General features: G+C 38.9%; 3 protein-coding genes and 1 pseudogene across 5 annotated transcripts; 2 read left to right on the top strand and 2 right to left on the bottom strand.

Annotated features, from left to right (window-relative positions):
* Positions 1-6104: 6104 nt before the first annotated feature.
* On the bottom strand, positions 6105-10522 carry LOC131301873 (uncharacterized). Of its 3 annotated transcripts, none has more exons than XM_058328364.1 (2): positions 8746-10522; positions 6105-6989 (listed from the first exon to the last, which is right to left on the bottom strand). In XM_058328364.1, exons 1-2 carry the CDS (start codon positions 9173-9175, stop codon positions 6985-6987), a joined length of 435 nt encoding a protein of 144 aa, XP_058184347.1. In that variant the 5' UTR covers positions 9176-10522; the 3' UTR covers positions 6105-6984. The 3 variants fall into 3 exon arrangements, with proteins under 3 accessions (XP_058184347.1, XP_058184345.1, XP_058184346.1); XM_058328362.1 differs by having other exon boundaries at positions 6105-6364; XM_058328363.1 differs by lacking the exon at positions 6105-6989 and adding an exon at positions 7518-7575.
* Positions 10523-19765: 9243 nt separating this feature from the next.
* Positions 19766-20455, bottom strand: LOC131301875 (kirola-like; annotated as a pseudogene).
* Positions 20456-25813: 5358 nt separating this feature from the next.
* LOC131301877 (kirola-like) lies at positions 25814-28061 on the top strand. The gene is made up of 2 exons (XM_058328370.1): positions 25814-26096; positions 27375-28061. The coding sequence occupies exons 1-2, from the start codon at positions 26009-26011 to the stop codon at positions 27650-27652; spliced, it is 366 nt and encodes a 121-aa protein (XP_058184353.1). The 5' UTR covers positions 25814-26008; the 3' UTR covers positions 27653-28061.
* A 16448-nt stretch (positions 28062-44509) lies between these two features.
* LOC131301876 (uncharacterized protein At4g22758-like) lies at positions 44510-46503 on the top strand. Its single transcript, XM_058328368.1, has 2 exons — positions 44510-45296; positions 46122-46503. Exons 1-2 carry the CDS (start codon positions 45047-45049, stop codon positions 46298-46300), a joined length of 429 nt encoding a protein of 142 aa, XP_058184351.1. The 5' UTR covers positions 44510-45046; the 3' UTR covers positions 46301-46503.
* The last annotated feature ends 10201 nt before the right edge of the window (positions 46504-56704 follow it).

Here is a 56704-nt window from a genome sequence, read left to right as displayed (position 1 = left end):
GAGCCAGACTCCATTTTGATTTTCAATAAAATTGTGTAATTAACGTACCCAAAATTAGGGGCATTACAATTGGGGCGAGAGAAACGAGGGGACAAATAAAGGATTACAAAAGTATCAATATTTAATTACATAGAGAGTGAAAATAAAGAGCCCAAATATGTGTAATTGTGAAAAAATGAGCAACTAAAGTAGAAAGTGGACTTTTGAGATTAATTTAAGTCAAATTTTAATGAGCCTAATATTGATGCTCCAAAAAAGAAAGGTGAAAATAGAGATTGGATTGAAATGCTCTTTTAATGGAGTAGTTCAATACTACTATGAGTGAAGTCGAAGGGTAGGAGTTCAATGCTCTGATGCGAAAAGAAAGGAGAAAAAATTATTTGCGAATGAGGTCGCCTCCCATTTTGGGCCCCATCGTATGTGTCAAATATCTTGATACTAACCCGACCTGTTTAAAATCGTGTCGTATTTGAGTTGACACTAATAAGACCCTTTTATTTTTTTAAATATTTATATAAAATTATATAATTTTCAATGTTTTGAACAAATTACTTATTTAATGCAATCACAAAAATTGAAGATATTTTCAATACCATTGTAGTCATAGAAACGATAAAACAGACCAAATCATGACATTAAAAAATGTCTGAAGTCACAGCTATACATAGGTCCCAAAATAACATATTTTGTACGATTTTAGCTAATAGTAAAAAAGCACCAATAATTATGGATTAAGTCTATACAAGTTTCAAACTAAAAAACTAGGGAAAATTTCAAAAAAGCCCTTGAACTTTCTGACAACTTGCAAAAAAACACCTGGACTTTTACTATTGGCAAAAAAACACCTGAACTTAGCATTCCGTTACCAATTAGACCCCTGCCGTCCAATTCCGTCAATATGTAACGGATGGAGTTAACTTTTTTTTTTTTTACTTTTTACATTCAAAAATTACTTTCAACTCTTTCTTTTTTTATTGGTAAATAAATATGCAATAAAGTTTTTTTTTCTTATTATTTATCGAAAATTACTTTAACCCTATTTTTTATTTTCAAATTTTACCTTTTCTCCCTCTCTCTCCCTCCTTTTTTTTTTTTATTAGAATCGACTCCACACCACCAATTAACCCCACAACCAACCGCCAAAGCCTTAGCCACAATTTCATAAATTCAAAAGTTCTTTTAACCTCCTCTTTGTAACCTTTTCTTTTTTTTACTACTTTTACTTCCAAATATTACTTTTAACTCGTTCATTTTTTAGTCATAAATAAATATGCAATAAAGTTCTTTTTTCCCTACTCTTTTCCAAAAATTATTCACCCCCATTTTTTAACTATTTATGAAAATTATTTTAACACCCCCCTGCTTCCCCGCACCCTGCCCCTTTTTTTTTTTTTACTTTCAAATTTAACCCCACAACCAACTGATAGAGGAATTTTGGGTTTTTCTAAACTGATTGCTGGAGAGAAGAGGGGGGAGGATTTTCAACAGTGGAGAGAGAGAGAGAGAGAGAGAGAGAGAGAGAGAGAGAGAGAGAGAGAGAGAGAGTATTTGAAAGTAAAAATGAGTCTTAAAGTTATTATTATAAATAGTAAAGATTAGAGTTAAAGTAATTTTTGATAAATAGTAAGGAAAAAAACTTTATTTCATATTTATTTACTACTAAAAATAAAGAGTTAAAAGTAATTTTGGAAGTAAAAAAAATATAAAAAACAAGAATGCTAAAAAAAAGGAGGTTAAAAGTAATTTTGAATTTCTGAAATTAGAGCTAGAGCTTTGACAGCTGATTGGTGGAGTGGGGTTAAAGTTCTAAAAAAAGAACTTTATTGCATATTTATTTATGACTAAAAAAAGAATGAGTTAAAAGTAATTTTTGGAAGTAAAAGTAGTAAAAAAAAGAAAAGGTTACAAAGAGGAGGTTAAAAGAACTTTTGAATTTATAAAATTGTGGCTAAGGCTTTGGCGGTTGGTTGTGGGGTTAATTGGTGGTGTGGAGTCGATTCTAATAAGAAAAAAAGGGAGGGAGAGAGAGGGAGAAAAGGTAAAATTTGAAAATAAAAAATAGGGTTAAAGTAATTTTCGATAAATAATAACAAAAAAAAGAACTTTATTGCATATTTATTTACCAATAAAAAAAGAAAGAGTTAAAAGTAATTTTTGAATGTAAAAAGTAAAAAAAAAAAAAAAAAGTTAACGCCTTCCGTTAACTCCACCCGTTACATATTGACGGAATTGGACGGCAGGGGTCTAATTGGTAACGGAATGCTAAGTTCAGGTGTTTTTTTGCCAATAGTAAAAGTTCAGGTGTTTTTTTGCAAGTTGTCAGAAAGTTCAGGGGCTTTTTTGAAATTTTCCCAAAAAACTAGGCCTAAATAATGAAAAAAACAATTCCAATAAGTCTAAATAAATTTAATTAATTTTGGATTCTTTAGCATGAAAATTGAAGTGAATAAGTGATTAGGAAATTAGATATTCAATTGGTTTTGATTTAAACAAAAAAAAATTCTTTTATGAGTCCTAATAGTATACATGTTTTGTCTTTCCATAGTTATATTGATATGTTTCTATACATGTTAACCAAACATGATTTTAAAAAATCAAATCTCCAACTAATTAGGAAATTCAAAAGAATCAAAAGTAATCGTGTCATGTCGTTTCAGGTTAACGTGTCAACCCAAAAAATTAAATAGAAAATTAGAGGCTGGTCCTCTATTTTAGGTTCGGTTTGATCCCAAGCCTAAATATTATTACCGAACCTAGATAGGCTTGGTTATGTTGACTAATGACTTTTTTGCCCACAAAAATGCAATAAAAAAAACTGAACTCACTTCCCCCTGCTCTCTCTCTCTGTCTATCCCTCTCTCTCCCTCAAGATTGGCCTCCCTGCCGGACGTTTTCTCCGGCGACGACAGCGATCGGTATATCAGAGGACACTTGTTTGTACCATATTTCACCGCCTGTCGATCGACCGAAAGGTGGCGTTTATGGGAATGCAAAATTGGTAAACAACACTCCATCACGGTGGCGCCGGCAAAGAGCACGTCACCCCTGGCGGCGCCTCGGGCTTCGGCAGCATCAAATGAGGACGAATCATCCGTTCAACGTCACCATCGATATTCAAATCACGAGCTGTGTTTTCCCAGTGACCTCCATCTTCGGCGACTCCGACGGCTCGTCATCAACACGATCATCTCTCTCCTTGATCGCAATTTTCATGAATTCTAAATCAGCACTCGTGTGATCGCAATTTTCGTAAATTCTAAATCAGCACTTGTGTGGCTTCCAATATAACTTGTGTTCGAAATCGACATCAACGGAATTGGAGAAATTAACGGGAGCGTATCTCTTGTCGTCGTTGTCAAAGGATTCCGAGTTTCCGTTGGAAAGTTCCTCGATCGTTTATCTCGCCATTAACGGCGGCCATGGACATGCTGTGTACCGAGAAGTTAAATTTGCAAGAGATTTGAACCAGCATACTACTGACTGATCACTGGTCAGTAGCATTTTTCCTTTTTTTCTTGTTGCCATGGCAACAGAAATTACAGATGTTACTTAAGGAGTCAAGATGCCGTTTAAAACAAATTTTAATAAGAGATACTTTGATACTTGAGGTTTATTATAGGGGTAATGTTGTGTGATTATATTATGTGAACTGTAAATTTACATATTCTAATTTTCATAGTCAGTTCACAAAGTTAGTTTTCTATGAGAACAGTCAATTCTTATAGAACTACATAGAATTATGAGAATTGACAGTTCACATAACCAGTTCTCAGCTTAGTTCACATAGCGAGTAAAGTTCTCATAGAGAATTGAGCAGTTCTCATATAATTGACTATAAGACTTGACAGTTAAAAATTCAATTCTAAATCAATTTATTTCCTATGTGAACTATTACTTTTTTATTTTGATTACTTTTTTAAGACGTGTCGGTAAGAACATTTATAACTATATTTAATTTTAATTACCTTTTTGTTTTTTGTTTAATTTTTGTTCGTGTGTTATTTTCTATGAGAACTGTCTATGAGAACTATGTATTTTTTAATGAGAACTGCGTATTTTTTATAAGAACTGTCTATTAGAACCATGTATTTTCTATGAGAACTATATATTTTTTATGAAAACTGTGTATTTTAGTGTGTGTATTTTTCAATTCACATAGTCCAGTTCTCATAACCAGTTCACAAAACTAGTTCTCTATGAAAACAGTCACTTCTCATAGCCAATTCTCATAGAACTGACTATGAGAATTGACAGTTCACATAGTCAGTTCTCATAGCTCAGTTCACATAGCCAGTTTTCTATGAGAACTGGACAGTTCTCATAGAACTGACTATGAGACTTGACAGTTCTCATAGCCAATGGTATTTTTGTCTGAAATAATATGATTCAAGAATTGATTCTAAAAATATAGCTCTCATAGCCTCAATTCTAATAGCCATAGTTCAATGGTATTTTTGTCCAAAATAATATGTTAACTCGGGTTATATGAAATGACGGAGATATTTTTGTCACGACCCTGACCTGCCCCTTGAGGTCTTAATCATGACAAATGCCAGTGATTTCTCACTAAGGCCAAATCACAAATCAAATATCACCTAAACAAGTGATAATCAAAAGTGGCTAAAACATAACAGCGGAAGCAAAAGTCAACTTTTATTAATAATAAACCAAAATCTTACATAGATTTTACAAACCAAAAGGTAAACCTCTTAGAGCTGCGCTTACTTGCAAACTCAAAAGCTAAACAAACCATATACATGTCTAAGTGTACAAGCATAACTTCCTTTTACAAGTTTCCAAAAATATACACATCCCAAAAGTAAACACCACCCTACCCTACGCGTCGATTCCTGAAAGGTGGAAAAGAAAATCCATAAGCCAAAGCTCGTGTGAATAATTAATACTTAACTCACATGCCTTCCATGGATAATGCAAAATAATTTGATAAAATTTCAAACTAAAAAACTCAAATCCATAAGCCAAATATAATGTACATTCCGCTATTCAAAATTCAAATACTACCGGGCGTCCCCGGTGGTGGATAAGCCAGACGTCTACGCATTATCCCAAAACACACACCAACCTCAAACACCCTTGCTAGCCATTAAGCCGTCCCCTAGCAAGACCGGACGTTGGGGAGATGAAATACAACTACTAAAGCATGGAATTCAACATACAAAACATGAATTCAAGTAGGAGATGTAAGAATCACCAAGTTAAATCTTCAATTCAAGGCAAATAAGGTTTTTCCTAATTTTTCCCCTCTTCTTCTCCTTCTTATCTCTGTTAATCGGTCTCTCTCTCTCTCTCTCTCTCTCTCTCTCTCTCTCTCTCTCTCTCTCTCTCTCTACGTTTTTTTATAAGAATAAGGGAAGACCGTAGTTTTGTTTTGCTAGGCTTAGAAAAATTATTAAGTGTGTGTGTGTCATATGCCAACTTATGCTCCAATTTCTTTTAGCTAGCAAATTAAACCCAATAACTCACATATTAAACCTAAAACACATCACATAATTAACTTAAAACATAATTAAAGATTAGGGGTATTACACCCACCCCCACTTAAAAAAAGTTTGTCCTCAAACTTAACCTTATATTGGAAAAAGATATGGATACTTCTTTAGCATTTCCTCCTCCGTTTCCTATGATGCCACTCCCCCACATTGATTGGACAATATAACCTTGCCTCTAAGAACCTTGTCCTTCCAACCAAAAATTCGATCAGGTTTTACCTCGTAGCTCAAATCCTTCCGAAGTTCTATATGAGTCGTTACATTGACATGTGAAACACGTTGTGAACATATGAGAATTCCGGCGGTAAGGCCAACTGGTAAGTTGTCTCCCCAATCTTCTCTAGAACTTCAAATAGCCCAACATTTTTCAGTTATAGTTTCCCGCCTTTCCAAACCATTTCACTCCTTTTATTGGCAATACTTCCAAAAACACAAAGTCTCCGGCTTCAAATTCCAACGGCCTCCTCTTCGTATCCAGGTAACCCTTTTTTTTTTTGGCGTTGCTTCCGACCTTTCTTGGATTATCCAAATCCTCTTAGTAGTTTCATTGATTAGTGCCGGCCCTTCAAATTTTCTCTCCCATTTCATTCCAACATATCATTCCAACATATCGGTGATCGACATTTCCTTCCATATATTGTCTTGTACAATGCCATTCCTATGCTTGCCTGATAGCTAATGTTGCATGCAAATTCCAGCAATGATAAGTTTTCTCCCAATTTTCTTGAAAATTCAAATCACAAATTTGAAGCATATCTTCCAAAACCAGAGTCACTCTTTTAGACTAACCATCAGTTTGTAGACAAAATTTTGTCTTGAATCTCCACTATGTGCCCATAGCCTTTTACAAACTCCTCCAGAAACAAGAAGTAAATTTCAAATCCCGATCCGACACGATAGATACCGCTGTGCCATAAAACCGTATAATCTCTCTAATGTACAATACAACCAATTGATCTACAGTTAAAAAAAAAAAAACATTCACGGCCAAAAGATATGCAGACTTAGTCAAAATCGATCAATAATCACCCATATTGTGTCATTACCTTCCTTTGTGCGTGGCAATCCCATAACAATGTCCATTGTGATATGATCTCATTCCCATTCTGGTATAGACAACGGTTGAAGCGACCCTGCTGGATTTTTATGTTCAGCCTTAACTCATTGGCACGTCAGGCATTACAAAACAAATTCAGCTACCACAACGATAGGCTGACAACTTTCAGAACCTGTGTAGTATACTTCGACTGCTTATTGGATTGCGGGGAAAGAATAGTTCTGAATTCTAGAGAAATTCCCACAATACCCCATAGCTAGAACAGAATTTTAAGAAAATAAATCTCAGAGCTCCATCTCAATAAGTAAAGAATAAATAGATTTAGTAAACCATCATCGATCACTTGAATAAGATCATCCCAAGCAAAGTAAGATTGATATGTCCATAATGATATATTTCCCTTATACTTTGTTTCATTCAGCCTGCCAGTGATACAGCTTCGTACTGCCCGTTGCTTAACATATATTAAATGATGTGAGAGTAGTGTTATTGGATACATATAACTTAACCGAATACAAAATATCAGAGTATCATCTTCTTTTGATAGCAAGGTCTGATCGAATACCTTCTTCTATTTTAATTCTATCAGTCATAAATCGGAATTTTGAACTTACCACAATTTCACCGATAAATAGCATTTCTGGTATAAAAGTAGCACATTCATAACCTCCGATTAAGTCCATTCATCTTTGCTGTCCCAAAGTCTATCCTTTCCGCGTTACAAATATTCAAACTTTGATAACCCGTAAGATCCTCCAAGTCTCACCCCATTGACAATGCTTCCATTACTTCAACACAGCACAATAATTGTCCACTCTAAAATTATGTATTAGATGAGTACATTCGCAAGTTTTTAGTCATCTTCCCACGATACATCAGCTCTCAATCTAACCTCTGACAAGATACATCACTATAGATCATGTACCCTCCATTTTTCAGAAGAAATAGTCAATGCAGACGTCATTATTAATCTATTCCTCGAATCTCATAAATTCTTTTCACAATAATCTATTCAATTGAAATTCGCCCTCTTAGTCAATTTAGTTGACAACGTAGTAATAATTGGAAGAAAACTCTTCAAGTGACAACAATAACATTCAATTATAACAAAAGCGAATCCTGCTCAGAGCAACGATAATACCTAGACATGTTAGAAGAAAACTCCATCCAAGTGATAATATTATCCAGCTAAATTCAGGAAACTTTAAGCTCCAGTAACAATGATTAACCCATTCCTAGTTAACAATAGCCCCAACTCTATTAAGATCTACCAAATACCATTTCCCCAATGACGTAGCCCAAAAATATTTTCCAGCCTAATTAAAATTCAAACATGCCCAATTTCCCCATGACTTTTCCCCTCTCAATATGTGTACAGTCGGTATATAAAACATTCCCTATATTTTCCATTGCCTCGTAAGTGGACCAATGTATCATTGATAGAAATTGTAGCAGAGAGATCAACATACAGCTGATACAAAGACAATCATAGAGATATCATCATCAAATCACATTGTACCATTCTTCTTTTCCAATAAATGACTTTGATGTTCCCCCAAGGAAAACACTAAATTGAAAAATCCTCCGCGAAATGAATCCCGATAGTAATTTAATATTGAACTCCATTTTCCTTGTGATATAGCAAACTGGTAACTCATCTAATAACATATCAGAAAGTCTCAAATCCTCAATAGTCGGTTGACTGTGCACCCCAAATCCTTACTTAAATGACATATGCCAAATAACCCAAACATCCTTTCCTCGATAATTTTCCTTGCCTCAAAAATAAAATATAAGATTGCCCAAAGTGACGTCATGATTACTCCAAACTAAGTGTTGATCTTGACAGCAAATTACTATCTCTTTAAGGAAGCAATCAATTATAGCATAATAGGAGAGTAACCAATCCAACCCCAGTACGGGCACCAAAATAACCCATATTTGAAAAGATTAAATTAGCTAGCAAATGTACATTTCCAAGTTTCAACTAGTATATTATATGTGTTGTAAACAGTAGAGCACATAATACTACTACTTGTAGGCTGTAACATATGCATTTCAGGTTCAAATAGTCAAGTGAGACAGTCAGTTCATCAGTAAGCAGTGCAAAAACAAACCACTACGCAGATCTCGAATCAATAATTATTTAAGCTAAGCTACCACAAATCTAAATGGTACCTGACACCCCCAAGTTCACATTTTGAGGTTCCTCTTGCACCAAAGCAAGAACACTGTCCTGCCTTTTTCCCGGATCCAATTTTGTCCCCGAACTCTGCCTCGAATTGGTAGTAACCGTTGGTTTTGATGTAGATCTTGAACTAATTGTAGTTGTTGACCTTTTCACAAATCCTGCCCTTGACACCTTTGGACAATCCCTCATTAAGTGCCACATTTTACCACATTTGAAGCATGCTCTTGTATCCTTATAACACTGAGCCCTATGCATCGTTCTACATTTTGGACATGGCCGGAACCCGCTAATATTACTACTACTTTCACCCTGAATCCATCTAGATGTTCTCACGTTCTGCCTCTTAAATGGATTATTCTGAGCCTGTTGATTCACTGTGTGAAGTAACCCCTTAAGTACCCGTTCGATCCTTTCCATTCTATCCACCAAAGACTATGAAGGCTGTACTCTCTCTGGCACATCATTATTCTCCATTTGCTAATTCAAAATAAGGGAAATTCACATTGTACAAATAATATAACAATCATGTAGATTATGCATGTCTAATCATGTATCAACACGTCAGAAATCACATAGCAAGACATTTGATATAACTTACTTAGCACATAGATTTCAATTGTCCTATAGCTCTGAGGGTACGTGAGTGAGCCATTGCTAGTCGTGCATCTCATTGTCCCTACGTATTGCTCTGATACCAAAAACTTTGTCACGACCCTGACCCGCCCCTTGAGGTCTTAATCATGACAAATGCCAGTGATTTCTTACTAAGGCCAAATCACAAATCAAATATCACCTAAACAAGTGATAATCAAAAGAGGCTAAAACATAACAGCGGAAGCAAAAGTCAACTTTTATTAATAACAAACCAAAATCTTACATAGGTTTTACAAACCAAAAGGTAAACCTCTCAGAGCTGCGCTTACTTGCAAACTCAAAAGCTAAACAAACCATATACAGATCTAAGTGTCTACAAGCATAACTTCCTTTTACAAGTTTCCAAAAATATACACATCCCAAAAGTAAACACCACACCACCCCACCCTACGCGTCGATTCCTGAAAGGTGGAAAAGAAAATCCATAAGCCAAAGCTCGTGTGAATGATTAATACTTAACTCACATGCCTTCCATGGATAATGCAAAATAATTTGATAAAATTTCAAACTAAGAACTCAAATCCATAAGCCAAATATAATGCACATTCCGCTATTCAAAATTCAAATACTACCGGGCGTCCCCGGTGGTGGATAAGCCAGACGTCTACGCATTATCCCAAAACACACACCAACCTCAAACACCCTTGCTAGCCATTAAGCCGCCCCCTAGCAAGACCGGATGTTGGGATTGCCATTAAATAGATTCGCAAATATTTCACAAATAGGTCCACCTTTCATTGGTATCCATGGAGTGCATAATTTATAAAACATGTTCAAATAAGCTCGATAAGGAAAACAACTTCAAAACCATGTGTTTAGGTATTAAATCACTCACCTCTATCCACGTGACGACTCGAACTCCTAGAACATTCAATCAAATGGAAACATGTTTAGACAATACTCAATGATTCTATTTATGCTCAATTCAATGCCCTAAAAGTGTTTAAGTTCAATTCAATCCAAATAAATCATAACTAATTCAACTAAAACTCAAAAAGAGTAAGATCAAGACACAAAGATAGCTAGCTCACATTTGTATTCCTAGGAAAACATTAGAGATCAACCCTCCAACTAGATTCATCTCAAGAAAGCAAACCAAAATTATTTTTCTGCAAGAAGCTTCACAGGACAGCCCAATTTTGAAACATCACTATAAATTGTGCTTTTAACTTTTTATAGTGATTCTAGTGCCTAAAGTTGCGTAACAGGATGTACTACAAGAGTTGTGAAAGAACCCAAGTCAGATTCGAACCTAAAGAATGGAAAAATGAGTAAATACAGTTGGTTCGCGAATCTGTCAGGAAACAGATTTCCTGTTTTCAACCCAGATTTCGGAAAATCACTATAAATTGAATTCTCAATGGTTTTGGGCCATTCCAGCGGCAAAAGAACAAGCTTTAAGTCTACTTTCTAACTTGTGAAGGAACCAATACCTAATTCAAAGTTTACGAATGAGACATTACGTAAAAACTGAGACCCAGTTTGCTGTCAGAAAACTGCTATGTACACATGCTACATACACGAAATTCTACTACTCAAATCCAACAAAATTCATCAACTAAACATGAAATACAACTACTAAAGCATGGAATTCAACATACAAAACATGAATTCAAGTAGGAGATGTAAGAATTACCAAGTTAAATCTTCAATTCAAGGCAAATAAGGTTTTCCCTAATTTTTCCCCTCTTCTTCTCCTTCTTTTCTCTGTTAATCGGTCTCTCTCTCTCTCTACATTTTTTGATAAGAATAAGGGAAGACCGTAGTTTTGTTTTGCTAGGCTTAGAAAAATTATTAAGTGTGTGTCATATGCCAACTTATGCTCCAATTTCTTTTAGCTAGCAAATTAAACCCAATAACTCACATATTAAACCTAAAACACATCACATAATTAACTTAAAACATAATTAAAGATTAGGGGTATTACAATTTTTGTCCGAAATATTATGTTAACTGGCTATGAGGATTGACAGTTCTCATAGCCTGTTCACACAGTCAAGGGTATTTTTGTCCTAAATAATATGTGTCAGGAGTTGATTATAAAAATATAAATTTTACTAAAAATAGACATATACACAAAAAGTTAAGAAGAATGGGCAAAATAGTAAAAATGCATGAAAAGCCAAGAAAAATGACTGAAATAAAGAAGGAATATTTTTGTCAGGACTAAATTAAGTCCAAACCTACTTTTTGGGGCTGGCCTAAAAATTTCCCAAAATTAAACGGCTATCCGTGTCCTTATCGAGTTGCGCGAGTCAAATCCGTGTTTGACCCATTTAATTATCGTGTTCGTGGGTCGTTTCATATTCGTGTTTGTGTCAAAAAATAATTGACCCAAACCCTCAAATTTCGTGTCGTGTTCGTGTCATGTTAACGAGTCGTATCCGAAATTTTCACCCCTAATATGGTACAAGTCTTTTGTACACTAGAATTTTGGTCCTGACAAAAATAGTTTTGGTATTATCATTTTCCAATAATAATATAGAGTAGAAAAAATAGAGAGTATTTATATAGTATTTGAAAGAAATATAAATAGGTGAAATGTACTACTCCCTTCGTCCCAAATTGCCCTAAACATCTAATATTGTCTAACGGACATATAACATAAGGGATCCATTTGGGTAACGTTTATAGATGGATCAGTGTGGAAGATTTTAAACCTTAGGTGTGTCTATGGAAAACAGATATAGATGAGAGGATGTTCGTGTAATTTTACATTTGTTCCTTTTGTAGTTTTAACTTTGTTTTCTAATCATTATCTTATTTCTCCCTCCAATCATTATCCTATTTCTTTAAGGGAGACTTGAATATTCATCCTCATACCTTATCACACGGAAGAATTCATCCCAGTCATTTTGAACAGTTATGTTTTTATCCTTTCAAATGGTGAATTACCTATTTTACCATTTTAATAATATATTCATATATGTTTTATTAAATTGACATCCTAAATTAGTGGGATTCAACCATTTTTTAATTTAGTAGGATTCAACCATTTCCTAATTTAGTGGGATTCAATCTCAATAATTACGAGAGATAATTATGAAAGATGATTTCCAAACTTAAAAGATTCGTAATAACCAAATTTCACCGATTTACATTCGAAAACCATATTTATTTTTTCATTTATACCACGTATTATCATGAAACTTTTTGGAACATGGTGGATTGACCATATTTTTATTTTTTGCAAAATTATCATTAAAAATATTTCAGACCATAGACAATATTCGTACTACCATGTTTTTTCATGGTTAATTTGTCATGAAAACAATAAACCAAAATCGTAATTTCTCGGCGGAACTTGAAAACCCATAACATTCCGGAAAAATAGCCCTTTTTGAAACATAGTGGATTGACCATATTTTTATTTTTTGCAAAATGATCTGAAGAAATATTTCGGAACATACACAATACTGACCATGTTTTTCATGGTTAATTTATCATGAAAAACAATAAACCAAAATCATGATTTCTCGGCGGAACTTGAAAACCCATAACATTCCAAAAAAAATAGCATGAAAAAATATGATTATAAAATGTTTTTTCAATCTGAAAAATAGGACTCTAATCATGTTTAGCAGGAAAAAAAGAAGAAGAAGAAGAGGAAGAGGCCATATGAAGTATATTTGAATATTTCAAACCAAGACCATATAAAAAGGATCAGGGATTATACTACTACTTAATTAACAAACTGGGCCGGGGCATTAGTTCAATATCATATATGTAAGATTTGAAAGGAGCCCCGTCTAAAAACCCACAAATAGCTTCCTTTTACTTTTCCGGCAAACAAAGTGGAAAAAAAATGGTGATGAATTCGTCAACACTAGTCACTCCGGGTGGCGGCGATGGAGGAAGAGCGGCAAGTATCTATCGAACGGCGAGCGCTGTCGGTTCCGTCGCCTTTGCGGTTGCGGTCATCCTATTGGTTGGCGACGATTTGCTTGATCGGTGACGACGGTTGGCCGGATGAGTTTTGCAGCAGTAGTGGTCTCGATTGGTGGGGGTTTGACCATCCCATTTTGATTGAAATGGTTGAGGATGAAATGGTTTTGTACAGTTTTGGGGAGGTGGTGGTCCAGATTTTGGGAGAGATTTACGGGATTGGATTGAATTATGCGCCGGGATTGCCGGAGTTATCTTTTCATCCCATTTTTCTGTGATATATATATATATATATATATATATATATATATATATATATATATATATATATATATCGGGACGGTTCAAGGGACACCCAAAAAAATACCTAAAAAAACACACCAAATCTCAATCTCATAGTTCCTGATCAAAATTTTATGATCCGAACCATTCAATGTGTGCAGAATGTGATTTTAAGGGCGCCCGCGAAAAAATAGCAAAAAAAATGACCGGAAAAGGCTTGATTTGAGCAGTTTTTATTTGAACCGTTCAATAAAAAACTGTTCGAAACTGTTCGGATCAGCTCTTCCCGGTCATTTTTTTTGCTGATTTTTTGCGGGTACCCTTAAAATCACGTTCTGATCACATTGAGCGGCTCGGATCATCAAAATTTGATCGAAACTATGATGTGTTTTTTTAGGTGTCTCCGGAACCGCCCCGTGTGTGTGTGTGTATATATAATATCCGAGGACACTATTGGTATTATGAAAAAATGAGGATGAAATCATAACTGTTCAAAAAGCACAGGATGGATGCTTACGTGGGATGAATTTTGAGGATGGATAATTAAATACTCCTTTCTTTAATTATTACTTTAATTTTTCTCTGTCTCTGTCTACTTATTACTCATTACTCATTACTCATTACTCATTTCTCTAATCATTACCTTATTTTTCTATTCACCCACTCCCAAAACTAAAATACCCATAACTAGCAAACAAACAAGGCCATATCTCTTCTCCAAACTAGTCCTGAAAACAAGTTTTCAAGACCGTTAGCCGAACAAATTATTTGGTTGTATAAAAAATTAGGAAAATATTTTACATGTAAAACATTTTCCATCAATTGGATGAAAATGACTTACTCTTAAATCTTCCGTAAGTTATTTTCCGAAATGAACCCGCTGTCTTCTATTGTAATTCTCACTACTCAGTTTCCTCGATCGTTAGTCTCAATTCTAATATTCTCAGAGCTCTTTACTATTTAAGTCCCCCTTTTTTTACACTATTTTGTTGATTTTTGAAAATGCCAATCAAATACCGAGAAATAAAAGTTTAAAATTTATTTTCTGAAAAAATATTTTACATAAAAAATATTTTTTCTATATTATACATTCCATCGAAACAAACGGAGCCCTAATGGGAAATCAATTTCTGCAAGATGCAACCAGATATGGGTGTTCTTTGTTTGATATGATATGATAGGCCCACAACTCGATCGTTCACGTCTTTTGCGATAATTTTCTTTTTTCTGTGCTGCTATTATCAATCACGTTGTAATAAAAAAACCTCTGTCTGCCGCCCTGTTTCTTTCTTTCGGAGGAATTCTAGATAGGTATGGGTATAAATAAATATGGGCTGTTGGTATATAGTACCTCGTTTTTATATATAATAATAATAAAATAATAATGAATACTTAATTGTTTTGGCTTTCTTTTAACCCATTTGAATGCTTGAATTCGTATTTTTCTTTATTTGCCTGTCTGATATATATCCATACTTAACAGATTTATATATTTCATGTTTGTAAATCTATCCCTTTCTATTTTGCAGTAAAAAAGTGTTGAATATGAGATCTAACCTTATGTTTAGATTTGTTGGAGAATTACAACTTAAAATTAATTGTCAGTAAGTAAGTAGAGTAACGTCTAGGTTTTTTTTTTTTTTTTGTGATCCGCAACGTCTAGGTTATATTAGCTAAGTTTAGTTGGTTTCGATGAGTGAAGTGAGATAAAATAGAGAGATTTAGTGATAGGTCCACTATAGATATTTCATAAATCCACAAGTCCACATAATAGTTTTGTAAAGCCATAAGTTCACACAACCTGAACCCTAGAATACCCTATGAAAGTGCATAAATGTAACAACCCGGATTTTTGACCCAATTTTTTTTCTAAATATAATATTATTTAGAATTATTTTTCTTAATGCAATTCTTTTTTTTAAATACAATTATGCATGCAATATATACATGCATTCTTTTTAAATTTTTCCTGCACACATATGCGTACATGCACACTCCTTCTCCTCCCTCACCTCAAACTCCTTCCGTCTCTCCGTCTCCTACTTAGTCTATATTTCCTCTCTAACCAAAATTCTATCAAACCAATCTTCCACTCCCCTTCAAACTCTCCCTAAACTATATATCTCTCTCCTCCCGTATTCCACCACCTCCATACTTATCCTTGCACCCCACTCCTCCCCCCACCTTATAAATACCACCTCCTACCGTCACCATACCTGTGCACCACTACCTCGACACCGAGATCGCCTCACCTCCTCCGTCTCGACCCTCCTCGGTAGCCACCTCCCCACACCACCATAACCGCCGCACCCCGCACTATCTCCCTCGGTTGCCATCGTCACCACCTGCCGAGAACACCACCACCAACCGTAGCCCTCCTTACACTGACCCGCCACCGTAGGCCACCACCTCGCCACTGAAATCTCCATTTTTCCATAGCCACCACCTTCCCGTATCACCTCTTTCAGCCTGTACCCGCCACCGACGGACTACCACCGGACACCGCCTTGAGTTTTTGGAACCCGTTTCTCGCTTTTCGACCGGACCCAAGGTAGACATATCTCTCCTCTACATCTCCCTAAGTATATTATGTGTTAATGTATTGAATCGAAGTGTTTCGAGGGGAAGAAATCAATCGGGGACGATCGCCACGACCGAAACCCAGTTTTCCGTTAAGTCTCTGTTCCTGGACGTTGGAAATTTGAAATTTTAAGATATAATTACAGTTTTCCCCCTTGACTATTTTAGTATAGTGTTTCGGTCCAAATTAGAAAACACAAGTTATGTTTAAATAATGATGATTAAGCCCCTAGGTTTACTAAAATAGTAAAATCTATGTTCTAGTCAACAATGCGTTTTAATTTTACAACTTAAATGTTATATTGGTATATAAAAAATTAATGTCATTATAATGTGAAGTATTATTTTACTTTTACCGATCATACAGACATTTTTTAATGGTTTTACTTTTATTCATGTAATTCTCTAAAATGCCTTTATTCATATATATATATATATATATATATATATATATATATATATATATATATATATATATATATATTACAACGTGGAGTTACTTATATGTTAATCTAATTTCATAAAATAAACTAATAGGAGACTAGATTTTGTTTTTTCTTTTTATAAAATTTTTATTAGACAAAAGTTTCTTATTTTATTAATAACATCTTGGCCATACAAGACTAAGGGCAACGGTCTATTCATAAAAAGTTATGTGATTACATTGCTTGTTATTGTTTTAATTACTATTCTGATTAATTGTATACTGTTTCAATACTTGATTTGAATGCTAGATTGGACCCTAGAGACATGGGGTGGTGTTGCGAAATAGAACTCATCTAGACGATGCTAGATAATGGATAAATTGAAAAGTTTTATTTTTAGATTGCCTGCAGGCGGAATTTTGAGATGTGATGAGTTGGATGTGATGGTTTGAAACTGGCAAAGTAAGCCCAGTGTTGATTAATGAATGATGATTGGCAAAGTAAGCCTAGTGATGATTGTGAAGTGGTATATAAGATAAGCGAACCCTAGTTATGATTCGGGCATGATAAGCTTTCTTTTGTTGTAATGAGAGGGATACACGGTAAGTACATAACTGAAGTGCAATCCGCGACAACAAAAGAAAGTGAGCTCATGGGACAGGGCATAGCTAGCGGTTGGGGAGGAAAGATCTCGCGGAGAGATCTTAGATTTCACATTAGGTTATGGATAGTAATGAACTGGCTTATGTGGAGAATATTTGTTTGGCTTCTTCGATTCAATATTATCTTGTTTACCTGCTAATTGTAAAGAAAGAGGGGTGGTTGGGTTGGATTATTCTACTGGGTGATTTATCACTCACGGATACGTCTGTATCCTGGCAAATCGTTTGCTTCGGCGATCAATTTGCCAGTAGGCACAAGATTCAATGGAGATGATTCAAAGATGATGCAGTTCAACACGGAAAGAATATCAGGAACGAAGATCGAGTATGCGTCAGATTTGTATCAAGCCTAGAGTCAACTCTGAAGTTAATGTATTTTGAATCAGTAAATTTATCTTGTGACTGTAATAGCTAAGCTTTATTTTGAAAAATTATATTTATTTAGCAAATTTTCTTAAGATTTTATTTTATATTGCTTCCGGAAAGTCGGGGCGTTACAATAAAACCCTAAACCTTATGAAAGTGCTTAAACCACTAAAACCATATAATAGGAAAGTACACCCTCTAAACCCTATAAAAGTGCCAAAACCCTAGGGTACTCTACGCTAGAGTAATCTACCATACCCTAGGGTACCCTATCCTATAATAAAAAAATGTACCCTAAAATCTTATAAAAGTACCTAAATCCTAGGATACCCTACCCTACTCTAAGGTACCCTAAAATGGACTTGAGACCTTACAAAATTAATAGGTGAACTTGTGAGCTTATGAAGTTCACATAATGGACCTAAGACTAATTTTCTATAAATTCTAACACACTCTCTCTCATGCAACTCGGATCAGTGGTAGACCCAGGAATTCGACATAGTGAGGGCACCAATTTTCTTTGTAACGTCGTAATATATGAGTTACAGTTAACACATTCACACCCAAATAATTTTAATTAGCATTCATGATAATGTAATAATTTTAAAGTATATATGTATTTTAATAACAAGCTACTTGGAAAAATTTGCGCACTTTGACTATATGCATTAAAACAAAATTATCACATGTTCATTATCTATTTTTCTATTATTAACTCTACAAGTACAAGTTTCGAGGACCAAAAATGCACAAATACAATGTGCGGATTCATATTGAATACTGCACAAATGATTGAAGACGTTGGAGAGTGGGACAAATCTTGGTTGTGAAAGAGTTGGATTTTGAAAAAAAACCCAAAAAAATTTATGTGAGTGGCCCAGTGGGACTCGAAGTCGCGTTATTCCTTTGCCATGGCTTATCTCTTACCACTAAACTAAATTTTAACATCTTACTCAATATAGCATAAATAATATATATACATATAAAATTAAGAATTTTTTTTAAAAAAAAGCATGGGGGCACGTGACTCCACGTGCTCGAAGGTGGATCCGCCCTTGACCCGAATGCACGTGAAGTTGCGAATTTAGAGGTGTCAAATAGAGCAGCCGTACTGTGCTGACCCAGCAGGCCAACCCCAATAAAATAACAAAGCTCCCAAATTCCAGAACATTATTTCGTGCACATGTATGGAGGCATATGCTTCCCTGTTTGTTGGGAGTTTCTAATACCACCCCCTTGTATCATATGTCCATTGACGTTAATCATAAGAAGATATAACGTTAACGTTAGGCATAATTACGGCGTAACAAAATAATACAGTACCATAAATGACATTATTACTTTTAAACAAGAGGCATAACGTTTTCAGCGTATTTTGCCTAACAGTCATAATGAAATCATATACTCCTATTTGAAACACATTACATTTTTAATGTCTCCCACATAACAATCATGACATATAATATTCTCGGCGGCCTCTTGTGGAATCCAGTGGCTGAGCTCGTGGGTGTTGCGGCGGTGTAGGCGGTTGGGTTGTGGTCTGGGTGTGTGGTTGTGGTGGCGGCGGCAGAAATGGCGGTGGGTGTGGTGGCAATCTGGGGCTGTTTGAGTTTAGGGGCGTTAGGGTTTGGTTTGGCCCTTTTGGGCCAGACCTTGGTTTTGGGCTAAATTGTAAATCTGGACTTTTAGCCTTTTAAATTTTGAGCTTTATCGTTTAATCTGGGCATCTTGAGGGACACAAGGTGTTTTGGGCTGTGTTCCAACAGGTGTTTTCATCTAGCATTTTGTTGGATTCCCCTTCCCCTCTCCCCCAACTCGATGAACCCCTTGTCAAGTTTCTTAATAAACTTTTGTTGCTTATATATAAAAAAAAAACAATCACCACATATTAATTAGAATAATATTCACCACGAAATGATATATAGCTTTCGTCATTAAAATCCATTACATTTCAGGGTTCACATGTACAATAAGAGAATGACGCTTCACCAGGAAAATATTACAGAAACATAAGCAACTCAACGGTACAAATTTAACATGGCCCATAACTACAGGGGAAAAAAAAATTGCACACCACACTCATATTAGCAACAACCCGACAAATCCCCGAACCAAATCATGAACTTAGTATATATATTTGTATGGCACACAAACATGCACACACCCACGGGTAGTATTACTTGAGATAGTGAGCCTCAATGTCTTTGGTGAGCACAATGCAGAAGTCCATGAGAGAGTTGGGATCTTCAATATCCCCACTCAGCTTCTCGTACTCGAAGGTCCAAGTCACCAAGTTGTTGCCCCCTAATTTTGTGTCCACTTGAACAGTGGTTATGAACGTCTTGTAAAGCTGCATGAGATCTCCTTCGACTATCTTGAACGTCACCAACTTCTTTTCCTCGTCTATTGCTTCAATAAATTTCTTAGCAATCTTCTCCTTCCCATCTGCCATGTAAGTTTTTGGTAATTATTCAGTACTCTGGTAATATATTTGTAAAATTGTTCAAAAAATATGCACAATAGTACGTTATTTGTATCCACAAATAGTACTATTTTCAAAGAAAGAAAAATAACAGTATGAAAGAGTAATACAATAAAGAAAGTATAAAAAAAACAACAACGAAATACCAGGAAAAAAAAGAAGTTATTTTCATACCATGAGTATAATTCAAGAAGATGATAGAACCAACAGTCCCCCAATCACCTTCGTGCAAATCAACACTTTGAATGTTAGCAGGTGACATAGTTGATATGTGATGTGGTTTGTATCGAAAGAGCTAATGAAAAATATCTCCATCCGACTTGATCTCTACTTGCCTTACCATCTTCCCACTTAGATCCATCACTTTAAAGTATTAGTGATTTGGAGCAACACCCAAGAAATCCCAAAAGTATTTTAGATAAACTAGAGAAAATTATTGGAAAGGCTGTAAGAGGTGAAGTAAAAACTTAGGCCTTTGTTGCCTTTATATGGTGGACAGTTCTGACTTGGTGAGATTTAAGATCACTGCTGAACTTGTGAAAACAATTACTAATGCGTACGTAATCTTTTTTTTTTTCCATGTTAATAATTGTTTTTTTATCAGCAAAAAAAATAATTTATAAATTATTGAAAGGATTACAACAACTAAAAAGACACATAGGTATGACGGCACCACAATAAATTAACGACGATCCCAACTAGGTTAGCATCCACAACACTCGACAATCATATGCCATCCAAGCACCCTGGAAGAGAAATGGTGGCAAAAAACCAACCAAAATAACTCTCCCGAAACAAAAGGAATAAAGCAAATACAAGCGAACATGAAGGCACAGACACATCTGTACTAACTGATACAAAATAAACCAAAGCTTGAACTTGATATTCCAACATATCATGTTAAGTGTTAACTTACCAAAATCTGTTGGTTCTCGGGTGAAGTTTTCGCCGGTGTGCCCATGATTCGTTAAATCTTTGTAATCTTTTTCAAAGGTTTAAATTTTTTTGCTGATAAAAAAATAACATACCAAAACGTGAACATGAACAACGAGATCACCCCGCCAGACCCGGTCCAATATAGCGTAAAATTATAACTCCACAATAAGAAAGTTGCGAGCACTTTGCATGTATCAAATTAAGTATTTAAGTTCGAACTCAATACCTTCTAAAGGAAAAGCCTGAGCTCTCACCACTTAGGCTAGCTAGCACCAAGTGACTAACTCAATATCTCCCTAACAGAAAGACCATTTCCCACCACTTTGGAACCCAAGTAGCTATACACCGAGTTATATTCAGAGTAGTAATCGTTACAGTTTTTTTTTTCTAAGCAAAAATAATTTATTAATCTTTATAAAGGAGTGCAAAGATTAAAAGGATCAAAGGCACACCGGCATAAAGCCACCCAGACCTAAAGAAAGGCAAGACGTATAATCGTTACAGTTTTGATCAATTACAGAACGTGCGCTATATCCTTTTTTTTTTTTTTGAACGGTGAAAAAGAAATTATATTAATCGATTGCAAAGATTACAAAGAATTAAAAGGCAAGAGCGAGAGAATCACAACAGCAGGACAAGCATCCCAACGAAATTGTCACCCATGCCCCATGACAATCATTTGCTGCTCAAGCCTAACGAGGTTGAAACGTTGCATGGGTGATCAAAATTAGAATATAAATCATAGAGGTTCACCTCTTGATTGAAAGAAATCTGCACTTGACTAGATGTTTTCTATTAATCTTGTTGTATCTCATTATGAAGCTCTTCAATTCCCAAATAAGTCCTTATGCCACAAGGTTCACTAGCTAGCCAGGCCAGAAACTGATTGATTTACTTTAAACTGAGGGAAAAATCCATGTTCAGAAATTTCTTTTCGTTATTTAGATTAGACAAGAGTAACGATAAATTCTTGGTTTCGGCTTTGTCCTTTCGGTTTACTTTCTTGAGTTTCGATTTATTCCTTTTGGTTTTACGTTGTTCTGGTTGTTGCGGATGTTCGGTTTTTTTTTCTCTCTCTGTGGTGTTTTCGAATTGGTTCCTTGCCTTCTTTTTGGTCTTGTTCTCGGGTGTTATTTTACCGGGGTGCCCGTGATCTGTCAAATCTTTGTAATTTTCTTCAAAGCTTTATAAAAAAAATTTGCTCATAAAAAAAAAATCTGCCCGGAGATTTCCTCCTCCCTCGTGTAGTTGCAGTCTTGCAGTCTCACTTTCCCGTTTGGAATGTGTAATGACTAGAGTAATTAATTTTGAGTAGATTTTTTAGTGTAGGGCCCATGCTGAAAAATCTGCCCATAAAGTCTTTCTTCTTAGTATCAGTTGTTGTCCCGGGTTAATTGGCTTGGCTCTATGACAGAAATAAAACATTTATTACTCAATTTTCTATTTTGTGGTACTCTTCTGTCTCTAGGGCAAAATGGTGTCCATTTATTCTGGAACAGAAAAGCTATACGCACCGACGCCCACTGTAGGGAAATTGTACTGACGGCCGCGCCGGGCCGTCTCTGGCCGCCGAACGGCTGATCCGAGTCATCAAAAAAAATTTTAGATCAAGCACCCTACATACATCGGATGCCGTTGATTCCTGCGATGGGCCCCTTTTTCAAAAAAATAAAAAATTTGGACAGCTGGGATCGACCGTCCGGTGGCCGGAGATGGCCTAACGCGGTCGTCGGTTCGATTTCCCTACGATGGACGTCGGTACCTCTAGCAGGACTCATTCTGGAATACGACCAATTATGCCATTGTACTATGAAAAGGGACACTGCACTCAATTAAAAGTGTTGGCAAGAAGCGATATTTATAATTGGTCCTATTCCAAAATGAATGGTCTCATTTCACAAGGGATGAGGTTAAAAGTGTCGCTTCTTGCCGACACTTATTATTGGTCCCATTCCCAGAGCCGGCTTATAGCCAAGGCGAGGGAAGCGAGCGCTTCGGACCTCCGAAAAAAATTAAAAACGAGGGCCCCTAAATTTTTAGGATTCCTATATATATATATATATGGTCCACAAAAAATTGCACTAGACTTCTTTACACAAAATAGGCCCAATTGAAATTTAGGAGCAACAAAATAGGCCCAATTGAAATTTAGGAGCCACAAAATAAGCCCAAATTGTGGAATTATTCATTAGAAACACTAATGCATTAAAAAAAAGAAAAAGAAAATAACTTAAGGGTCTGCAGGATCTAGCAAGGAAGATATAGCCAATCAAAAAAAATCAAAAAAGAAAAAGAAGATATAGCTGATCATAAAGAGTAAGTACGGCAGGAACTAGAAACGCTTCATGCTTGAGGAGTCGAAAGGGAGGAAAGACAACAACCAACGACTGTGAACGGAAAATACTTGCACAAGGAATTCCTTGAGGCCTCTCTTTTACTATCTCCAACTCTCCACCTCTACCAAGTAAGTTTTTTATTATCTTAACCAGTTGACCTAATTGGTAAAATTTGTAGATCACTTTTGTATGAAAAATATAGGGTGGCCTCATTCAAGAGGTTCGCTTCCGACCTCCAAAATTTATGAGCTGGCCTTGCCCATTCCAAAGTAAATGATTTCATTTCACAAGAGATGATGCATACGAGGTGCATCCCCTAAATAACGCCCATAGAGATGATTAGAGGTTGACCTCACCCTTCTAGTCTACCTCGCATGGCTTCCTGTAAATCAGCTCACGACTATCTACCAAAGGAAATAATGTCAAAACACTTTCTGTTAATACCAAAATGTTTATGTATAAGAACCTTACCCTACACATGGTAATGAGTTAGAAATTCTTACACTCAAGCACTAATAAAAATAGTTTTGATAAATGGGCATCCTTTAGCGAATTATAATGAGTTAGTATTACCGTTCAACATAGACTAGATATTCAACTCTCAGAAAATGTTCGTAATCATTGATCGGTCTTGTTCAGGTCATTTTCAGGCTCTTTTCAGGTCTGTTTTGATGATCAGGATCATTGATATTTTAGATCTTGGAGAGAACATTAAGCACATAACAAAATATTGCTAATTGGATATCGTTTGATGTGTTTTCGAAACATATTTATCTCTAGAAAATAAATTTTTATCCAGTGTTGCAATTTTTTCGAGATAAATGTGCTATCCGATCACAGAAAAGCTACGTGCACAGCATGCTGTGCACAGAGCCCTTTTTCTCCCGCCTTGGGTTGCACAAAGATGATTGGAGCCGCTCATTTTGTTCAAAACATGTCGTTTAAGGTCTCTGTTAAAAATGAGCTTCGTTCGATATCGTTAGAGGCGTTAACAAAACACCCAAAAGCACTTCAGAATTTAGGCGAGGCAACCCATGGCGGCTTGGCAAATTTGTAGTTCTTGGGAGTTCATTGGTGCGTTCATACTTGGCTGGAGTGCATCTGATCGTCTGGGTATTTGGTGTCTTTTGTCCTTAACTTTGCACTTTTTCTCAGACTCCTAATTAGTTGTTAGGCAGTTTAAAAGTGTCGCTATTGCGTCAGGCCATGTCTGGGTAAGGATGAAAAGACATCGATTGCCTTGTGATTTACTTGTTTTCTATTTGTTAAACGATTAGTTCAGCTTTGTCCAAGTTCTTTGTAATGATCTCCGTTTTGTAAGTGGCGTTGGGCGTTTATCAATATAATCTTCTCACTTTTGTCAAAAAAAAAAAAAGAAAGTTGATTGGATTAATCTCCTTTCTCTTTTTTCTTACTAAATGTTACTTTTACCGATAAAAAAAATAATTTTTGTGTCGCAAGAAAGTTAGGACTTGTTTATTTAGTCAAAGGGACCTGGATATAACGTAATTTGTAATATGGAAACCCGGTCCAAGCCATGGTTTACTTCCATTTCCATGTGTGGTACAATAAGTAATAGTGTAATACCACTCCCATTGAATAAATTTAGGAAAACTCTTCAACCACAAATATATTTGTGCGCACACACGCACTGCAATCGTGGTTCTAGTATCTCTGATAAATTCACCCTTCCCATTGGAGAATAATTTTGTTCATTCTTTCCACCCGACGCAATATCCACCAATTACTGAAAGTGTAATGTTCAGGTGAACAAAATTATTCTCTATTTGGGGAGGCCGGGGGGATTGATTCCCGTTTCCCACCTCTCACTAGATGTTGACCAACGTAGGCCTCAACGATTATAGAAAGAAAAAATAAAAAATAATTTTTGCTAACATCAGCCCATTAGGTAGTACGTAGTAGATATAATCCACACTTAATGTAAAAAAAAAAAATTGAATTTCAATGAATTTTTCTAGATATCTATACAAATTCACAGATCTACATATAATTTTTGTTCATTAAATATTGCCCATTGGGCTGAGGTAATTAGCATTTTTCAAAAGAAATATGACCCATTGTTTACTAGGTGAACACAATTATTTTCTACCACATCCGGCAAACTATTACTAGTAATTTTTGCACAAGTACTGCAGCAGGAATCAGGGTTCTCCACTATTCCCTCCTGATTTTTCAGGGCCGAGCAAGTCTATCCTACGTGGTACCCATTCGGTGCATCCGAGCTGTCCGATACACTTTTGGACGGTTCGGATTGAAACCCTTTCTCTCCTCTCACATCTACAATTTCTCTCTCATTTTTCTCTTTCCAAATCTGAGCTGTTCAAACATGTAATAGACGGCTCGGATGCGCAAGCGGGCACCATGTGGTACCCGCTCAGCACTGAAATTTTTTCCCTCCACTATATAATTGCCTCCATGCCAAAGCTTTTCCTTCACCACTTACAGCCTTTCCAATAGTTTCCTCTAGTGTATTCAAATAATTTCAGGGTTTCTGGGGTATTGATTGAAATACTTCGAGCAGATGGATCTAAAAGGAAAGATGGTAAGGAAAAGTAGAGATCAAGTCGGATGGAGATAAGTTCCTTGAGAACTACCGATACAATCCACATCACTTCTCAAATATGTCACCTGGTAACATTCGGAATGTTGAATTTCCTCAAGGTAATTGGGGTACTGTAGGCTCTGTCATCGTCTGGCATTATAATCAAGGTATGAAAACAAAATCTCTACATTTTTATTTACCATTTACTCCTACTATAATTATTGTCATTAATGTTCTGATATTTTCGTTACTCTTTTCTACTCCCTCCATTCGGTATTTTTTTTTTCAAAATCGTCCCACGTATTGGATCAAGAAACAAAGTATTTTCGTGCATTTTGACTTTTTTGCCCAAATTTAAAAGATACTATCAATTAGTCTTTAAATTAGTTCCAATTAACAAAACTCTAGAAAATTTAAGCACGAAATTATTTTTTGGTTTTTTTTTTTAATAAGTATAGCTCTTTTATAAAGCACAAACTCATGTACAAGATCTAAGGGCATCCCCACAAAAACAGGGCACCTGAGACACGCCTCAGAGAACCACAAAGAAAACACAAAGAATCAAGCAAAGAAAGCAACTCTATACAATGTTCACCTACACCACACAGTTTGGACCAAAAATCCTAGTCGAGAGGCTCCAACTACAGCACAATTCTTTGTTCTTATGGGATGAAGCCTTGTGTTGAAAACCCTTTGATTCCTTTCCCACCACTGGTTATAGACACAAGCAGCTAATACACTCTTTAAAATCCAACCCTTGAAACCAGCTCGATCCCTTAACATTCTGGATATACCATGCAACGACATCAGACAAAGAGGAAGGAATTTGAGTATTCGAGGAATTCTGCCAAACAGACTCCCAAACTGATTGAGAGAAAGCACATTCAAAGAACAAATGAACATGAGACTCTTGGCCATTATCACATAAAATACAGTCCACATTCATACCCGAGTGAAAAACAACGAGAAGGTTTTTACCGGAAAGAGGAATATGCATGTCACATATTAATTAAGTTATGCACGAGAGTATTGTTGCTACTTACTTATCAGCTAAAGAAAGAAAGATATAGTTCATTCTGTGCTACAAATAGGAAAGATGATATCCTCTCAGCAATTCGTTTCAGTGTTGGTTTTATTTTTTCCCTCTGTAGTTTGAGTCGTGTTTTGGTTGGCGTTATTTGAGGATCTCGGTGGTGTTTGGTTGAGGTTAATTGGGTTATGGTTTTCTTTTCTTTTTTGGTTGGCGTCTTGTCTTCCTGCAGGTTTTTGGGTCTGGGGCGGCACTTATTGTAGTGTTGCCCTTGGTCCCTTTAATTTTTGTATTCCTCTTTCAAAGATTAATAAAATTCTTTTGCCGAGAAAAAAAAAAATTCCCAATCGTCTCTCAAGGCTCAAAACAACAAGCTTGACCTTCTGTTTTTTTTTCAACTTACGTGATACGGCAGATGGGAAGGAGAAGACTGATAAGGCGCATCTTGAAGTAATAGATGAGGAAAACAAGTTAATGACATTAACGGCTGTTGAAGGGGATCTCTTGCAGCAGTACAAGACATATAGAGTCACTATGCAAGTGGACACAAAAGGGGAAAATCACTCTGGGATATGGGCCTTAGAATATGAGAAGCTGAGTGAGGATGTTGAAGATCCTACCACATTCATGGATATGCTTGTTGGGGTCACCAAGGACATAGAGGTCCACCATCTCAACCAATGTACTAACTAATGGATGGATGTGTTCATGATCTAGTCCGGGGATCAGTCGGGATGTGAAGAAGTCTGGGACATGCACTCTCGCAAAAAAGAAAAAGAGAAATAAATAAAGGGAAATAATATTGGCACTCCAAAAATAGATGTAGACACTCTAAAAAATAAAGGAAAATGGCTTTGGAGTTGTACTAATTTTGGAATGCCTACATCAATTTTTGGAATGCCAATATCATTTCCCTAAATAAATGAATCATGAACTTAGTTTGCTTAATGTGTATGGAGTAATGCTGGTATAATAACGAGTGGTTCTATGTGTCTGTCATGGGTGTGGTCAAAGTTGAACTTGTACCTATGGCCAAAATATCTACTACTAAATGTTGACTTGACACCACTATGCATAAATAAAAAGGCATATGTTTGTGTAACACCTCTCTCTCTCTCTCTCTCTCTCTCTCTCTCTCTCTCTCTCTCTCTCTCTCTCTCATAAATAATGACAACATACAAGTAGAGAAGCATATACCTCAACACATGTGACATGTCCATATAGAAACTGATGTCTTAGGATTGAAAGGAGATTTCAGCGGAAGGAGAAAGAGCAATTGTTATCACAAACTATTTCAACATGAAAAATTAGTTTGGGATTATAGTTTTACAAAGCTGAAACATATAAATCTTGAAGTATGGATTTATGTACCCAAAAAAAATGTATGGATTTGGTATAGTCAATCTAGCGAATGTACGTGCGTGAAGACACGGCTTCAACTTTCAGGCATGGGCAAACCTTTATATCGCCTCTTGAATAAAACTTTTTTGCCTTTAAAAAAAAAAAAAAACCTTATATCCCCTCAATTGAAGTCAATTATGGGTAACTTGCTAATGACCTATTCAATACGTAAATTTTAAAGTACAAGTCGTAACTAGCATCATAAATATGCATTAGAAAATAAAAAATCGACATAATGAAAATCACAAATTGTCATAATTTAGACATACGGTATACTCTGTGTACCATAACTTTCTCTTAAGTAATATATGATGCAAATGGAATGAAACTTTTCGTATATCCCTATTTTCAATGAAGTTAAATTTCCAAACCACAAACCCAAACTTACGAGAAAACACATATCCAATCCTGACAATATGCGCATCCGTTTCACCTATTAAACCCATCATTGGAAGTCACGTCGTCACAAAGAGAAGCTGAAATAAATGTCAACTTATAAGATCTACCAGAAATATGAGCTACACAAATCAAATCTCAAAATGTTAACATAAAAAATCCTTCTTATTCTAGCAAAAAAATCTAAACTACAGACAATACCCAATGTAGATTGGAATTGTTATACATGCGTTGAACTCGCCTAATGAGGAGATCGAGAGAGGAGAAGAAAAGAGGAAGAGAGCGATGAGTAATCTTTTGGTCGATTGAGTCGTCAACGTTGAGGGAGTTAGGCTTAATTAGCGTGGTTCAATTGAGCCATCGGCTTCGAGGGACTTCGGTCTAGCGTATTTGTTGTCGGTGATAGAAAGGCGAGATTATGGCGATCGTTAGATTCACTATTAGAGAGAGGTGGGATGAGAATGAGGGCATCAAGGTTGGAAAATCGAGGGGAGAGAGAATGGAAAATAGGGGAACTCTTTCCATTAATTAAAGATTTGAGGCCATTTGATCGCAGTTGAACGATGATAACTCTTAGATTTATGTATGAAATTCAAAAAAATCAGCTTCCTTATATATAGAAGATTGACAAGATATGAATCAGATATTCAAATAGGTTAAAGGAAATACAAACCGACTGAGTATTGATTTAAGAAAATGAAGTAGAATTCCTGGCAAAGAAATAGGGCACCTATAGGTAGGCAGAAATAGGGAACCTATAGGCAGGGGAGAGAAAAAAGAAAAATATACAGGAAATTATCAGAATAATGTCATAAGTTGTGGGTCTAACATTTAAAAGAAGACCACCCGTATATGGTTTGCATCATGCAGAATTTGATTTGCCATCAAATCCCTGATTATTTCTGCATGACAGTTTTCGAAACTTGTTTTTGGAGACTAGTATGGAAAAACCACGCATTTTACTAACAAAAAACATCATATAGATGCTTTCATATTCTCAGATAGATGCTAAGAAATTATCAAGATGTGAAAACAATGAACGTTTCTTTGAAACAACAATTTAACTGCATAACTGATGCTGATAATCGCAACTAACCCATTTAAAGAAATGTCATTCAAGTTACGAAAAATGTTGTCCTTTGCCACCATACCATTATTTTGGTGGGTGTCGATAAATTGTAAGAAGGCATGTTGCATCCTTCTAGGTACACAATCACAATTCCGAAAGGCATGGCATGTTGCATGCTTCTAGGTACACAATCACAATTCCGAAAGGCATTGTCCTGCGAGCAAGTAAATCGCACCTAATCAGCTCTAGAAACCTTTGCGATGAGGACGGCCAATCCACTCGATTTGGATATTCCATTCCCCGTGTTCGATCTGCATTCGTGGGTATGAGAGGCACGTCTTGGATCCGTTTGCCATTGTTCACATGATGCAGCTTTCATCAGCTAAGCAGTTCTTTTTGTTTGGTTGAACTCTACCAACATTAGTACGTACCAATTGGGAGCTAGCTAGATTTTGCAATTCCATATCTCCATCCCCCATTTTGTCATCATCAATGAATTGAAGGTATCTAATCACACAAATTATATACAAAAGCAAAAGTCAGAGAGAAAGCCCATTGGGCTAGAAACAATCTGCCGAAGCCCAAGCAGCCCAACTATGGACACTCTATTCTTGCATGAGCCCCCCAAAAAATAAAAAATGTTACTCACACCACAATCTAAACACCTCTCATATACATGTGGACCCCACACATATTACTGTGTGTGGAGTTCACATGTATATGAGATGTTGTGTTTGGATTATTGTGTGAGTAGCATTGTTGCCAAAAAAAAATGCCTAAATTTGTCGTTTGCATGAGCTGTATAAATAAGATGCTTTAACCGTGATATCATCTCAAATGTTTTCCGTTTGTTTAGCAAAGATCCTCGTAGGTAAATCCTCATAAAGAATTTGGGTTCGTTGATTGGACAATTTGAGGTTTGGTTGAATTATTCTTGTCTAAAGGTCATAAATAGTGACAGTCTGGTGGTCCATTTCACAATTAAAATAAGATGAGCTCAGATTTGATACCAATATTCGAGTAGTTGAATTTTTTTGTATGGACGTTAAATCTTATGAAGCCTCCCAAATGAAATTTCCGAATCATCAAATGAAATGAAATTTACCGACCGTTCTCATCTGGCATCACAAGAGATTTTTTGACTCCACGTAAAGTTGGGAAAGTAAATGGAGTACTAAAAAGGGTAAAAATTAGAAACACCCCCTCATCTATCCCTATTTATCACTTACACCTCCTCATCTATTCAATAATTGATTAAGGGGTTACACCGTTAATAAAAAGGAGTTCAATTACCTTATTATCCTTGCATTATGTTAGGGCTTTTATGAAGAACCACAGCCCAACCCCCCCCCCCCCCCCCCCCGCTTCATTATTTAAACGGTTACACTTATCTTTCCTTTACCAACGCTAGCTCGATCCCTCACTTGCTTCACCGTCGTCCACTCTCCACTTCCCACCTCTAACCACCTTCCACACCTGATCCCCTCTCTCTCCACCTCCCTCTTTCTTTCTCTGTCCTCATCTGTAGCGACCCTAATTTCTTATCAATAAAATTTTAAGTTTAATAAAAATTACTTTTACTTGATTGTCCTTTTATTTAATTAATTGAGTATTTATTTGATTAAACAATTCTTGTCTTAATAAATTTAGATTTTAAGGCCTTAATATATATTCATACCCATTCATGGAAAGAGAGATTGCCGAAAATAGAAAAGGGAGAAGTTGGGATTTTATCCAAATTCCCATCAGTCATGCCTATGACAGCCTATAATGTATATTTATATATAGCTATTAAGAAAAGATAATGGAAGGAGAGATTTTACCGAGAGAGGAGAGGGAGAAAGAGAGTAGATTGTCCATCAGTTTTTCCCTTTCCACTTGTACTGCACCATCATTAAACCAGCTTGGTAGTAGCTCTCCAGGGCTAGGAATTTTAAAACTTGAAAAAGGGAGTGTGTGTACCAGGGAAAGAGAGAGAGAGAGAGAGAGAGAGAGAGAGAGAGAGATTGCCGAGAAGAGGGAAAGGATGGGATTTCTTTTTATCCAAATCTCCATCTGTCATGACTGTTGCCAGGCTATAACATCCTATGTATATATGGCTTATAGGAGGGAGAGAGAGAGAGAGAGAGAGAGAGAGAGAGAGAGAGGGAGAGAGAGGGAAATGGCCAAGAGAGGGAAAGAGAGAAGGGAACAAACGCTTACATTACTCATCATTTCCCTCTATCCTAGAATATAGCCTGTGAATGTGTAGCTCACCAATGACAAGACAAGAGAGAGAGAGAGAGAGAGAATGTGTGTGTGTGTGGATATTGCCGAGAGAGAGAGGAGCAATGAGATAAGATCTTACACCAGATTTTTCCTCCCTCATGCCCCATCATTCACCCTATTATAGCCTTGCCCAAGCTAGAAATTTAAAATATGAGGAAGAGGGTGCGTGTGTGTGCCGTGGAGAGGGAGGAGAGAGAGAGAGATGAGAGGCCTATATATACCTTCACATACTTCCCATTTTTGGGCATTCCACTTCCACTTGTTCTTTCCCATTTGGGAAGCTAAATAGAGAAAGGAACGAAGGAGGGAACCACTGGAGGAAAAGGGAAAAGAAAAGTCAGTCTTATACCACCAACCACTAATCACATCATCACCCATATAACTGTTCTTCAAAAAAATAAATTCTACACTTTTACCGTTATTTTTCGGTCCTGAGAAAGAAGACTAGAATTTCAGCCAATCCTAGACCAAAAAGAAACGTACCGATCATCCGACCCGACGTCATCATAATCAACCCGCTACCACCAAGAAGTAAGGTAGAAACCTCCTACTTGCTCACCTAAATATATTAGAGCTACGTGTTCATTGATTTTAAAAAAATATTGATCTAGAGAATTTTATAGTTACCCGCATAATTAGTTTGTTGGAAAAATTAAAATGTTAACATCAGAGTAGTTATAATTTCCATTGTACACTGTATAAAGAAAACCGGAGTAATTGCTTGTAATGTTGCTTGAAGAAACAATGGAGTAATTACAGGACCTTTAAAAAAAAAGGAGTTAATTGGCATGAATGAAAAGTCTACACTTGCTAGTGTACTGACTTTGGCATTTTTATTAATTTAGAAAAGAAGCAAGCACACAGTCACTTTTTGGTTGGCGTGGGAAAGGTTTTCCAATTACCAAGCCTACTGACTTTTGTTTTGACGTGGAAAAGAAGCAAGCCCAGTGTACTTCATTTACCCAGTGTATTGATTTTTGTCCTAGTTAGGAAGGAAGGATATGGAATACATTTTTATTTTACTTTATTTTATTATTAGAAAAGCATGAAAGTAGGATTTAGTTCTACATGATTTTAGCAAGCTTTGAAAGAATAATGTGTTCGCAAGAAAATGATGCATGTGTACGAAACACGAGAAACGAGAAAATGATATTGGAAAACGAAAAAGAGCAAAAGAGAAATTTTGACATGTGTAAACCTGGGAGACCGGAATGACGGAACCAGAGTTTGGGTGTGCGTGTGTAAACCTGGGAGATCGGAACGGCGGAACCAGTGTTTGAGAATGTGTGAGTAAACCTGGGAGACCGGAATGGCGGAACCAGAGTTTCTAAATGCATGGTCGACCGTCATTCTGAAAGAGGGAGTAAACGGAACCAGTGCTAAAGGAAAATAATTGATAATAAGTGAAATTGACGTTTTTACACAGAGTACGATACACTATTCTAAACTCGACACTCGACACTTTTATTTGTATGATATCACTATTTGTTGATTTGAAAATTATGTTGATGCCTTGTAAAGTAGATATTATTTTTGGTAAAGTATGGGACATAGAGGTAGGAGTTAGCTACTGAGCTTTATAACTCACGGTGTTACTTTTGTACCCCTGGCCTTTTATGCCAGACTTAGAAGGCGAACATGAGGCGTACTATAGTTTGGAGCGATATGGAGCCGAGCAGAATACCGCTGAAGAAGAAAATCACCATGAGGAGTAGAAATATCTTGTAGCACCCCTCCCTATCCTTAAATAAGTGAAATCTTGATTTGAGAATAATTTGGGATGTAATGACTTATTATTCCACTTTTATTTATTAAATGTTCAAGTTTGAATAAGTAGTTATAATTAGTGTTCCCAAAATTTGGGGCGTTACAACTTGGTATCAGAGCTTTAGGTTAAATACTCGGCCATCGGTAGAATGGGTAGACCATAAGATAGTTTGACCAATGTATAAACGTGAATTGAGTTTAAGTTTACCGTCCCAAATTGGGTGGAATTTTGATACAACAATCTTCGAATTGAAGCAAGGTGTGAAAATTGGCATTACCACCGAGCTGGAAATTCCCGAACAATTGGATGATGACTTAAATCAAGGATCGAATATAGAACCTAGAATTCCAAAGTTTCCCTTTAGAGTTAATAAAACTCAGTTTTAAAACGTTACGCGTACTCGACCATTTGATAAACGACCCCTACTTTGCCCAACAATTTCCCTTGCTGGACGAATACTATCGAACCTTTGGAGTTTGGCCACCAATGGATGTGTTGGTACATGAAGAGGAGGAGCCTGCAGAAGAGGAACCTGAGGAAGAAGAACCCGAGGAACCAGAGGAAGAAGACCCGGAAGAATGGGAGAATGAGGAGGAGCCTGAGGTACAAGCAAACGCTTGGCTGAATGACCATGGGATGGGCGAGCAAGTGCAAGTCGAAATTGAAGCAATACTGGAAGAAGAGCTGGAACCTGAGAGCGATGTGGAGGAGTTATGGGATCACCTACATGACCATAGAAAAATTTAGCACCATGAAAAGTTGTTACTCAGAACTGATTCCATTATGAGGAGAAGAGGAAGTGAAGACCTAGCAGTAGTTAGGCTTATTTAAATAAACTTGTGCTAAGAAGAATTTGTAGGACCTACGAATATGTGTGGTAGTATTGCGACTAGTATGTTATGTTGTTGACTTATGTGGAGTTTATTAATAATTAAAAAAAAAAATTTGTTGCTACGATACTGGTGTTTTTACCTTATTTCAGCACGATTCCCTATATTCTTAAGTCTAATATATAATTTTTACTTGTAGATATGGCTACACGTAGCTCCGCCGCTGCCTTGAGTTTCTACCGGTCTATACCAGTCCCAGCCAACTCTCTGCCTTTACCACCACTAGTGTACGACCGAGACACTAACTCTGACCTCTACGACATCCCAGTGATTGAGGAGACACCACCTGCACCACCCTACAAGCACATAGATGTGGGGTATTTATTTGATACGCCACTAGCTGATCTTTCCCACTTTCCAATCGAGACCTTGGAGGAACTTCCCCTTCAGACTGAAGCTGAAAACCAAGAACAACTTCGTCGTCAAGAAGAGTACGAACAGGAGCAAGCTCAAAAAGCTCACACGGAGACACTTAGGATTCACTTTGGACTCCGTAGGAAGTAGGTAGAGGTGAAATGTTAGAATAAGGAACGAAATTATCCTCTGTTAACTCTCCGTAGTGAATCAAGGACAATAGATCCATGTAATAGGATGTAGTTGTTTATTTTCCTTAATCAGCATCATGTACCTTGCTTTTATTAATAAAAGTTTCAGTTCGGTTTACATTTCTGTCTCAAGTATTATATTGGTATAAAGGATTAATATGTATATATGTACATAGATATATAAGATACCATGCTGAATCCCCAAAAAAAATCTGAAAAATTGTAGATGGTGCTCACACGCAATGGGGTAGGTAACGAAAACAATGACCGCAATGGAGAATCATCCAACGACCATCCTAACCCAGCCAACGGAAACGTGGATTTCGCTCAACTTTTGCAAGCCTTCACCGCAGCTATCAACAACGCCAACCGCCCACCGCCCCACGCTCACGTACCTGGACCAATGACTCGGGCACAAGCACTGAACGAGTTTTGTAAATGACGACCGTCGGCTTTCCACGGATAACCTGAACCAACTTTAGCCAAAGCTTGGCTTAAGGAAGTTAAAGTGATATTCAGCACCTTGGATATCGCTCGTGATGGGGATCGAGTGGCTCTAGCCGCATATCAGTTGAAGGGCGAGGCTCGTTATTGGTGGGAGCTGATGGAGACAACTCCCGATGTTGCAACAATGACGTTTGCTGAGTTTGAACGCATCTTCCTAGATAAGTACTTCCCTGCACCGATCAAGCAGGCGAAGGCGCAGGAATTTCATAGTCTGCAGTAAGGTTCAATGACGGTGATGCAGTATGCTGCCAAGTTCGAGGAACTGTCACAATATGCTCTAACTACTATTCCGACTGAGAATGACAAGGCAAGGAAGTTTGAATGGGGACTGAGTTCCTTTCGCAAGGCAGTAGTCGGCCATGAGTTTCCCACTTACTCACAAGTTGTAAAATGCGCTTTGAGGCTTGAAAGAGAAGACATGGATTTCAAGGCCAAGTGGAAGAAGACAGGAGTAAGTGCTGGAGGACCAATTCGAAGCAACCAAACCTTCAACACTAACAACAATCAGGGACCTTATCCAAGGAAGTCATTCAACCTGCAGCTAGGAGGTCAAACATGGAACAACACCAGGGCAGTGCAAAACCAACCACCAAGGCCATCGCAAGGATTTATCCGCGATATTTCTACGGTTCAATGCTACAATTGCCAAGCAATGGGGCATTATAGCCGTGACTGCCCAAAACCACAGCAAAAGAGGCCTCGAGTGGATGGAAGTCAACCACCTCAACAATTCCGACAGACTGGTTTTAATAATCAGAATCAAGGTGGACCTCAACAACAGAACAACAAACAGATCCAACCTCAGCAACACAATTGGAAAGGGAAGCAACCGATGGGAAGTCAACAGAATACTGGAGGGCGTGTCTTTGCTCTACAGACTGAGCAGGAAGAGTAGGATCCCTCTGTGATCCAAGGTACGCTACTATTATTCAGTACCTGCGTACAAGCCTTATTTGATTCTGGAGCATCACATTCGTTTGTATCTGTTACCTGCGTATCTGCACTAGGATTAGAAATAAAACCCTTAAAATCAAACATGATGGTAACATCACCTTTGGGTGGGAAGTTAGCTGTTAGTTTAATTTGTAAAGGGTGCGAGATAGAAGTAGCTGATCTACGTCGAATCTGTGACTTTAGAGTGATCGATATGGCTGACTTCGATGTAATTTTGGGAATGGATTGGCTGTCGTTCCACCGAGCTATTATAGACTGTCATCAGAAAATGGTGACGGCTTTCACTCCTGACGGAACCTGCTTCAAATTTAAAGGGAATCGACAGACTCCAAATTCCACGACAAGACAAACAAGGTGGCAGTACCAACTTTTTGGATGGCTAGCTAGCCTCAAGTTGGGAGAAACTGATCAAATGGAGCTAGAACTACCCCACATTGTCTGCGAGTATGTGGACGTATTTCCTGAAGAACTACCTGGGTTACCACCGCAGCGGGAGATAGACTTCACCATTGAACTCCATCTTGGAACTGCACCGATCTCCATAGCCCCGTATAGAATGGCACCAACTGAACTGAAGGAACTCAAGACTCAACTGCAAAATCTGTAAGAGAAGGGTTATATCCGGCCAAGCACATCGCCATGGGGAGCACCAGCCCTATTTGTGAAGAAGAAGGAAGGGACACTACGCCTTTGCATCGACTATAGACAGTTGAATCGGGTTACAATCAAGAATCGCTACCCTCTGCCTAGAATCGATGACTTGTTCGATCAATTGAGATGAGCTACTTGTTTCTCAAAGATCGACCTTCGATCGGGGTACCACCAATTGAGAATTCGGGATGAGGATATCACCAAGACTGCATTCAGAACCAGATACGGACACTATGAATTTGTAGTAATACCATTTGGACTCACCAATGCACCAGCAGTATTCATGTGTCTCATGAACAAAATTTTTCAACCCTACCTAGATAGATTTGTGGTAGTGTTCATTGATGACATACTGATATACTCAACCACGAAAGAGGAGCACGAAGAACACCTCAGGATCGTACTACAAGTGCTTAGAGACAACCAACTCTATGCAAAGGTTAGTAAGTGCGAGTTCTGGTTAGAAGTGGTTAAATTCCTAGGTCACGTCGTGTCTAAAGAGGGAATTGCAGTGGATGATAGCAAGGTGGAAGCCGTACTGGATTGGAAGCGGCCTACGACAGTGTTCGAAATCAGAAGCTTTCTGGGATTGGCTGGCTATTATCGACGATTTATTCAAAACTTCTCGATTCTTGCCAAACCAATGACAAGATTGACACAAAAGGGAGTCAAGTTTGAATGGAGTGAAACCTGTGAGAAGACATTTCAGGAGTTGAAGAAAAGACTAACCAGTGCACCCATACTCATCATTCCAGAGCGGGATGTAGGTTACACAGTTTACTATGACGCTTCGAAAGATGGGTTGGGTTGGGTTGCATTTTGATGCAAAATGGGAAGGTTGTTGCCTATGGATCACGTCAATTGAGACCGCATGAAAAGAATTACCCTACGCACGACCTAGAGTTGGCAGCAGTAGTTTTCGCTCTCAAGTCGTGGCGTTATTATCTATACAGCGAGCAATTTGAAGTTTTCACAGATCACAAGAGTCTCAAGTATCTGTTCACACAGAAGGAGCTGAATATGAGACAGAGGAGGTGGATGGAATATCTTGAGGATTACAAATTCACTATGTCCTACCACCCAGGCAAAGCTAACGTTGTAGCCGATGCTGTAAGTCGCAAGAGTCGAGAGCAGAAAGCTAAAGTAGCCATGAAAGAACGGGAGATGGTAAAGACACTCAATGAGTTCAACCTGCAAGCGTCATCAGTCAATGGACAAGCACACTTATGCGCTCTTACTGCTGTACCTGCACTTCACCGAGAAATTTTACTTGCTCAAGGATTTGAACAAGACTGTGAATTTATACGGTCGCAGATTATGGTCGGAAAAACACTTACTGGATGGACGATTCACACCGACAACAGCATCAGATTCAAAGGTTCGATCTTTGTGCCAAACATCGGCACCCTCCGAGAAGCCGTACTACGAGAATTTCATCACTCGAACTTCGCTGTTCATCCTGGGGCTACTTAGATGTACCATGATCTGCGAAGGACGTACTGGTGGGAGGGAATGAAGAAAGATGTAGCTAGTTTTGTGTCAACCTGTTTGGTCTATCAACAAGTCAAAGCTGAACACCGAAAGCACGGAGGGGATCTTCAACCTTTACCGATACCGACATGGAAGTGGGAGCATATTTCCATGGATTTTGTGACCGGCTTACCCAAGACGCCTAAGTCTAACACTGCTATTTGGGTAATAGTTGACCGTCTCACTAAATCGGCGCATTTCTTACCAGTAAAGATGACGGAGAACATGGAAGCTTTAAGTTTGCTCTACATCCAAGGAATTGTACGCTTACATGGAGTACCTGTATCTATCGTATCTGACCGTGATCCAAGATTCATATCTAAATTCTGGAAAGGACTGCAAAAAGCTTTGGGAACGGACATTCGGCTCAGTGCTGCTTTTCACCCACAGACGGATGGACAGACGGAGAGGACAATTCAAATTCTGGAAGACATGCTGAGGGCTTATGCATTTGATTTCTCCGAAAACTGGGAACAATAGTTGTCTCTGATCGAATTTGCTTACAACAACAGCCATCAGTCAAGTATCGAGATGACACCCTTTGAAGCTCTGTACGGAAGACCCTGTCGCTCACCGGTTTGTTGGACTGATGCTGGGGAAGCCGAATTGATTGGACCAGATCTTGTCAGAAATACGACTGAAAAGATTAAGGTGATTCGACAGAAGCTGCTTACCGCCCAGAGTCGTCAGAAGAGTTACTTGGACAAAAGGAGCAGACCCTTATCTTTCAAGGTTGGCGATCATGTGTTCCTAAAAATCAGACCATGTCGAGGAGTTATTCGGTTTGGGAAAAAAGGGAAATTGTCTCCACGATATATTGGGCCATTCGATATTTTGGCAAAAATTGGGAATGTGGCTTACCGCTTAGCATTGCCACCACAGCTGGATCGAGTTCACCATGTGTTTCACTTGTCGATGCTTCGCAAGTACATTGCCCTTCCCACTCATGTTATCAACTGGGAGGATGTCACTCTAAACGAAGATACTACTTTCGAGGAGCAAGCAGTAGAGATTCAAGATCATAGCGAAAAGAATATTCGAGGCAAAACGATCAAGTTGGTGCGAGTTTTATGGAGACATCAAGGAATTGAGGAATCTACCTGGGAACGAGAAGACGCTATCCGAGAAAACTACCCGCATCTTTTTACATCGTAGTATGTACTTAATTTCGAGGACGAAATTTGTTAAGCGGGGTAGGTTGTAGCGACCCTAATTTCTTATCAATAAAATTTTAAGTTTAATAAAAATTACTTTTACTTGATTGTCCTTTTATTTAATTAATTGAGTATTTATTTGATTAAACAAATCTTGTTTTAATAAATTTAGATTTTCAAGCCTTAATATATATTCATACCCATTCATGGAAAGAGAGATTGCCGAAAATAGAAAAGGGAGAAGTTGGGATTTTATCCAAATTCCCATCAGTCATGCCTATGACAGCCTATGATGTATATTTATATATAGCAATTAAGAAAAGATAATGGAGGGAGAGATTTTACCGAGAGAGGAGAGGGAGAAAGAGAGTAGATTGTCCATCAGTTTTTCCCTTTCCACTTGTACTGCACCATCATTAAACCAGCTTGGTAGTAGCTCTCTAGGGCTAGGAATTTTAAAACTTGAAAAAGGGAATGTGTGTACCAAGGAGAGAGAGAGAGTGAGTGAGAGGGAGATTGCCGAGAAGAGGGAAAGGATGGGATTTCTTTTTATCCAAATCTCCATCTATCATGACTGTTGCCAGGCTATAACATCCTATGTATATATGGCTTATAGGAGGGAGAGAGAGAGAGAGAGGGAAATGGCCGAGAGAGGGAGAGAGAGAAGGGAACAAACGCTTACATTACTCATCATTTCCCTCTATCCTACAATATAGCCTATGAATGTGTAGCTCACCAATGACAAGACAAAAGAGAGAGAGAGAGAGAGAGTGTGTGTGTGTGTGTGTGGATATTGCCGAGAGAGAGAGGAGCAATGAGATAAGATCTTACACCAAATTTTCCTCCCCCATGCCCCATCATTCACCCTATTATAGCCTTGCCCAAGCTAGAAATTTAAAATATGAGGAAGAGGGTGCGTGTGTGTGCCGTGGAGAGGGAGGAGAGAGAGATAGATGAGAGGCCTATATATACCTTCACATACTTCCCATTTTTGGGCATTCCACTTCCACTTGTTCTTTCCCATTTGGGAAGCTAAATAGAGAAAGGAACGAAGGAGGGAACCACTGGAGGAAAAGGGAAAAGAAAAGTCAGTCTTATACCACTAACCACTAATCACATCATCACTGTTCTTCAAAAAAATAAATTCTACACTTTTACCGTTATTTTTCGGTCCTGAGAAAGAAGACTAGAATTTCGGCCAATCCTAGACCGAAAAGAAACGTACCGATCATCCGACCCGACGCCATCATAATCAACCCGCTACCGCCAAGAAGTAAGGTAGAAACCTCCTACTTGCTCACCTAAATATAGTAGAGCTACGTGTTCATTGATTTTAAAAAAATATTGATCTAGAGAATTTTATAGTTACCCGCATAATTAGTTTGTTGGAAAAATTAAAATGTTAACATCAGAGTAGTTATATTTCCGTTGTACACTGTATAAAGAAAACCGGAGTAATTGCTTGTAATGTTGCTTGAAGAAACAATGGAGTAATTACAGGACCTTTAAAAAAAAAGGAGTTAATTGGCATGAATGAAAAGTCTACACTTGCTAGTGTACTGACTTTGGCATTTTTATTAATTTAGAAAAGAAGCAAGCACACAGTCACTTTTTGGTTGGCGTGGGAAAGGTTTTCCAATTACCAAGCCTACTGACTTTTGTTTTGACGTGGAAAAGAAGCAAGCCCAGTGTACTTCATTTACCCAGTGTATTGATTTTTGTCCTAGTTAGAAAGGAAGGATATGGAATACGTTTTTATTTTACTTTATTTTATTATTAGAAAAGCATGAAAGTAGAATTTAGTTCTACATGATTTTAGCAAGCTTTGAAAGAATAATGTGTTCGCAAGAAAATGATGCATGTGTATGAAACACGAGAAACGAGAAAATGATATTGGAAAACGAAAAAGAGCAAAAGAGAAATTTTGACATGTGTAAACCTGGGAGACCGGAACGGCGGAACCAGAGTTTGGGTGTGCGTGTGTAAACCTGGGAGACCGGAACGGCGGAACCAGTGTTTGAGAATGTGTGAGTAAACCTGGGAGACCGGAACGGCGGAACCAGAGTTTGTAAATGCATGGTCGACCGTCATTCTGAAAGAGAAAGTAAACGGAACCAGTGCTAAAGGAAAATAATTGATAATAAGTGAAATTGACGTTTTTACACAGAGTACAATACACTATTCTAAACTCGACACTCGACACTTTTATTTGTATGATATCACTATTTGTTGATTTGAAAATTATGTTGATGCCTTGTAAAGTAGATATTATTTTTGGTAAAGTATGGGACATAGAGGTAAGAGTTAGCTACTGAGCTTTATAGCTCACGGTGTTACTTTTGTACCCCTGGCCTTTTATGCCAGACTTAGAAGGCGAACAAGAGGCGTACTATAGTTTGGAGCGATATGGAGCCGAGCAGAATACCGCTGAAGAAGAAAATCACCATGAGGAGTAGAAATATCTTGTAGCACCCCTCCCTATCCTTAAATAAGTGAAATCTTGATTTGAGAATAATTTGGGATGTAATGACTTATTATTCCACTTTTATTTATCAAATGTTCAAGTTTGAATAAGTAGTTATAATTAATGTTCCCAAAATTTGGGGCGTTACATCATCCCTCTCTCCCCAATAACACTCTCTCATATATCTTCCTTAGATTCTCCTCCTGGACCCCTCATTAGTAGCAAAGGCCCATGCCATCGTGCTTCATCGACGTCGTTCTTGTGGCATCCGACAACGATAACCCAGTTCTTGTTCCGGCCCATAAGGTAGTTCTCGTGAGTACCCTTTTCCCCAATTTGCCATTTTCTTGTTGGAATGGTATATGGACTTATGGGTTGTACAATTCTTCTGCTTCTTTTTCTCATGCTTATTCTCACGGGACTTCCTCCGCACGCACTCCTGGATCACGCTGGACCTAATGACCTCTCTTCGAAACTCTTCTACGAGCCTACCCTTGTTATCATCCTCATCGATTTCGACCTTGACGTTGAACAACTCAAACGGCAACAGTAAAATTTGACCTCAACGTTGAACAACTCAGACAATGACAGTAAGAATGAGGAGGAGAGAAAGAGAGGCGGATGAGAAGGCATTTTATGCGGCAACTGTGGTTTGGAGAGTGTGGCATTGGTAAAGATGGAGGAGGTTGAAGAAGGATGAGGAAGCCATTAAATTGAACATATTTTAGATTAATTGGTGGTTGGAGTTCCTTGGTGAGAAAGGGAAGGAGGTGGAGGCATAAGAAACTTGTTTTTCATGTTTTCTTTCACTCCATCCAAAGTTTGGACATAAATTTTGACTAAGGGGACTTAAGTGATAATGTTGGATAGATGAGGGAGTGTAAGTGAAGGGTTTAATAGATAAAAGGGGTGTAAGTAATAAAGAGTGATAGATGAGGGGGAGTTTCTGATTTTTACCTTACTACTCCGTAAAAAAGAAGAAAAAACTTGGTGGAGAAGAAAACGCATATGCCTTGTAAATATTAGCTGGCACACGTAGTTTTATACGGAGTACTACATAAAGATAAGTACGTAGAGTTGCCACCGTATGCAAGCTTAACCCTCGCCGAGATTTGGCATAAGGGAAACGGAGAGGAGATTTTTAGTTTTATTTTTCAATATTGCATACATCATCAGTGACGGATAAAAAAATAAAAATTACATCAGTGGAAAAGAGATTATTCAACACACACAGACAAAGGGTCAATTATTCAATACTCCCGAAATAATAATGTAATGTGGATCATTCCTTGTTTTCAATCATCTAATAAAAGTGAAATATAAATGTCTCTATCGCAAATTTGTTATTACATAAATAATTGAAACTACCACATAGGCAACGCCACTTGGGCCTGTTTCCGCTAAGTTACAAGTTGTAGATTACAATTTTTTTGTTTTGTCATTGTTCAAATTTTTTTTGTTCATTAATTTTACGTCAAATTTTTATGTATTATTAATTACTTGAAAAAAATCAAAATTGTGACTTTTACTCAATTTTTTTAGGAAATACTCAATTAAAACCTCAGAAAAGCAGCTTTTTAAGTGCTTTCTTGAATATTTAAAAAACACTTGAGTAAAACTATTAAGATTTCTCTCATTGAGAACGAATCAATAATACATCAAAATTTGACATAAAATTAATAAATGCGAAAAATTCAAATTCAAATTTGACAAAAAATTAGCAAAAACGGTCCTTGATGGTCCCATAGCGTTGAATGAAGACAATCAAAACACTGCTTTGCACTAACACATCTAGACTGCTGATTTTGTCACTCTTTTTTTTGTTAACGTCATTTCCTTGCAAGTATATTTTTGATGCAAAAATACACTTACAAGAGAGTGACGTTAACAAAAAAGTGAGTGACAAATTCATTTCTCCGCATCTGTACCTATACATACACCGATACACGGAGTTTCACACATTTTATAGGGAGGGAAGGAGGAAACCCTAGCCCCAAAAACCCAACCCAGGATGTTCGCTCTACTATAAAGCAATCCAACACCGACCCGTTCCTCCCCCACACCCCCCTTCTCTCTCTCAAACCCTGATCTCTTTCATTCCTCTGAATAAAGAACGCTCTACCTTTTTCCCATTTCCCTCTCTCTCTCTCTCTCTCTCTCTCTCTCTCTCTCTCTCTCTCTCTTTACACCCAGAATCCAATCAATCCCATTGTGAATGGTGGAAATCTCCAGCAATCTGTTAATGATCTCCCCTTTTACACCCAGGGGGATCATCTCAGCTGCCTCTGCTTTCTCCTTTGGTTCCTGCAAGGAAGGCTGGTACTACCGCTGCATCGGCCCCGACCCCTAAACCTCTCTCTCTCTCTTTCTCCAAAAACTCCATGCCTATCCATTTCTCTCTCTGAACCAACTCAAACCCTCTTTCTCGATCTAGGCTTTTTTCTGGTCCCTATAATTTCTTTTTGGTAATTTTTGTTTCCAAATTCAATAATGATGATTTACAAGCAGCAGAAGAAGAACGGCGGCAGCAAGGGTGGAGGAGGCGGCGGGGGCCGCCTGTTGATAAGCATCACCGTTCTGGGCAGCGCGGGCCCGATCCGGTTCGTGGTGAATGAGGGACAGCTCGTCGGCGCCGTGATCGAGACCACGCTCAAGTCCTACGCACGTGAGGGTCGGCTTCCGGTCCTCGGCTCCGACCTCGACGATTTCGTGCTCTACTGCCCCATTGCCGGAAACGAAGGTATATATATATCTATTGCTGCCAAATTCTTCAGTTATGTGTACGCACACAAATTTTCCATCCCTAGTTATTTTGTTTCGTTAGATTTGAGTTGGAGTTATGTGTGGAACATTGCTGCTAATACCCCACAAATTTTGATAATTGAGGTGTTTGGGCCAGCTTACACCTTCCTCGAGTCCTTGGGACCAAATCCCGTCCACCAGCGGGGAACCAATTAAGGCCATAGGCTCATAGCAAATTACCACAAATTTTCCATATCAATTTTTTTAAGTTTGTGAGATGTAATTTGGAGTTGAGTTGGAAATTTTTCATCTTTGAGTCAATTCCACCGATTCTTACATTACCCATAAATAGTTCCTCCCATATGTTGCATGTTTCTGATAGTTGTGGATACAGATTTTACTTGAGATTCTGCTACATATTTTAGATTCCGGATCTTAGTAGGAGTTGAGAAATCTGTCTGTTGCAGGCTTGCAGCTGCGAGATTATGAGAATTTCATTCTTTTCTTAGAATTTTTGTTGCAGAATCCCAAAAGCTATCCAAACCCAGCTTTGGGATTTTGAGATATTCCTTCCTTTTCTCCGATAATCTGTTATTTAGAATTTTTAACAAACACTCTAAACTGATTTTGAAAAGCTATAATCTCAAAATTTGAAACAAAAAATCTCGCAAACACGCACTTAGTTCATTTATTTTGGAGTGTTGTATGTGGTATACTGCAGCTTTGAGTCATTTCCATATTTCTTGCAGTACCCACAAATTTCCATCTCTCTTATCTATTTTTGTGTTTAATGTGTACTTGTGGTGGATTGGGGTTTTTGCAGCTTTGAGTCCGTTGGAGGCAATTGGGTCCTTTGGTGTAAGGAATTTCATGCTCTGCAAGAAGGCCCCGATGGTGAAGACTGCGGTTGGCGATGAAAAGCAAACAATGCCGCGTAAGGGGAACTGTAACTGGAAGGCATGGTTCAATAAGTCTCTCAGTCTTAAGATATCTAGCCATTGAAATTACTACTTCTGCTGTTATCTGAATAAAATGGTAATTAGTTTAAGGGAGTTGAGTTTCATTGTTGGTTTTGGTTTTGTTGGTCTGCTTTGGATATGGGTTTTAGTTGAAGTACCAAGTACCAATTATGCATGATGACTAATTGTGCTTGTCAATGTTTTTCTCACCTCTGCAATAAAATGGAGAAGTTTGGTGTTCACATATTTGACGTTTTGTTTCTCTTATGGTTATTTCCGTGGAATGGCATGCTTGTTGCTGGCTTATTTGACAAATTTACATTATTGCAAACTCAAAATTTTATGAGAATTTGATGGATTGCATTTACCGTAGTTTAGATGGACGATTGATGAACTTCTTGTTGTGACTAGGCTCTCAATCTTATCATGTATTTTATGTTGTTGGTTAATGAACAATTTATGTGGAAATAGATTTGGTTCCATTACACTGGATATAGAGTCTGAAATTTGTATCCTCATCAGTTCTTTAGAGATGGCATGGGGCAGATCGGAGGCAGATATAGACATATCCGAATCCAAACCTTCCACCCGACCTCCGATTCCGCCCCGATTTCCGATCGGATATTTTTTCTGTCCTCCGTCCCCGCCCCGAATGGAGAACGGAGATCCAATCGGAGAATTGGATATATCGGATATCCGAATTTGAAAAGAAAAAAAAAAACTAGATTTTTATCAAAAAGAGTATTCGGAGATAGATCGGAGGCGGATTTTTTTTTTTGATAAGTATCGGAGGCGGATTTTTGATACTTCCTCCGTCCCTTTTTAAGTGTCCTGCTTCGTAACTCCAGCTTATTAAAAAAACATCATCATTACACTTTTCATATCAATTTTTTCCTTCACTTTTCATGCTTACCCATCATCATTACATTTTTATTCACTAACTTTTCAAAATAAAATCTACTTTTAGGGACAAAATAGACAATGCACCAACTTTTACTCCCCTAATTTTACAAAATGGGCACTTATTAAGGGACAGTCCAAAATGGAATATTGGACACACAAAAAAGGGACGGAGGGAGTAATAAAAAAAAATAGATTTTCGGATATTCGGGGACAGATCGGGGCAGATTAGGGATGGTGATTGGATTCGGAGTGGGGACAGACTTACCTCCGATCTCCATTTTTTTTTTGAAAAAAATCTGAATTCGCCCCGATATCCGAAAAATCCGATCCGTTCGGGACGGATAATGGATCAGATACAGACGGATCGGCCGAGATGGCCATCCCTATAGTTCTTTCAGTAATCTTGTTAAGGATGTATGTTTGTGTACATTGTTAGCTACCCCTTCCCAATATCCGAAAATACCCAAAAAAATCCGATCCGTTCAAGACGGATAACGGATCCGATACAGATGGATCGGCCGAGATGGCCATTCCTACAGTTCTTTCAGTAATCTTGTTAAAGATGTCTGTTTGTGGACATTGTCAGCTCCCCCTCTATCCTCTTGGTTTGTACGTGGCCAAAATTATATCGCTAGCTTGGTTAGTTTTTGTCTAGACGAGAAATCTTCTAGATTTTGAGAATGGTTGAATCTGCTTAAGAACCCTGCATCCTTATAGGATGAAATTGCCTTGTGGCGTGTCTTATACCCCTGTAATATTGTGATCTCGTTTGATCTCATGAGACCAATAAAAAGACCCAAGACTAGCTTGAGCGGTCATGCCCGGAGAATATTCCTGTAGTTAATCTAGGCATATTCCAAGTAGTTCTGGACAAAGGAATACCACATGACGTCGTAATCGAAGAAAGAGAATTCAGCCTTGCTTAAAGTATCATGTTTGTCGAGCAAGGGCGTCGGTCCAATGGTTGGAGCCCTCAGTACCTCAACTTACGGGGTTAGGAGTTCAATCTCCCACCTCCTCCGTCCCGGCTCTCTCTGGCGCTTGGCCATTGTAGGTATTCCCAAAAGAAAGAGAGAAGAGGAGGAAGCATTTCTTCACTAGCTGAAGTATGGGGCGGAGGTTCAATTGCAACCTTCGTTTCCCGTCTCCCCTATGCTAAGGGAACTGTAGCCGGTAGAGCGTAGATACTTCAGTAGTTACAGAGTCTCAAAAGAGAGACGGGTTCATGTTTTCATCCTCTTTGGCCTGTATTTCTTTGTAATCTCATTATTGATCGAGTTATTGGAGGACACAACCTGGTGATCAATTCAGTTCGCAGGCTTGAAGAACGTGGTAGTACAATGGCTGGTGCTCTCTTGATATTTTTGTGGCCATGATTGATGTAGATCTTAAATTTGGCACCCCTTTTGGATTGAATTGTACACGCAGTTTCAGATATTCACATGTTTCTGAAATTAGTACGTGAGCAGTGGGACATGAAACCTGAAATCGAATAAATGGCCTAGACTAAATGTGGGCCTATACTGACCAACAAAATTGCCAGGGGACCTAATTATTTTACAACGGCATGTGGGGCTTAGTACTTTTGGGTCTCACACGAATATTTGAAATTGTTCATTAATTAAAAATAATGTTTTCGATAGCCCTGTAATAACTCAATTCAATTGGATATGTGTAAGTGGTTGATTCAATCCTCCAAATTTCATTCAAAATTTAGTATCTTGAATTTTGAATGAAAATTTGAAAATTTGATTTGACTACTTTATTTTTATTTTTATTGAAGACAAGGCAATAACATATCATTTCAAAGCCCATGTGTGGCCCGTGGTCCTTTGATTTGGGATCCTCCTCCGTTGGTTCGTGGATTCTCTAACCTTCTCTCTCAACCTTGCACAATGAACGCACGACTAAGACCTGGCCGGGGTTGCTCGGCAAGGCCCTCCGGCGAGAGGATGAGAAAGTGCACAGAATTGAGTAAGAGACTAGCGTTTTTAGATAGAGTAGTGTGTGTACCTTTTAGGGTTTTTCCTTTAATATTTATAGTGCCTCCTTGACTTGCTCTCCAAGTACTATCATGTGCCTTGCACGGGTCAAGTGACGTTGCCTTGACGTCACTGAGCAGATCTGGTAACCGTCTTGGTACGAGCTGGCACCTCCCATGTGTGCTCATCATTATCTTTTGGCATAACCGTTTCGGTCACGTGAAAGAGCACGTGACTCAGTGGGCGACCGAGCCCCGCATGTGGCCGAGCCTCGCATGTGGCCGAGCCCGACAGGCGACCCGTGTGCGGCCGAGCCTGAACTACCCATGTCGCCTGAGCTCAAAGAAAAGACCTCATTGATGGATGAGTCTCGGCCATTAGCCGAGCCCCAGTTCAAGCATGGTTCGGCGGCCGATCGCGGACAGTTGTGTTCGGTCCGCTACAATAGCCCCTCAATCTCTGCCGTCGCCGAGCGCGCGGTGGAGATTGACGTTGAGCTACGGCCGAACCTTTTGTTTTGCCGAACGTAGTTTATGGTCGAGTGGAATTTTGGCTGAGCTTCATCTATTTTTACCAACCGTTATAGATAAACCTTAACGGAGGGGCGCCAGGTGTCCTCCTATGGTTGGGTACAGCCGATGGGAGGACGGCCGGTACGCGTGAAGTTCTGCAAGGCTATCCCATCTTTGCCACGTGTCAAGCAGTGACTGGCCATTGGTTCGGTGGTGCAGAGATGGGCGGGAACTTCGAATTCCCAAACCCTACGTCTATATAAAGGACGAAGAGAGGAGAGAGAAGGGTTACGAATTCTCTCTCTCTCTAGAACTCCATATCCAGAGCTCCTGCCTCCTTCCCTTCATCTTCCAGCCCTGATCCCTCGTTGATTCATCTTTGAATCTGCCAAAAATCCCCAGGTATGCGTTCGATTCTCACTTCTCTCCATCTTTATGTAATTTTTATTTATTTCTCCTTGGTTTTTGGCCCTCTTTGGGATTTTTTGTTCTGTATGAACAATACCACGCTAGGGATGAACTGTCTGTTCATCTTCAGACTCATCCTGTTCTTCCGAGCCTCAGTAGAGGCGCTGGTTGGTTTGGCCAACGTTTGGGTTGGTCGAGCCCCAGCATTGGGCTTTAGCCGACGTTGGAGTTTGCCGAGCCCTACCTTTGATGTAGGTGGGTTTGGCCGACGATGGGAGTTAGCCGAGCCCTTCAACTTTAGTGTTAGAAATTCCCCAATTTGAGTCCCTATAGAATGACATCGGGTGGGCCAGTAGGATAGCCGAACGTAGTGAGATCCTTACTCTTTGCCGACGACCAGATTTCTCATCATTCCCCTTTTGTTTTGTTAGGTCTGGCTCACCCGGTCATAGTCATTTCTTCCGACTCCGAAAGCTCAGGGGACAACTCTGGGACTTGATAATTCAAGAGTACTTGGAAAGATACAGAAGCCGACGCCAGGCCTCTTCAATTGCTTCGAACATGTCTGTCGAATCAAGTGATTCGAACGCCGAACGCGACTTTGAGTATGGCGGCGACGAGTTTCTGACCAATCCTGAGATTTCTTTCACCAAATCAACCCACTCTGAGATTGATCCTTGTCTTGGGCCAGAGGCCGAATCCAGGTTTCATTCACAAGCCGAGGCTACCTCTTCTGAGCGATCTGGGCGTAGTGAAGCCCCATCCGAGAATAAAGAGGTCGATGACCTTTATGAGAGAGGCCAGGTCTGCCCCCACGCCCATTTCCTCAGTGGGGAGCCTGGCGAATATGAGACGTTTTGCTGACTTTACAATATTCCCGACGACGTGGTTGTCAGCCAGGTGGCTAGCAACCGAATCCGAGACAAGCAAGAGCATCACCCTGAGCACATCACGATTCCTTTTAATGGCCATCTGTGAGGCTGGTCTGCGGTTCCCTCTTCACCCGTTTCTGAGGGAACTGCTAGCTCGGTTCAGCCTAGTCCCGCACTTTTTCGCAATCAATAGCTACAGGATAGATGTCCGTCATTAAGTTGAAGGAGCTTCATGACCTAGAATTCACAGTCGCCGACCTCTTTCATACGTATATTATGTCTAAGCACGGCCAGACCGAGCGTCAGTACTTGTCGACACGTAGGGAAAATGAGCCCTTAATAAATGGACTGCCCGACACCGATAAATGGGCCAATCTATATGTAGAAGTGAACGGGAATTATGAGTTCGACGATCAAACAGTACGCAGGTTTGCGGTACCAAAGATAAAAGACTTCCAAGGTGGCTTAACTTTTGTTGTTGCCGAAACTGTTTTTGTGTTTCAAAATCTTTAATTTATTGATTGTCATTGTTTTTTGCACATCACCGAGCCATAACAAAGACCCAGCAATCCCTCTCCGTGGAATCCCATGTTGACATTTTGAAGTCACAAGCCTGCCGTGATACGCCGACCTTACTAGGCTATATCCCTTCCTATAAGGGGAAGTTGAGAAGGAAGGAAAAAGAAGGAGGGCCGAGCACGAAGGCCGAGGGTAAAAAGACACAGCAGTCGGGGAAGAGCCAGGAACCGAAGCAAAGGCAAAAGGTGAGGGAGCCGCAGGTGAAGCTACCCACCTTTAGAAAGTCGGCGGATTTTTGGTTTCAAGAAAGTCTACAATCCGAGTTTCCAGGTACGAACGTTCCTCCCATTCGATCCCTCATACCCAAATTCGCGGAAGACATGGGAAGGAGAAATGTCATCAAAGTTAACATCAGGGACAGTGCCGCGGTTCGGCAGAAGGAGGCGAACTTGGCCAAGCTTGTTGCCAAGAAGCAGAAGGTTACTCAGGACTTTTTCCCGGCCAGGCCACCGACGCCAGTTCTGAAGGAGAAGGACAATACTGAGTCATCAACTGCTGGTGGCTCCACGGCTGTGGAGAGGTCAGTGGGTTCGGGTGGCCGACCAATCGTGCAAGAGTTTGCACCTTCCATTGCTATGGCCGACGGCAGGTTCGTCACGGTTGATGATAGCGTCAAGCTGGAGCCTGGGCTAGCTGTCACCATACTGCACGGCCTTGCATCGCCGAGGGACATGGAGAAGGTACCAGGGGAACTACAGCCGAGCCTTATTCATGCAAGCGCCTACCTTGTTCAGGTCCTATCTCGTTTTTTCTTGTAGTCTCGATTTTATTTGCGTCTATGTTGCCGAGCTTAATTTGTTGTTGTGTTATGCAAGCTGGGCAGGCTCTTCTGCATGTAACCAACTAGACTGAGCTCTTGTCCGCGGAAAGAACCAGATATCGTGATGACTTGAAGACCGAGCGCAAGAAGACGAAGTCCCTGAAGAGTAGTCTGAAGCACGCAAAGGTCAGAATAGTCGAGCTTGAGAAGGAGAGGATAGAGAAAAGAAAGATGAAAGAAGTTGATGAGAAGACCTATCAGGCCGGGTACGACCAAGCGGGTGCCGAGTATATAAAGGACACTCGGTCGATAGTGAATGATGAAGTCAAGGTGAGAATCCCCATCTCCTACCGAACGGGATACAAGGACGGCGTGAAAGCTGCGTGTGCGGACCTGCAGCTGGAGCCTGATTTGAACTTGACCAAGTCGATTCCTTCGCCTGTCACACCCGAGCTCGTCCTGTCGTATACTGAGGAGGAGTGCGCACCTCTTCCTCCGGAGGAATTTCTTGAGAGTGACAAGGATGTTGATGATTTTACTGACGCTGATGCTAACGTTGGCGATGGTTCCGGTGGGGTGAAATCTGTTGAGGGTGATGAAAAAGTGGCCGAGGACGTCCAACATGAACAGATGATCATTGACAAGAATGCCGAGGCCGAGGCTGGTGCCGTTGCTGATGTTGCCGCAGGAAATTCTTCACTTTAGAGTAGATGTCTTTTTTGTCTTTGTTTGTACTTTTAAACTCTGTTGGGACTGGATGGCTCCGAGCTTGGAGTTTACTGATCCAGGTGTAATTGTTAATGGGGGGTTGTCACCGAACAATTTACTACGCCGCACCTCCTGGTTAGGTCTTTCCGCAATACTTGCTGTTATCCTGAATGGATGAATGTCTGACTTCTGTTTTGCACCGTTTTCTTGCTTTGTTGTATTTGGTTAGTTTTTTGCTTGTTTGAATGGTAACTATCCGTAGCCCCCACTTTGATCTGGGTTCGGCAAAGTGAATGAACACTAGCCAAAGTAGGAATGTGATTGCAGATGGTAATTGCCGAGCCTTGATCAAAGTAGAGTTAAGTATGATTGATATTTTGCCGATCATAGTGTTGTACAATTTTGGTAGGTAATACTCAGGTTGTCAATCGAAAAGTTGTAGGTGCCTTTACCTTTTGCTGGGGTTTGGGCAAGGTGCCAGCCCCTAGCCAAGTTTTTAAGGGCTTGAGATTTTGAATGTTTATGGGTGGTTTGCTCACCAAAGCGTGAGAATAACCTTGGCGTTGGCCGACCTTGATGTCTTGCCAAGCCGTACCGAAGCCAAATTCCAGCTGTAACGAGTGTCTTTGGGCTCGGTGAACCATATGTCCTGGTTTTGCTTCTTTTGGGCAGCGTTGGTGGCCAAAGCGGTGGCGTAATTGCCGTTTGTGGGTGTGACCGAAGTCAACGCATGTTTGTGGCAGAGTTTGCCAAGAGTGAATGTTCGTGAAATTAAGCAAAAAATGCAGAAGACATCACTTGCTAAACAAGATGTTTGTTTTTGTATGATAAACATGGGGAGTACATGAGGAAATTGAAAACTTTAAGGGCCGAAGCCACACGGAAAGTAAAATAAAGCAGAATTAAAAATAAAGTAGAAAATAAGGCTGAAGCCATTCTTGGAAAATATTTGTCACATGTATGCCTTTTTCAAGTTCTGTGCATTCCATGGGTTTGTGAGGGTTTTTCCGTTCATGTCTTCTAGTATGTAAGCACCTTCACCAGCAATTTTGACAACACGAAAGGGACTCTCCCAGTTGGGCTTGAATTTCTGCTTCTTGTTAGCTTGCACCACCTTTCGCCAAACCAAGTCATCTGGCTTGAAGGTCTTGGTTCGAACACTTTGGTTGTAGCCTCGTGCCACTTGCTGTTGGTACTTGGCGAGCTTTAGCTGAGCATCATCGCGCTTTTCTTCTGCCAAGATCAGTTTCGGTTCTATGGCTTCTTTATTGGTCTTTGGGTCAAAGTTTTCTGTTCTCAAAGTGGGAAACTTGGATTCTAATGGGATTATGGCCTCCATGCCGAATGCCATTGAGAAGGGCGTTTGACCAGTTAAACGCCTTGGTGTGGAGCGGTAAGCCCATAGTACGCGTGGGAGTTCTTCAGCCCACTTGCCTCATTTGGAGTTTAGGCGACGCTTGATCCCAGCGCAGACGGTCTTGTTCGTAGCCTCGGCTTGGCCATTTCCTTGAGGGTATGCTGGAGTTGAGTTGAATAAGCGAATCCCAAATTCGGCGCAAAGGCTTGTTAGGTCCTTTCCAACAAATTGGCTTCCGTTGTCTGAGACGATGGCGTAGGGTACGCCGAATCTAGTGACGATGTTCCTCCAGACGAATCTTCGCACGTCGGCTTCGGTGATCGTTGCCAAGGGCTCAGCCTCCACCCATTTGGAGAAATAGTCCGTTGCGGTGATTAAAAACTTGAAGCCTCCAGGGGCCGTTGGCAGGTTTCCGACAATATCGAGCCCCCATTGTGCAAAGGGCTAAGGACTGGTGATAGGGGAGAGGTTTTAGGCGGGTTGCCTTGGTATGAGAGAGAACAATTGGCATGCTCGGCATTTGCGAACAATTTCTTCACAGTCTTTCTTCATGTTCTTCCAAAAGTATCCTTGACTCAATGCTCGTTGGCAAAGTGAACGGCCGCCGGAGTAACAGCCACAGCTTCCTGAGTGGAGTTCGGCGAGAATCTCGGGTACTTGGGTTGGGTGGACCACGAGGAGATATGGGCCGGAGATAGATTTCCTGTAGAGTTGGTCACTTTTGGAGAGCTAGTAGTAAGCAGCCTTGTTCCTGATGCGATAAGCTTCCTTCTTGTCTGCTGGTAGAGTATCATTTTTGAGAAATGCAACGATCTCGTCCATCCAGCTTGGACCGAGTTTGTCACGCCCCGTCCCGGAACGACACCCAAAGTGGGCCCAAACCGACACGACCACGTGGCATTCCACACCAAATAACAAAATCTAAACGATAAACCATACACATAACAGAGTAAAACCCCAGCGGAAGACTTAACTTTAACATAAATAATGTGTCAACAATTTTATGAACTTACATAATACATAAGTTGTTGCCTCTTATCCCAACATAAGTAATTAAACATTAACAGAGTTTCCCACATAATTAAAAACTTGAAATCATAAAGTACTTGACAACCTTGGTCACAAAATGAGTTTAACAAAAATTAAAATTTGACCCATTACAACCAACTCGACCCAAAAACACCAGCACTCGATACTAATCCAAGTGTCCCCAAAATGCCGACCGGTAGTGGACCAACTCTACAACCACCTGTGACCTGGCAATCCAAAAAGGAAAACCAGAGTGTGTGAGATATAAAATACATTCAATAAAATACTACAATATCCGAAGGAATATCTCACTTGAATGTAATTCACACAATTTCAGCTTATGTACTCAAAAAGACAACACACATATAATCGCTACATATGCGGTGGCACGTCTGCCATAATCCCATATACCCCAGGAATGGTATCCCACACACCATGCTCCCAACTACCGTTAATTAGGCAGCATGCCTTACGACATGATGTGCCTCACACACAAACCTTCAACGGTATAATCAACATCCAACAAACATGCATAACATTAGCTAAATCTCAAATAGCATGATACACAACCACCACCATGTAATACCTTATTGAACATAACCATATCAAATACACTTACCTTTATGTCGACCGAAGTATGCCAAACTAAGGTTTCGGCACCTCCCGAATGACCGGCTCTTTACTTAGCTACAAGTTAACTCATATTAGTTACTAATTCAACGAATACTTGGCATAAGGTTATAAAGCTAATAAGAAGCTAAACAATGTCTAACGGATACAAATATGTCCAAGTCAATACCTAAAAGTATCCCACGATAAGTGTGAAACCCAAACACTATCCAATTCTCCAAAAAGACAACATATTCCACGACCAATCTGTCTTAGAATGATCATAACATTTAATAGGTTTAGAACTAGTTCATGAGACCAACACCGTTAGAAAGTACACTTCCGGTACATGAATTTTGATATAAATTTTGCCCAACATAGAGTCCGGACGACAAAGTTATGCTCGTCCGAAGTTACTCACACAACTGTTCAAAATTACAGATTTTGCATGTCCACCAACTTCAAACTAAAAACTGATTTAACCTATAACAAAACAAGCCACAAACCCTACATATTCCGAAAGACATACGAGTCTAGTTTACAAATAAACAATCGATGCGCAAACTTGATGCCCGAGCTAAAAGATATGATTATTTTTCCCAAGACATGTTGGAGCCACAAATACAAAATCCAGCAGGATCACACCAACTTGTAAATTCCGCCTAACCTAGAATATGCATCTAATAAACCCCAAATTTGGTACACACCATTATCATTCATCAAAGTTC

The sequence above is a fragment of the Rhododendron vialii genome, chromosome 9a, assembly GCF_030253575.1.
Source record: "Rhododendron vialii isolate Sample 1 chromosome 9a, ASM3025357v1".
Classification (NCBI taxonomy): domain Eukaryota; kingdom Viridiplantae; phylum Streptophyta; class Magnoliopsida; order Ericales; family Ericaceae; genus Rhododendron; species Rhododendron vialii.
The sequence above is the reverse complement of the archived record's forward strand: the minus strand, read 5'-3'. Positions and strand labels throughout refer to the sequence as shown.

Bases quoted from the DNA above. Each gene is read 5' to 3' on its own strand.
- LOC131301873 (XM_058328362.1), bottom strand. From the start codon at position 9,175: ATGGAAAGGATCGAACGGGTACTTAAGGGGTTACTTCACACAGTGAAT. The intron at 6,365-8,745 runs GTACCATTTAGA...TTGTTTCTGGAG, and splicing joins TGTGAACTTGGGGGTGTCAG to GAGTTTGTAAAAGGCTATGG.
- LOC131301877 (XM_058328370.1), top strand. From the start codon at position 26,009: ATGTCACCTGGTAACATTCGGAATGTTGAATTTCCTCAAGGTAATTGG. The intron at 26,097-27,374 runs GTATGAAAACAA...GTGATACGGCAG, and splicing joins CGTCTGGCATTATAATCAAG to ATGGGAAGGAGAAGACTGAT.
- LOC131301876 (XM_058328368.1), top strand. From the start codon at position 45,047: ATGATGATTTACAAGCAGCAGAAGAAGAACGGCGGCAGCAAGGGTGGA. The intron at 45,297-46,121 runs GTATATATATAT...GGGTTTTTGCAG, and splicing joins CCCCATTGCCGGAAACGAAG to CTTTGAGTCCGTTGGAGGCA.